Source organism: Coregonus lavaretus (genome assembly GCF_964263955.1).
Source record: "Coregonus lavaretus genome assembly, chromosome: 12".
In the NCBI taxonomy this organism is placed as follows: Eukaryota; Metazoa; Chordata; class Actinopteri; order Salmoniformes; family Salmonidae; genus Coregonus; species Coregonus lavaretus.
The window spans coordinates 41,992,061-42,064,149 of NC_139999.1; the positions used below are offsets into that span (position 1 = coordinate 41,992,061).

At 42.8% G+C, this 72,089-nt stretch overlaps 1 protein-coding gene across 3 annotated transcripts; it reads right to left on the reverse strand.

The window, feature by feature from the left end:
* Nucleotides 1-1,282: 1,282 nt before the first annotated feature.
* Nucleotides 1,283-38,060, reverse strand: LOC311138016 (metabotropic glutamate receptor 2-like; the record flags this gene model as incomplete). 3 transcript variants are annotated; one of them, XM_084172664.1, is made up of 11 exons in its annotated part: nucleotides 1,283-1,341; nucleotides 1,564-1,753; nucleotides 11,969-12,208; nucleotides 12,515-12,946; nucleotides 13,066-13,179; nucleotides 13,444-13,608; nucleotides 13,732-13,850; nucleotides 16,037-16,427; nucleotides 16,620-16,799; nucleotides 17,307-17,576; nucleotides 37,545-38,060. In XM_084172664.1, 11 exons carry the CDS (start codon nucleotides 38,058-38,060, stop codon nucleotides 1,283-1,285), a joined length of 2,676 nt encoding a protein of 891 aa, XP_084028790.1. The 3 variants fall into 3 exon arrangements, with proteins under 3 accessions (XP_084028790.1, XP_084028789.1, XP_084028791.1); XM_084172663.1 differs by having other exon boundaries at nucleotides 1,283-1,366; nucleotides 1,544-1,753; XM_084172665.1 differs by having other exon boundaries at nucleotides 1,283-1,338; nucleotides 1,546-1,753; nucleotides 37,545-37,973.
* Nucleotides 38,061-72,089: the final 34,029 nt, after the last annotated feature.

Consider the following 72,089-nt stretch of genomic DNA (forward strand, 5'->3'; position numbering starts at 1 on the left):
TCAACCGGCAGCCAAGCATTGATCATCATGTCACCAGAATAAGTCCCTCGATATTTATTGGAAAGTAGCATCAAACTCATGACCGTCCACTTTCACCACCCTGTGAAGTTCATAATTTATTTTATCTGTAGCCTAATAAACTGCATGCTTTCCCCAAGTTGTAGTGGGAGGACCACACAACATATCATTCCGTGACTCCAAGTTTACTTCGATATGATGGTTATTATATCAATATTTGCGCATAAAGGAGTTTCCACTACAATTCCTCGCATAATTAATTTTACAGACACAAAAAAGATCCCACCTTGTCTAATGTGTTTTGTTGACATTTGGAAAGTTATCAACAAATTAGCTGTTTCCATCAGGCCTGTCGTGAAATGTTTTATCCTGCATGTACTTTACTCGCATAAAAATGTTGGATGGAAACCTGATAACTTTGTTAATTTATACTTGAATAACTTTTTTAAAAATATATTTATAAAAAGTTTTTAATTATATATATATATATATATATATATATATATATATATATATATATATATATATATATATATATATATATCTGTGTGCATATTGTCCATGAGTTTCTAGTAGATAGACCATATGGTTCAAGAGAAAATAGCCTAATTAATGAAAAAAGCATCTAATCAACAATTGCATTATTTTCATTAACTCTTCGAACTATTGACTTCTTTCACAACTGCCAACAGTTTGAATCCAAAACATTTACAACAAAGACATATTGAAATAGTAAATTAAATGAGTGTGTAAAAAAAATATATAAAGGATATTTCATGCTGAAACCCTCATATTAAACACCAATGGTGTTCACTTAGTTGATGGTTTATATTTAGGATAATGTTTTACAGGCATAATTACAGACACCTGTGATAATCTGAAGTACTCAAAAAGGCCATTAGATGTCACTAGACTTTGAACGTTTTCAGTAATATACCCTCCCTTTGCAACCCTACATACAACAGTGCATTCAACGACAAGTCTATCTTGAAACCAAGTAAAATCAATGTAATGTTATGTTAAATCTATACAAAAATGATTTACACTCGTACATTACGTATGTATAGTCACATAATTTAGCTTTCACAGTCCTCTGTCCGAATAGAGAGAGCCTCTACTTGTCTCTACTGTAAATGGGACTTGAGATATGACATGAGCGTTATGTCATCAGCAGCCTTGTTGGATGAGAGGGAATGATTTCTGATGGCACTGTAGCTTGTGTTGTTTGGAGAGAGGAGGGATCATACAAGCAGCTCAACCTTCTTCACAAAGAGGACGTAGTGGAGTCCACCACCTCACGACCGTTACACACCGTTGTTACTGCTGTTGGCACACAGGCAGAGAGAGGCTCATGCAACAAATAAGAATACAAAATGTAAATGAAATCATAAACATCAGTAGACATATGTATGCTTCAGTTGATAGCTTACTATTCTCGGAACGCAGAACCAAATCTTGTGTGCTCTGGTCAGCAACATTTATGTCATGAGATTTATGTCATGTTCACCAACAATGACTGATTTTTACCAGTGATAGAGACGCTGCCTTTTGAGTAGCTGGGGACGGATGCTGATGCTGTGGTGACCGTGGCCCCGAAGCGGTTGGCAGACACCCTTAATGTGGTCACGTTCTTCTGGGGCTGGAATAGGATGATGTGGACCTTAGGAGCGAAGAGACAGCCAAGCACCACAGAGCCACTCAGACTGACAGAGATACACATGGTGGTGGTCTGAACCTGTATAGGGAGATAGACCGGGAGAGGAGACAGGTTGAATCCTCAGGATTCACTGGATAGACTGATAGGGCTGGGGTCTTTTAGTCTCTTCCTGACAGACATTGGGCTCTATTACAATGCAAGTGGCAAGGGACTTTAGTGGTCTTTTGCTATCTGCCATTTTTGCCAACCAGCTGAGCTGTTGTCAGCATCTCTGGTGGACCAAACTGATGGAAATCTGCACATGCTCTATGTAATGTCTCATTCAACTGTGCCCACTAATGACTGGCACTGCTGGCTGTCCTGGCAGAGCCTGGGCCCAGATTCACAAAACACTTACGCAAAAACTTAAGAAGCTTCTTAAGAAAAGTTCATATGATAGTTCGTAAGTGTAATTCCTCAACAATATCTTAAGATTTAATGATTTTCTTTCGAACTTCTCAAATATCTTCTTAAGATATTTGTTGCTAGGCAACCGTTTTAGTTAGCTTTCTAGTTAGCAATGGCAATCATGTTAGCATATTTCTTACTGAGATTACTGTTCTTGGGTTTAAAAAAATCAATACTGAAACTTTCAGATGAAGTTTGTGAGTGAATTAAACATGTTCAATTGTTTTCATGAGCTTTTTCTATCACTGCCCTGAGTTTAAGACAAGGGTTTAGCTATCTGAATCCAATAACTTTTATTTCTTCTTCACTTTTTGCTTAAGGAGAAACATAAGAAATAGCGCAAGAACATTTACAATAACCTTTTTGAGGAATAGCAACTTTGCTTAACTTTCTTCTTAAGTCTATAGTTAAGGAAAAAATGGCAGTTAAGAAGAAATGTCTTCTTAAAAAAGGTTTTGTGAATCTGGGCCCTGGTCCAGTTTGTCATCATGAGCCAATCGTTAATCTGCTCTGACTCCTGGCCTGTGGTTACTCAGTCTTCCCAACCTATAGGCTGCCTCATACCACTGCTGTTTCCGCAGGCAAAGATCACCAATTCGCACAACAGTATGGTCTGACTCTGAGCATCAAAGCACATCTATGTAATACATTAACAGCATGCACAATTCATAATAGTATGACGGGAGGCTTTCAGCTTTGTTTCTGTTAAATTTGAACTCCATTTCACCCTGATGAAATAACACTATGATAGGGTGAGGGCTTTTGTCCAGGTCACAGTTGAGTGTGAATTTCTAAGAGCTGTCTATGGCCCGTCACTGACCTCAACAAGCATCAGGTTTGATAATATATACAGTGCATTCGGAAAGTATTCACACCCCTTCACTTTTTCCACATTTTGTTACGTTACAGCCTTATTCTAAAATGGATTAAATTGTTTTGTTCCCCCCTCATCAATCTACACACAATACCCCATAATGACAAAGCAAAAACAGAAATATTACATTTATATGAAGTATTCAGACCCTTTACTCAGTACTTTGTTGAAGCACCTTTGGCAGCGATTACAGCCTCTAGTTTTTTCGGGGTATGACGCTACAAGCTTGGCACACCTGTATTTGGGGAGTTTCTCCCATTCTTCTCTGCAGATCCTCTCAAGCTCTGTCAGGTTGGATGGGGAGCGTCGCTGCACAGCTATTTTCAGGTCTCTCCAGAGATGCTCGATCGGGTTCAAGTCCGGGCTCTGGCTGGGCCACTCAAGGACATTCAGAGACTTGTCCCGAAGCCACTCCTGCGTTGTCTTGGGTGTGTGCTTAGGGTTGTTGCCTGGTTGTAAGGTGAACCTTCGCCCCAGTCTGAGGTCCTGAGCGCTCTGGAGCATGTTTTCATCAAGGATCTCTCTGTACTTTGCGCCATTCATGTTTCCCTCGATCCTGACTAGTCTCCCAGTCGCTGAAAAACATCCCCACAGCATGATGCTGCCACCACCATGCTTCACCGTAGGGAGGGTGCCAGGTTTCCTCCAGACGTGACGCTTGGCATTCAGGCCAAATAGTTCAATCTTGGATTCATCAGACCAGAGAATCTTGTTTCTCAAGGTCTGAGAGTCTTTAGGTGCCTTTTGGAAAACTCCAAGTGGGCTGTCATGTGCCTTTTACTGAAGAGTGGCTTCCATCTGGCCACTCTACCATAAAGGCCTGATTGGTGGAGTGATGCAGAGATGGTTGTCCTTCTGGAAGGTTCTCCCATCTCCACAGAGGAACTCTAAAGCTCTGTCAGAGTGACCATCGGGTTCTTGGTCACCTCCCTGACCAAGGCTCTTCTCCACCGATTGCTCAGTTTGGCCGTGCAGCCAGCTCTTAGGAAGAGTCTTGGTGGTTCCAAACTTCTTCCATTTAAGACTGATGGAGGCCACTGTGTGTTCTTGGGGACCTTCAATGCTGCAGAAATTTGTTGGCACCCTTCCCCAGATCTTTGCCTCGACACAATCCTGTCTCTGAGCTCTACGGACAATTCCTTTAACCTCATGGCTTGGTTTTTGCTCTGACGTGCACTGTCAAATCTGGGACCTTATATAGCCAGGTGTGTGCCTTTCCAAATCATGTCCAATCAATTGAATTTACCACAGGTGGACTCCAATCAAGTTGTAGAAACATCTCAAGGATGATCAATGGAAACAGGTTGCACCTGAGCTCTTTTTCAAGTCTAATAGAAAAGGGTTTGGATACTTATGTAAATAAGGTATTTCAGTTTTTATATTTAATACATCTGCAAAAATTCTAAAACCTGTTTTCACTTTGTCATTATGGAGTATTGTGTGTAGATTGATGAGGGAAAATAACAATTTAATCCATTTTAGAAAAAGGCTGTAACGTAACAAAATGTGGAAAAAGTCAAGGGGTCTGAATACTTTCCAAATGTACTGTATATGCATGGATGTAAAGATACAGTAAGCATTTAGCTATCTAGGAGCTATCCAATGCATATTTTAACACAAAATAATTTAACGAACCATGCACTAGACTAGATCAATAGCCTTGAGCTTTAAGAGAGAGAGAGAAAGCGACTTAGAAAGCAGGAGAGAGAGAAAGAGAGAAAACAGTATGTTGCTTCACAGTTGCTGTAAGCACCGGCTGGAATATTGAATGTCCATGTCCATATGAGACCCCAGGTTCATCGCGATTCAATTAACAACACAGCTTGTCTTTCATGTGAGAACATCTCCAATGTTTTATCTAAACCACATTTGAAATGCAGGAAGCTGAGCCCAACTGCTGGCATTATTAATGGCACACAAACAGAGAGCAAAGCGTTCTTTGGCATAGCCAAAACCTTTTCCTAGCTTAATTATCCTGTCTACCACAGCTCCAATATGAACACTCATCATAATACTGTTCATCCAGTCTCTCACTCCTTTCTCGCCCGCGTTCTCGCCCCTTCTCTCAAACTTTTCTCTTCCAACTTAAGTGTTGCTAGTGCTGAAAGTGTTTTTTTCAGAGGTGTTTTTTGCTAGCACATAGAACATCATAGAGACGATGAGGAGATGGCCTGGGGAAACTCATGATTCTGATGCAAGGCCAATATGAGACTCCCCCCTCTCCTCTCTCCTTTCTCCTCCCTCCGTCTGTACACCCAGAGCCCAGTGGCACACCAACACCAACCGGACAGGCATTAGACTAGACTAGATTCAGCCTTGGGTCACAGTTATCATACACTCTGGACTGAACTGTTGTGTCAGTTTTATACATATTGTCTACATAGGCCTTAAACAGGATGGTGAAAGCACTATAAGGGCCTTTAATCTATATTTTCTATACAGATATAATATATACAGTAAGTCATCTATCCTGTTAGGCTATGGTGTGGTGTCATATCGGGCTAGTCATGTGGGTATTGAGAAGGGGCACAGTCTGAGATGCACACTGGTTCTGGGTGTTTATTTGTTTATCAGTTAAGCAGAAGGCTGTCTGTAGATGACTATCACTATCCTAAGATAATCTTAGCATCAGGCCCTCAGGAGCCCAGCTCCCATCTATTCCCTCGTTTGAACTGATCTCAACTGAGAACTGGAAACGATGCTGTGGCAATATTGTGGAGGAAATCTGGGAACAACCCACTGGGCACAGACATCAGTTCAACTACTTTTGATTTACATTTGGTTGAGTTGTCAACTAACTTGAATTCAATGTGAAATCATTTTTTTAAATGGCCATGTCATTGGATTTAGGTTAAAAGCTGGGTGAAAAGAAATTCCATTATGCTGATGACTTTTTTAAAATCCAATCATTTTTCAACGTTGATTCAACGTTGTCATTTTGAATTTTTTGGTTGAAATGACGCGGAAACAACAACGTTTTTGCCCAATGGGAAGAGTCTTCCTATCTAAATGCCCTGGGGGAATCTCCTGCACATTTCACTGTCAACATTAAAAGGGAGAAAAAAACATACTTTGTATTGTATTGGTAATACTGGAGTTTTAGATAAGGAACGTCATTTGGAGAATGGCTATATGTCTTCCCAGTCAGTCGATTTGACTATACTGTACGTGTCTATTAAGACTGATGTTTAATTCCCACATAATCACGGCTGGGTATCTTTGATATCTCCAGTGTTTATGTTCTTGTCTTGGAAGTGTCTCTACGCCACATGAAAATAAATACAGTCCTTTTATGTGACACAGAGGAAGGTGATGATCAAAAGGAATGTATGTATGCCACCTAGATCCATTGGTACATTAAAAGACACATTCAAGGACTTATTGTCAGAATGCGACGGTGAATGCGGTAGGCGAAGTCAAACGCAGGACACAGAGCTTACTGGAAACGTACTTTACTCGGAAGTAACCAGAGTAGAAAACAATCTCCACACTAGGAGGATTCAACAACCCGCACACGAACACTGCCGATGACGATACAATAACACACAACACACAATGAATGACAGAGGGTTAAATAGGGAATACAATACAACATAATGGGGAACAGGTGTACACAATCAGGACAAAACAAGTCAAACACCGAAACATAGATCGGTGGCAGCTAGTACTCCGGGGACGACGAACGCCGAAGCCTGCCCGAGCAAGGAGGAGGAGCAGCCTCGGCTGATTCCGTGACAGTACCCCCCCCTTGACGCGCGGCCCCAGCCGTGCGCCGACCCCGGCCTCGGGGACGGCCAGGAGGACGCGGAGCAGGGCGAGTCGGATGACTCCGGTGGAAGTCCCTCAACATGGAGGGATCTAGAATGTCCCTCCTGGGGACCCAGCACCGTTCCTCCGGACCGTACCCCTCCCACTCCACGAGATACTGCAGGCCCCCCGTCCGACGCCTCGAATCCAAGATGGAACGGACTGAGTACGCCGGAGCCCCCTCGATGTCCAACGGGGGCGGAGGAGCCTCTCGTACCTCACTCTCCTGGAGTGGACCAGCCACCACCGGCCTGAGGAGAGACACATGGAACGAGGGGTTAATGCGGTAATTAATGGGCAGTTGTAACCTATAACATACCTCGTTCAATCTCCTCAGGACTTTAAAGGGCCCCACAAACCGCCGACCCAGCTTCCGGCAGGGCAGGCGAAGGGGCAGGTTTCGGGTCGAGAGCCAGACCCGGTCTCCCGGTGCATACACCGGAGCCTCACTGCGGTGGCGATCGGCGCTCGCCTTTTGCCGCCTGATGGCCCGCTGCAGATGGACATGTGTTCCAAGTTTCTTCCGAGCGCCGAAACTACTCGTCCACCGCAGGGGCTTCGGTCTGGCTCTGATGCCAAGGTGCCAGAACCGGCTGATAACCTAACACACACTGGAAAGGCATAAGGTTAGTGGACGAATGGCGGAGGGAGTTTTGGGCTATCTCTGCCCAGGGAATATATCCCGACCACTCCTCTTGCCGGTCCTGGCAATATGACCTCAGAAACCTACCCACATCCTGGTTAACTCTCTCCACCTGCCCATTACTCTCGGGGTGAAAACCTGAGGTAAGGCTAATCGAGACCCCCAGACGTTCCATAAATGCCCTCCAGACTCTAGAGGTGAACTGGGGACCCCGATCAGACACTATATCCTCAGGCACCCCATAGTGCCGGAAGACGTGTGTAAACAGGGCCTCAGCAGTTTGTAGGGCAGTAGGGAGACCTGGCAGGGGAATGAGACGGCAGGCTTTAGAAAACCGATCCACAACGACCAAGATCGTAGTGTTCCCCTGGGAGGGGGGAAGGTCCGTCACAAAATCCACCGATAGGTGAGACCACGGCCGTTGTGGAACAGGTAGGGGTTGTAACTTCCCCCTGGGCAGGTGTCTAGGTGCCTTACACTGGGTGCACACCGAGCAGGAGGAAACATAAACCCTCACGTCCTTAGCTAAGATTGGCCACCAGTACTTCTCACTAAAGCAGTGCACTGTCCGACCAATACCCGGATGACCAGAGGAGGGTGACGTGTGAGCCCAGTATATCAAACGATCGCGAACCTCGAGCGGCACATACCTCCGACCGTCTGGACACTGTGGAGGAGTAGGATCGGAACGTAACGCCCGCTCGATTTCCGCATCCACCTCCCACACCACCGGTGCCACTAAACAAGACTCTGGGAGTATGGGAGTGGGCTCAATGGACCTCTCCTCTGTGTCATATAGTCGGGACAGGGCGTCTGCCTTAGCGTTCTGGGACCCTGGTCTATAGGTGAGCTTAATTACAAAGCGGGAAAGAAACATTGACCACCTTGCCTGGCGAGGATTCAGCCTCCTCGCTGCCCGGATGTACTCCAGGTTACGATGGTCAGTCAGAATGAGAAAAGGGTGTTTAGCCCCCTCAAGCCAATGTCTCCACACCTTCAGGGCTTGAACCACAGCCAGCAGCTCCCTATCCCCCACGTCATAATTGCGCTCCGCCGGACTGAGCTTCTTAGAATAGAAAGCACAGGGGCGGAGTTTAGGTGGCGTACCCGAGCGCTGGTAGTAATTGGCAAAACCCAAGAAGCGCTGCACCTCCTTTACCGTGGTGGGAGTCTGCCAATTACGCACGGCAGAAACGCGGTCAATCTCCATCTCTACCCCTGACGCGGACAACCGATGTCCCAGGAAGGAGATGGACTCCTGGAAGAACAGACATTTCTCCGCCTTCGCATACAGGTCATGCTCCAACAGTCTACCAAGCACTCGACGCACCAGGGACACATGCTCGGCTCGTGTAGCGGAGTATATTAGAATGTCATCAATATATACCACAACACCCTGTCCATGCAAGTCCCGGAAAATCTCGTCCACAAATGATTGGAAGACTGAAGGAGCATTCATTAACCCGTATGGCATGACGAGGTACTCATAGTGACCCGAGGTGGTACTGAATGCTGTCTTCCACTCATCTCCCTCCCTAATGCGCACCAGGTTGTACGCGCTCCTGAGATCCAATTTTGTGAAGAATCGCGCCCCGTGTAATGACTCTGATACTAGCAATCAGAGGGAGAGGATAGCTGTATTTGATTGTGATCTGATTTAGACCACGGTAATCAATACACGGGCATAAACCCCCATCCTTCTTCTTCACAAAAAAGAAACTTGAGAATGCAGGGGAAGTAGACGGCCGTATGTAACCCTGTCTCATAGATTCGGTGACGTAGGTCTCCATAGCGGCCGTCTCCGTAGGTAGAGTTCAACCTGGAGTAGGAAACCCTGACACCCGGCCGCGGTGCCATCATAAGCCCTCAGGAGCGAGAGCCGAATCCCACTGGACTCCGGAGGAGTGGGTATGGCTGATGGTGGTGGTATCGTAGGAGGAGGTGTGGGCAAACCTCCACTCTCCCATCGCCTCAAGGTGTCCATCACCCCTTGCATGGCGGTGCCCAGGTTCTGGATCATGTCCTCCTGGTGGATTACGCGCTCCTCCAGTGATCCATTTGGTACCGCCGATCCTGCTGACTCCATGAAGGTGTGTTATTCTGTCAGAATGCGACGGTGAATGCGGTAGGCGAAGTCAAACGCAGGACACAGAGCTTACTGGAAACGTACTTTACTCAAAAGTAACCAGAGTAGAAAACAATCTCCACACTAGGAGGATTCAACAACCCGCACACGAACACTGCCGATGACAAATACAATAACAACAACACACAATGAACGACAGTGGGTTAAATAGGGAATACAATACAACATAGATCGGTGGCAGCTAGTACTCCGGGGACGACGAACGCCGAAGCCTGCCCGAGCAGGGAGGAGGAGCAGCCTCGGCTGATTCCGTGACACTTATAGATTTCTTTAATAATGATCTGGGAGAAAATATACCCACATTGTCATTAATATCGTAATGACCCTAGTGTTGATAAGCACAATTACCTTGTTCTACTCCGTCATGTCTTCACAATATATTGGAGTTGGGGTTGGAAAATTCCAGTAACTTTCTCCAAATTCCTAGATTGTCCAGAAGTTCTGTGTAGAATATTCCCAGAATCAGAGGGGAATAAGCAGGAAATCCGGAAACCTCCAACCAGGATTTCTGGAAAATCTGGACATTTTGGGAAAGTTACCAGCATTTTTGTCACGTGAATATCATGTGTGTGTATTTCTATGTGGACATTCTATATTTGTATTTCTATGTTTGGCCGGGTGTGATTCCCAATCAGAGGCAGCTGTCGCTCGTTGTCTCTGATTGGGGATCATACTTAGGCAGCCAGTTTTCCTGCCTGGGTTGTGGGATCTTGTTTGCGTTTCGGTGTGTTGGGCTTATTTGTGTATAGGCTTCCGATGTCACGTTTCGGTGACTTTTGTTGTTTTGTCAGTGTGTATTCAGTTAATAAACATGTTCGCATACCACGCTGCACCTTGGTCTGACCCGTCTCTCAACGTTCGTGACAGAAGATCCCACCAAAGATGGACCAAGCAGCGTGCCCAGGAGCAGACACCCTGGACACATGTGGGGAAGTCATTTTGGACTTGGGAGGAGATATTGGCAGGTAAAGGACCCTGGGCGAAGGAGGAAACCCAGGCAGGAGAGGAACACAGAAGGCGCCGGCCGAGGAGGAAGCCCGAGAGACAGCCCCAGTACATTTTTTTGGGGGGGCTAAAGGGTGGTCGGGGATCAATAGAGAGGAGCCCTGAACACTGCACTCGTGGGGGCTCAAGGAGGAGTCCTCACTGGAGGAGGACTGGGCGCGGAGAGTAAGAGACTGGTACAGTCGGAGTATCTAACGTCAGTTCCCAGTCCCAAACTAGTGGTGCGTGTTCCCAGTCCGGTACGGCCCGTCCCTGCTCCTCGCATTAAACCAGTGGTGCGTGTCGCCAGCCCGGTACGCCCCGTACCTGCTCCCCGCACCAAGCCAGTGGTGCATGTTCCCAGTCCAGTATGGCCCATCCCTGCTCCTCGCACCAAACCAGTGGTGCGTGTCGCCAGCCCGGTACGCCCCGTACCTGCTCCCCGCACCAAGCCAGTGGTGCGTGTTCCCAGTCCAGTACGGCCCGTCCCTGCTCCTCGCACCAGACCTGTGGTGCGTGTCTCCAGTCCGGTCCAGTCCTGCTCCTCGCACCAGACCAGTGGTGCGTGTTCCCAGTCCGGCCCGGCCCGTGCATGCTCCTCGCACCAAGCCAGTGGTGCGTGTTCCCAGTCCGGCACGGCCCGTGCCCGTTCCACCGGTGCCTAGTCCAGCTCCGGTCAGCAGCTCCACTCCGGAGCCAGAGCAGTCCGCTCCACCGGTGCCCAGTCCAGCTCCGGTCAGCAGCTCCACTCCTGAGCCAGAGCAGTCCGCTCCACCAGTGCCTAGTCCAGCTCCGGTCAGCGGCTCCACTCCGGAGCCAGAGCAGTCCGCTCCACCGGTGCCCAGTCCAGCTCCGGTCAGCAGCTCCACTCCTGAGCCAGAGCAGTCCGCTCCACCAGTGCCTAGTCCAGCTCCGGTCAGCGGCTCCACTCCGGAGCCAGATAAGTCCGCTCCACGCACCTTTGGGGGGGGGGGGGGGGGGGGGGGTACTGTCACGCCCTGACCTGGAGAGACTGTTATTTTCGAGGTAGTTTTGTCAGGGTGTGAATATCATGTGTGTGTATTTCTATGTGGACATTCTATATTTGTATTTCTATGTTTGGCCGGGTGTGATTCCCAATCAGAGGCAGCTGTCACTCGTTGTCTCTGATTGGGGATCATACTTAGGCAGCCAGTTTTGCTGCCTGGGTTGTGGGATCTTGTTTGTGTTTCGTGTGTTGGGCTTATTTGTGTATAGCCTTCTGACGTCACGTTTCGTTGACTTTTGTTGTTTTGTCAGTGTGTATTCAGTTAATAAACATGTTCGCATACCACACTGCACCTTGGTCTGACCCGTCTCTCAACGTTCGTGACAATTTTACAACCCTAATTGGAGTATATTTTTCCCACTCACCCTGTAGTCGCTGGCTGTGACGTAGAAGATGGGCTGGAAGGCCAGCCAGATGATACAGGTGGTGTACATGGTGAACCCAATGAACTTGGCCTCGTTGAAGTTCTCAGGACACTTCCTGGTCTTGAAGGCGTAGACTGTGCAGAGGACGATAAGGACGCAGTTGTAGGCAAGAGCGGCCAGCATGCTGGAGTCCTTGCTGTTGCACTTCAGGGTGACTATATCCCTCCTCTCGGGGCTCACCTCATAGAATTAAATAGAACAGAACCGTATTAGCTATAGAGTAGTGTATACAGTATATTAATATAGAATATTATTATATATTTCTATGCTCATGTGACGGGCAATAATGTCACTGTGATTGCTTAACAGTATAGCTTTCTTCCCTGACCCTCACTGGGCTGGAAACAGGGATCATCTGCCTTGCAAACACACATGACCCCACACTTGTCAACGTCTCAGCCAATTACTCTATAGAAAAGCTAATGAGTCGGTAGCTTGAGTGGAAACATTTGAGTGATGTAAGGAATCCAACTCTGTTACACTCACCTCCTTCCTGACGCCAGGCATCTCCACCAGGAGCCAGACCACAGCCACCAGTAGCTGACAGGAGATCAGTCCGCCGCAGATGGCCACCTGGGAGGCTGGGCTGATGAACCGTGGCCTTGTGGCCCCGTCCTTCACCCCGCTGAAGATCCTTGCGATGCGGTTGGTCTTAGTGAGCAGTGCTGAGTAGCACACAGCGAAGGAGGTTCCCAGGCCTAGTCGACGTAGGGTACACACGGCCATCGAGGGCTTGGCGATGTAGATGAAGGTCATGCTGTAGCACATTAGGACCCCGAGTAGGAGGATATAGGAAAGCTCACGGCCGCTGGCTTTGACCACGGGGGTGTCATTGTGCTTGAAGAACAGGCCCACCACGGAGAGGGTACACAACATGCCCAGGCAGGAGATCGTGACGGGCCCAATGGCCCAGGCATCCTAAATCAAAGAAAGGTTTATTTAAAGTGTTATTTCACACGTTAATGTCTCAAAACACAGAAAAATATACAAAACGAGGGGGAAAAGAGGAGAAAAATGAGGGAAAACAGTGACAGTACCTCCCAGCGGATGTACTCCTCTGGGAGGTCGAAGCAGCCTGTCAGGTTGGCCTGGGGCCACTGTCCGAAGCTGCAGTCTGCACAGGTGAACTCATCTAGCAGGTACTGGTAGGGCTGGTAGGGGAAATAGATAGTTAAACATCTACTGAATATCTACAATCTTTCAACTTACTATCCACTTACCCTAGCCCTAATCTTTATCCTACCCCCCCCCCCCCACCCCCAAAAAAAGGTAGTGTATATTCAACCGGCAGAAATGAATGGCGCCGGGCGGAACACACCCTCAAAGTGAGCTGCTGACTATCGAAAGATAAACTATACAATGAAAAAAGAAAGTAATCTCTCACACTCATCTCTCCTTGCTTGTGGATGTATTACCTGGCAGGGGATGCAGATCCAGCAGCACACGTCTCCAGGCTGCATGCTCTTCACCTCGTTCTTCCTGCAAGGGTCACTGCACTGGGAGGTGGGGGGTGCTCCGGCTGGACCCCTCCATGGCACTTGGCTGGTGTTCAGGATCAGACCCTGGGCCCAGTAGCCCACCTGAAGAGGAGAGGAGAGATACTTTATTCTTCTGCCTTTTTCCCAACCCAAACACACACACACACATGTTGAGAGGCACAGGTTCAGCCGCAGTGCAGCACTCCTGGATGGAGAGCTACATACCTTCCTATACACGTATTTATCATCCTGTTTGTGGTAGTGGAAGATGTTGTAGCGGCCCAGACTGTCTCCGTAGGCGTCGAAACGCACCATGTTCTCCGTGTCGGCAGGTCTGAATGGAGCTGAGGGGAAGCAGAAGAGGGGAATATTCAACCACTCTTGTCTTGGAAGACAATGGAAGTAGATTTCAGAAATGCGTCTATATAATTAAAACAAACTAATTTCGGTGTGATGCCTTCTTCAGGGTTTCAGATTAGGGGAAACAGAATGATGACATTTCAGAAGAAAGAGAAACCCTCCCTTTTAGTTAGATATTGACTTTTAATATGAGTCTCTAGTAATTTCTCACAAAAAATCACAAATGAGATGTTATGTCAATGTTTCCTTCATCTTCTCCGTTTGTTTTTTAATTCATTTCTTTAATGCAACTATTCATGAGGCATCTTCTCAAAATAGTGCACACTGCTTGCTTACTCTAAGCATCTTACTCAGTCCCAATTTGTTACTGGTCCCACTGCAAATCAAATCATCACCAAACCCTTTTCAATTCTACAAGGACACAACATAAACTGAGAAACCAATCTCACAGTCAATTCAGATTTGCATTTGTTTCAAATTACCCCAATGTACCAATATTGATTATATATATATTTAAAAAAACGTAATACTCAATTAGCTCAGGGTAATAACAGGATTACTATGTGATTCTGAGCTGCTTCCGGTCTGTTCTTACATTATGTGTTATTACATTGAAAATAAGAATGTAAGAATATATTTAATTGATTATTTCTGATGACATGAATGGTACACTATATATACAAAAGTATGTGGATACCCCTTCAAATTACTGGATTTGGCTATTTCAGCCACACCCGTTGCTGACAGGTGTATAAAATCGAGCACGCAGCCATGCAATCTCCATAGACAAACATTGGCAGTAGAATGGCCTTACTGAAGAGCTTATTAACTTTCAACGTGGCACCGTCATAGGATGGCACCTTTCCAACAAGTCAGTTTGTCAAAAATCTGCTCTGCAAGAGCTGCCCCGTTCAACTGCAAGTGCTGTTATTGTGAAGTGGAAATGTCTAGGAGCAACAACGGCTCAGCCGCAAAGTGGTAGGCCACACAAGCTCACAGAACGGGACCGGTGATTGCAGAAGTGCGTAGTGCGTAAAAATCGTCTGTCCTCGGTTGCAACACTCACTACCGAGTTCCACACTGCCTTTGGAAGCAACGTCAGCACAGGAACTGTTCGTCGGGAGCTTCATGAAATGGGTTTCCATGGCCGAGCAGTCGCACACAAGCCTAAGATCACCATTTACAATGCCAAGCGTTGGCTGGAGTGGTGTAAAGCTCGCCACCATTGGACTCTGGAGCAGTGGAACCTGTTTCTCTGGAGTGATGAATCACGCTTCACCATCTGGCAGTCCGACAGACGAATCTGGGTTTGGCGGATGCCAGGAGAACACTACCTGCCCGAATGCATAGTGCCAACTGTAAGGTTTGGTGGAGGAGTAATAATGGTCTGGGGCTGTTTTTCATGGTTCGGGCTAGGTCCCTTAGTTCCAGTGAAGGGAAATCTTAACGCTACAGCATACTAGACGATATTCTAGACGATTCTGTGCTTCCAACTTTGTGGCAACAGGGAAGGCCGTTTCCTGTTTCAGCATGACAATGCCCCCGTGCACAAAGCAAGGTCCCTACAGAAATGGTTTGTCGAGATTGGTGTGGAAGAACTTGACTGCCCTGCACAGAGCCCTGACCTCAACCCCATCGAACACCTTTGGGATGAATTGGAACGCCGATTGCGAGCCAGGCCTAATCGCCCAACGTCAGTGCCCGACCTCACTAATGATCTTGTGGCTGAATGGAAGCAAGTCCCTGCAGCAATGTTCCAACATCTAGTACAACACCTTCCAGAAGAGTGGAGGCTGTTATAGCAGCAAAGGGGGGACCAACTCCATATTAATGCCCATGATTTTTGAATGAGATGTTTGATGAGCAGGTGTCCACATACTTTTGGTCAAGTAGTGTACATATACAGTTTAATTCTGTAGTATATCTAAACCTGTGTAGTGAATGAAGGGTGCATATAGGCTAACATTGTGATATAGCCAGTAATCAAGTCACCTGACCTTATATGGCTGTTAAGGCCATGCAAATGTAATTACCACAAATGTAATTATATTACCTGCAGAATTGGATGCACTAAATATGGCCGCCGGTACACCCATCATGGAAAATTTACTTGAATGGGGATTGCCCCTTCTGGGAGTTCTATTTCTATTGTTAAGACTGCTTCACTCACCATCGAACTTGGCCTTGAGGATGAAGTCCCTATAGAACCTCTTCCCGGTGCCTGGCTTCATGGCATCACAGATCTTGGTGGCATTGGGTGGGCAAACCGCCTGCCTCATATTATGCAGGGCATGAGCCATGGCATACACTGCGTTCACTACAAACATGATCTTGGACTCCTGCTCAAACTTGCCGTCCCGCAGACTGTTTTCGCTACAACCAGGCTCTGTGAGACTACAGTCGAAGCGGTGCTCCCAGAATTCTCTGAACCAGGGATTCCGTGTGTTAGTGTAGGGGTTCAGCTTGGTGAAGTAGTCGGCAAACTCCCGGATAGGGTAGGAGGCCAGCTCGATGGTGAAGGCCCCCTCGGCTGCCGTCTCACTTCCCCTCACGACACTTTCCTGCAAATCATTCACATTTTCGGAGTAATTGGAATGAAAATACACCATTTATAAAAATCGCAAAACATTACATTTTATCGAAAACATTCTTATACAGGAATTTATTCCTTAATTGTGAAGGAGTCGATTCTGATTCTCACACTGTTAGGGATTCGGGAATCAACTCTTTTTGAATGGAAGCCAAGGTCCTACCTGCGCCCCCCAGCCATCACTGGCCACCCAGATGAAGGTGACATTCATGCGGGCGGCGGCCACCAGCAGCTCCCTGGCATCCTCACTGCGTGTGAACAGAATGACCACCTTGGCATTGGACTTCTGCTGCAGCGAACGGATCACCTGGTCGTAGCTGTACCGGTTCATCGAGCGGCTCACCTGTTAATTATGCACCAGCTTTGAAACATCATGTGCTAGAATAAGACAGTCTATAACATCAAGGCAGCAAAACATACAGCACTATTTTAAATGGAATCAACCGAGGCCAGGATTAAATCTGATCGTGGGTTGTCGTTAAATCAGCTTTTAAAGCCAATTTCCGATTGAGCCGACATCTGCAGCGTCTACTGTGAATGCGATCTCTGCTAACGCGGTAAAATTGCCTTTAGAAACCCCATTGTCGACAACCCATGATCAAATGTAATTTAACACCATGCAATAGTATTGTAGCGAAATTGGTGGGTAGCCCCAATTGGGATTCTAACCCGGGTCCAGCGACTCTTAAGCCAACACCTTAACCATCACGCCAAGATTTCTGAACCCCTTGACAAGGTCCGTAGGTGTTGGGTTAATGTCACCACAGTATGAAACCTTTGTAATGATTAATTATTTTCACTGTGAAAGTGGCAACAACAACAAACAAACAAACAACAACAACTGGCTGACCTTGGCCGAGGTGGCGATGCAGATCTGGCGGGCGCGGGCCTCCTGCTGGAAGGCATCGATGCCCGTCTCGCCGTAATCGCCCTCGGACGCCACGGTGGACACATAGGTCCAGTTGAAGTAACGCAGGATCTCGGCGATGGCCTTGGCCTGGTAGAAGTCTGGCGGCACGGTGCGGGCGAAGTAGTCATAGCGAGACTTGTCACTGAGCTTGGCGCTGGTGGAGGCGTAGCTGATCTGGGGGATCTGGAAGAGGCGCAGGAGGTTGGCCACCTGGTGTGGGAAGAAGGGAGGGAGAGAGGGAGAGTGATAAACCATGCCAGCTAGTCCCAGACATTTAACATAATGCAATCTAATCTAAAATTTGAATCTAATAATAATTGAATAATCTCGCCATTCCCACCACTGGAAGAGGCTGAGGGGGGAGTTTGGCCACCTATACAGAGAGAGAGAGGGAGGGACGGAGAAACTATATCAGCTAGTTCCAGACATCTACCACCTACACTTATTGTTCAAAAAGGCCTAAGAGAGCTTTATCCTCATCTGAAATTCAAATGGCCTATAATCACCATATTTATCATGTAAATTACTCTCACAGTGACAATGGCTGTGGCCTCTGTATGGTTGAAGGTGACAATACACAGTTCCCGCCTTGGGTTAGGTGATCTCAACCGACACATACAGTGGGGAAAAAAAGTATTTAGTCAGCCACCAATTGTGCATGTTCTCCCACTTAAAAAGATGAGAGAGGCCTGTAATTTTCATCATAGGTAAACGTCAACTATGACAGACAAATTGAGAATTTTTTTTCTCCAGAAAATCACATTGTAGGATTTTTCATGAATTTATTTGCAAATTATGGTGGAAAATAAGTATTTGGTCACCTACAAACAAGCAAGATTTCTGGCTCTCACAGACCTGTAACTTCTTCTTTAAGAGGCTCCTCTGTCCTCCACTCGTTACCTGTATTAATGGCACCTGTTTGAACTTGTTATGAGTATAAAAGACACCTGTCCACAACCTCAAACAGTCACACTCCAAACTCCACTATGGCCAAGACCAAAGAGCTGTCAAAGGACACCAGAAACAAAATTGTAGACCTGCACCAGGCTGGGAAGACTGAATCTGCAATAGGTAAGCAGCTTGGTTTGAAGAAATCAACTGTGGGAGCAATTATTAGGAAATGGAAGACCACTGATAATCTCCCTCGATCTGGGGCTCCACGCAAGATCTCACCCCGTGGGGTCAAAATGATCACAAGAACGGTGAGCAAAAATCCCAGAACCACACGGGGGGACCTGGTGAATGACCTGCAGAGAGCTGGGACCAAAGTAACAAAGCCTACCATCAGTAACACACTACGCCGCCAGGGCCTCAAATCCTGCAGTGCCAGACGTGTCCCCCTGCTTAAGCCAGTACATGTCCAGGCCCGTCTGAAGTTTGCTAGAGTGCATTTGGATGATCCAGAAGAGGATTGGGAGAATGTCATATGGTCAGATGAAACCAAAATATAACTTTTTGGTAAAAACTCAACTCGTCATGTTTGGAGGACAAAGAATGCTGAGTTGCATCCAAAGAACACCATACCTACTGTGAAGCATGGGGGTGGAAACATCATGCTTTGGGGCTGTTTTTCTGCAAAGGGACCAGGACGACTGATCCGTGTAAAGGAAAGAATGAATGGGGCCATGTATCGTGAGATTTTGAGTTAAAACCTCCTTCCATCAGCAAAGGGCATTGAAGATGAAACGTGGCTGGATCTTTCAGCATGACAATGATCCCAAACACACCGCCCGGGCAACGAAGGAGTGGCTTTGTAAGAAGCATTTCAAGGTCCTGGAGTGGCCTAGCCAGTCTCCAGATCTCAACCCCATAGAAAATCTTTGGAGGGAGTTGAAAGTCTGTGTTGCCCAGCGACAGCCCCAAAACATCACTGCTCTAGAGGAGATCTGCATGGAGGAATGGGCCAAAATACCAGCAACAGTGTGTGAAAACCTTGTGAAGACTTACAGAAAATGTTTGACCTGTGTCATTGCCAACAAAGGGTGTATAACAAAGTATTGAGAAACTTTTGTTATTGACCAAATACTTATTTTCCACCATAATTTGCAAATAAATTCATTAAAAATCCTACAATGTGATTTTCTGGATATTTTTTTCTCATTTTGTCTGTCATAGTTGACGTGTACCTATGATGAAAATTACAGGCCTCTCTCATCTTTTTAAGTGGGAGAACTTGCACAATTGGTGGCTGACTAAAAACCTTTTTCCCCCACTGTATATATATGTACAAATCGCTCCGCCTTTTCCTGGTTGCAAAAATTCTAATAGTTTGCCTAATTTTCAGTTCATGTGACAAAGTCATTGTGTAGAGAATCATTGTACCATCTAAATTGCTGTGAAATATATTTTCCATAACCAAAAATATTGTATTTTCAGCTTTTTAAAGCTGGTGTACAAAACCTAAACTAAAAGACACAAAAACAAAACTTAAGAATGGGAAGCATAGAAATAACACACATAGAACAGTTCTTCCTCTTCTTAGACTTGCTTTCAATGTGAATGACAGATCTATAACTCACATTTCTATGTGATCGGGTTGCCCAAAAAGTTACATATTGTAGCTTTTAAAGAAACTAACAAAACCACTGCAGCACAACATGCTCTCTGTTTTCAGAGCTAATTTATCAGGGAGTGAAATCAGCTCCGCAGCCCCAGTCCAAAGGTGTCTATGGTTGCGTCCAAATGGCACCCTATTCCCTATATAGTGGCTCTGGTCAAAAGTAGTGCACTATATAGGGAAAAGGGTGCCATTTGGGAAGCATACAGTATATATATCGAATATATCTTCTGCTGTCCAAAAATGGTCTATCTCTTTATCTCTGCAGCCCCAGTCCAAAAATGCCTATTTCTACTGTGTCTGTATTCCTCAGAGGAGCTTATTTAAAACAGCTTCTGCTGTCTATCAGGTGTCTACCTGAGGGTTTGACTGACATTGGTGAGATGAGGAGGCCTCCAGCCAATGCCCCTTTCACATGTCACACAATCTGACACTATCTCCAACCCTGTCTACCATGTCAGCTATCCACATTACCTGGAGCAAGAGCCATAGTGGATAACAACCATATCTGTTTAATTATATGATAACAACAACAAAACCATAATTGAGATAAGAACATTAGACACTTGTTTTGCCATTTACAGCTTAAAGCTGTCTAGTCCAGGGCCAGATACACTCAAGCCCCCAGACAGACAGACTGAGGTGTGTGTGTGTGTGTGTGTGTGTGTGTTGGAATCTACAGTCAATATTCTGACACCATAAGCTCATTACGCCCCAAATAACTTGAACAAGATCTATTGATCTACAATGTGGGCGCTAGTGAAAGTGGATGCTGCTGAGAGCTATGTGTGATGCACCACTCTGAAAGCAGATCATGTTGAATGAGCATTAGAAATTGTAATTATTGTCACAAGAAGCATGTGTTTGTTTAGTGGTCAGTGTATGTCTATGTTGCCCTTTTTTTTATTGAGTGACACATTGTCCGCAAGAGAATGGTAACAAAAATCATCTTGCTTTCAGCATGTTGTTCTCCATCTCTCCATCTCTCCCTTCCCGCCACAGGGTTTCTGAGTGCGTGCCCATGTGTGTTCTAACATTACTGGAACTTCCACTGTGTGTGTGCGTGCGTGCATGCAAGCGTGTATGTGCGTGCCCATGTGTGTTCTAACACTACTGTAACTAACTACCACTGTCCCCCAGGCACCTCGGAATACCTAGAGGCTTCCACAGCCCTACCATTCCCTTGGAGCTCATTTAACAATTCCTCTTCACACTAATCCACATTTAGATTCCCATTCGTTCACCAGCCTTCATTCGCTTCCCAGTTTCCAGCTCATGGGAATTTAAATAGCCAGAAATTAATCTTTAAAAAGGGAAATTAATCCAGTATTTGATACTTCATGCACATCATTACACACACAATGTATTTGTATGTGTTGTGAGATGCCCTAAGCCGTGTTGCAGCTGTATGTTCTTCAGAGCACATATGTGTCTTTTTGGGTTCTCTAACTCTACACAACACTGACACTCATTACTTTTTTCAGAGCACATACAGTGGGGAGAACAAGTATTTGATACACTGCCGATTTTGCAGGTTTTCCTACTTACAAAGTATGTAGAGGTCTGTCATTTTTATCATAGGTACACTTCAACTGTGCGAGACGGAATCTAAAACGAAAATCCAGAAAATCACATTGTATGATTTTTAAGTAATTAATTTGCATTTTATTGCATGACATAAGTATTTGATCACCTACCAACCAGTAAGAATTCCGGCTCTCACAGACCTGTTAGTTTTTCTTTAAGAAGCCCTCCTGTTCTCCACTCATTACCTGTATTAACTGCACCTGTTTGAACTCGTTACCTGTATAAAAGACACCTGTCCACACACTCAATCAAACAGACTCCAACCTCTCTACAATGGCCAAGACCAGAGAGCTGTGTAAGGACACCAGGGATAAAATTGTAGACCTGCACAAGGCTGGGATGGGCTACAGGACAATAGGCAAGCAGCTTGGTGAGAAGGCAACAACTGTTGGCGCAATTATTAGAAAATGGAAGAAGTTCAAGATGACGGTCAATCACCCTCGGTCTGGGGCTCCATGCAAGATCTCACCTCGTGGGGCATCAATGATCATGAGGAAGGTGAGGGATCAGCCCAGAACTACACGGCAGGACCTGGTCAATAACCTGAAGAGAGCTGGGACCACAGTCTCAAAGAAAACCATTAGTAACACACTACGCCGTCATGGATTAAAATCCTGCAGCGCACGCAAGGTCCCCCTGCTCAAGCCAGCGCATGTCCAGGCCCGTCTGAAGTTTGCCAATGACCATCTGGATGATCCAGAGGAGGAATGGGAGAAGGTCATGTGGTCTGATGAGACAAAAATATAGCTTTTTGGTCTAAACTCCACTCGCCGTGTTTGGAGGAAGAAGAAGGATGAGTACAACCCCAAGAACACCATCCCAACCGTGAAGCATGGAGGTGGAAACATCATTCTTTGGGGATGCTTTTCTGCAAAGGGGACAGGATGACTGCACCGTATTGAGGGGAGGGTGGATGGGGCCATGTATCGCGAGATCTTGGCCAACAACCTCCTTCCCTCAGTAAGAGCATCGTGGCTGGGTCTTTCAGCATGACAATGACCCGAAACACACAGCCAGGGCAACTAAGGAGTGGCTCCGTAAGAAGCATCTCAACGTGCTGGAGTGGCCTAGCCAGTCTCCAGACCAATAGAAAATCTTAGGAGGGAGCTGAAAGTCCGTATTGCCTAGCGACAGCCCCGAAACCTGAATGATCTGGAGAAGGTCTGTATGGAGGAGTGGGCCAAAATCCCTGCTGCAGTGTGTGCAAACCTGGTCAAGGCCTACAGGAAACGTATGATCTCTGTAATTGCAAACAAAGGTTTCTGTACCAAATATTAAGTTCTGCTTTTCTGATGTATCAAATACTTATGTCATGCCATAAAATGGAAATTAATTACTTAAAAATCATACAATGTGATTTTCTGGATTTTTGTTTTAGATTCCGTCTCTCACAGTTGAAGTGTACCTATGATAAAAATGACAGACCTCTACATGCTTTGTAAGTAGGAAAACCTGCAAAATCGGCAGTGTATCAAATACTTGTTCTCCCCACTGTATGTGGCCCCATTTGTGGTTTACAGTGGGGGAAAAAGTAGTTAGACAGCCACCAATTGTGCAAGTTCTCCCACTTAAAAAGATGAGAGAGGCCTGTAATCATATGTACACGTCAACTATGACAGATAAAATGAGAAAAAAAATCCAGAAAATCACATTGTAGGATTTTTTATGAATTTATTTGCAAATTATGGTGGAAAATAAGTATTTGGTCAATAACAAAAGTTTCTCAATACTTTGTTATATACCCTTTGTTGGCAATGACACAGGTCAAACGTTTTCTGTAAGTCTTCACAAGGTTTTCACACACTGTTGCTGGTATTTTGGCCCATTCCTCCATGCAGATCTCCTCTAGAGCAGTGATGTTTTGGGGCTGTCGCTGGGCAACACGGACTTTCAACTCCCTCCAAAGATTTTCTATGGGGTTGAGATCTGGAGACTGGCTAGGCCACTCCAGGACCTTGAAATGCTTCTTACGAAGCAACTCCTTCGTTGCCCGGGCGGTGTGTTTGGGATCATTGTCATGCTGAAAGACCCAGCCACGTTTCATCTTCAATGCCCTTGCTGATGGAAGGAGGTTTTCACTCAAAATCTCACGATACATGGCCCCATTCATTCTTTCCTTTACACGGATCAGTCGTCCTGGTCCCTTTGCAGAAAAACAGCCCCAAAGCATGATGTTTCCACCCTCATGCTTCACAGTAGGTATGGTGTTCTTTGGATGCAACTCAGCATTCTTTGTCCTCCAAACACGAAGAGTTGAGTTTTTACCAAAAAGTTATATTTTGGTTTCATCTGACCATATGACATTCTCCCAATCCTCTTCTGGATCATCTAAATGCACTCTAGCAAACTTCAGACGGGCCTGGACATGTACTGGCTTAAGCAGGGGGACACGTCTGGCACTGCAGCATTTGAGTCCCTGGCAGCGTAGTGTGTTACTGATGGTAGGCTTTGTTACTTTGGTCCCAGCTCTCTGCAGGTCATTCACTAGGTCCCCCCGTGTGGTTCTGGGATTTTTGCTCACCGTTCTTGTGATCATTTTGACCCCACGGGGTGAGATCTTGCGTGGAGCCCCAGATCGAGGGAGATTATCAGTGGTCTTCCATTTCCTAATAATTGCTCCCACAGTTGATTTCTTCAAACCAATCTGCTATTGCAGATTCAGTCTTCCCAGCCTGGTGCAGGTCTACAATTTTGTTTCTGGTGTCCTTTGACAGCTCTTTGGTCTTGGCCATAGTGGAGTTTGGAGTGTGACTGTTTGAGGTTGTGGACAGGTGTCTTTTATACTGATAACAAGTTCAAACAGGTGCCATTAATACAGGTAACGAGTGGAGGACAGAGGAGCCTCTTAAAGAAGAAGTTACAGGTCTGTGAGAGCCAGAAATCTTGCTTGTTTGTAGGTGACCAAATACTTATTTTCCACCATAATTTGCAAATAAATTCATAAAAAATCCTACAATGTGATTTTCTGGAGAAAAAAAATCCCAATTTGTCTGTCATAGTTGACGTGTACCTATGATGAATATTACAGGCCTCTCTCATCTTTTTAAGTGGGAGAACTTGCACAATTGGTGGCTGACTAAATACTTTTTTTCCCCACTGTATAAGGCAATTTTGGCTGACAATCTGGTTGCCTCTGCCAGAAGGCTGGGACTTGGCCGTAGGTGGACATTCCAACAAGACAATGACCCAAAACATACCTCAAGATCCACACAGAAATGGTTCTGTGACAACAAAATCAATGTTCTGCCATGGCCATCTCAGTCGCCGGACCTCAATCCAATCGAAAATCTGTGGGCTGAGTTGAAGAGGGCAGTTGATAAGCACAAACCCAAGAATGTGAAGGATCTTGAAAGGATCTGCGTAGAGGAATGGTCCAAAATCCCTCCAAATGTGTTCCTTAACCTTGTCAAACATTACAGGAAAAGACTCCATGCTGTTATCCTGTAGTGGTTGCACTAAGTACTACATGAGGAGTGCCAATAATTATGAAACCTTGATTTTGGTGAAATTTATTTTGTATTAAATAACTGTATGATTTTGGTTGGTTCCATTGAAACATTAATAAAGTACAGTATTTCTCACACGTTGGTATTTTGAGTTTATCTCTATAATTATATATTGTTTATATTTTTTAAAGTATTGTTTGTGCATTGCCAGTCAGGGGTGCCAGTAATTGTAGAGCCCACTGTAGGACAGACACTTTTTGTATATATTTTTTTAATACTTCAAGGGGTTTTAATTTTTTAAATAAAATAGCAAAATGATCCTTGATATGGCCTTCTTAAAACAATTCCAAATAGCTTAGTAGAACCCACAGACACACACACACACTCCGTCCATCCAGCCTTCTACCATTGGACCATACAAGCATGTGCATTACCATATCAAATGCAGAGCGTCATTATAAGTGATTGTAATTCTATGTGCACTGTCAGTCAATGTCAGATATGACAATCATTTGAATGACAAGGAGACTACGTGAACCTTGTAGATTGTTACTCTCTCTATAGCAATCTCTATGGCCAATATGGGCTGTGTATCCATTGTCCAAGGCCATGGTGCTCAGCTTTGCCTGGTTCATCATGTTCAAAACCACCATATTATACACAATACACACTAGTGGAGTGAAGAACTCCAGTCAGTCAGTTGTATTGACTGAGAGAGGCTGCATAATGTCTGTCTGTCTATTGATGAAGCCGCATTGATCTGTGTGTCAATTAAGAGTAAACCTGTGCAGAAGGAACAGGTGGAGTGCTCAACACTGAAATAACAACACCTCACAACCTCAGTATTAGATCAAAACTGGGGTAAATATTGAGCTGAGCAGAATAAACCCAGGTTGTTTTTATATTTTGATTTTAGAGCTAAGAAGAGCACTGAGACTGAGATTCTCCTCCGGGTGTTGATGTGTCATTCCCGTTCCTTTCATAATCAGACGATCATTGAGATTGTATTTCAATAATCTCACACACATCTGATAATTGGGAATACGTTTGACTTGGATACAGAATGCAGGAGGTTGGTTGATTAGTGCTTAACATGTGAATGAAGGGAACTCAATTACAGTGCCTTGCAAAAGTAGTCATTCCCCTTGGCGTTTTTCCTATTTTGTTGCATTACAACCTGTAATTTAAATGGATTTTTATTTGGATTTCTTGTTTAAAAAAATTGGTGGTGCGTGCATATGTATTCACCGCCTTTGCTATGAAGCCCCTAAATAAGATCTGGTGCAACCAATTACCTTCAGAAGTCACATACAGTGGGGAAAAAATTATTTAGTCAGCCACCAATTGTGCAAGTTCTCCCACTTAAAAAGATCAGAGAGGCCTGTAATTTTCATCATAGGTACACGTCAACTATGACAGACAAATTGAGAAAAAAAAATCCAGAAAATCCCATTGTAGGATTTTTTATGAATTTATTTGCAAATTATGGTGGAAAATAAGTATTTGGTCACCTACAAACAAGCAAGATTTCTGGCTCTCACAGACCTGTAACTTCTCCTTTAAGAGGCTCCTCTGTCCTCCACTCGTTACCTGTATTAATGACACCTGTTTGAACTTGTTATCAGTATAAAAGACACCTGTCCACAACCTCAAACAGTCACACTCCAAACTCCACTATGGCCAAGACCAAAGAGCTGTCAAAGGACACCAGAAACAAAATTGTAGACCTGCACCAGGCTGGGAAGACTGAATCTGTAATAGGTAAGCAGCTTGGTTTGAAGAAATCAACTGTGGGAGCAATTATTAGGAAATGGAAGACATACAAGACCACTGATAATCTCCCTCGATCTGGGGCTCCACGCAAGATCTCACCCCGTGGGGTCAAAATGATCACAAGAACGGTGAGCAAAAATCCCAGAACCACACGGGGGGACCTAGTGAATGACCTGCAGAGAGCTGGGACCAAAGTAACAAAGCCCACCATCAGTAACACACTACGCCGCCAGGGACTCAAATGCTGCAGTGCCAGACGTGTCCCCCTGCTTAAGCCAGTACATGTCCAGGCCCGTCTGAAGTTTGCTAGAGTGCATTTGGATGATCCAGAAGAGGATTGGTAGAATGTCATATGGTCAGATGAAACCAAAATATAACTTTTTGGTAAAAACTCAACTCGTCGTGTTTGGAGGACAAAGAATGCTGAGTTGCATCCAAAGAACACCATACCTACTGTGAAGCATGGGGGTGGAAACATCATGCTTTGGGGCTGTTTTTCTGCAAAGGGACCAGGACGACTGATCCGTGTAAAGGAAAGAATGAATGGGGCCATGTTTCGTGAGATTTTGAGGGAAAACCTCCTTCCATCAGCAAGGGCATTGAAGATGAAACGTGGCTGGATCTTTCAGCATGACAATGATCCCAAACACACCGCCCGGGCAACGAAGGAGTGGCTTCGTAAGAAGCATTTCAAGGTCCTGGAGTGGCCTAGCCAGTCTCCAGATCTCAACCCCATAGAACATCTTTGGAGGGAGTTGAAAGTCTGTGTTGCCCAGCGACAGCCCCAAAACATCACTGCTCTAGAGGAGATATGCATGGAGGAATGGGCCAAAATACCAGCAACAGTGTGTGAAAACCTTGTGAAGACTTACAGAAAACGTTTGACCTGTGTCATTGCCAACAAAGGGTATATAACAAAGTATTGAGAAACTTTTGTTATTGAGCAAATACTTATTTTCCACCATAATTTGCAAATAAATTCATAAAAAATCCTACAATGTGATTTTCTGGAGAAAAAAATGCCAATTTTGTCTGTCATAGTTGACGTGTACCTATGATGAAAATTACAGGCCTCTCTCATCTTTTTAAGTGGGAGAACTTGCACAATTGGTGGCTGACTAAATACTTTTCCCCCCACTAAAATTAGTTAAATAAAGTCCACCTGTGTGCAATCTAAATGTCACATGATCTGTCACATGATCTCAGTATATATATACACCTGTTCTGAAAGCCTGCAACACCACTAAGCAAGGGGCACCACCAAGCAAGCGGAACCATGAAGACCAAGGAGCTCTCCAAACAGGTCAGGGACAAAGTTGTGGAGAAGTACAGATCAGGGTTGGGTTATAAAAAAATATCAGAAACTTGGAACATCCCATGGAGCACCATTAAATCCATTATTAAAAAATTGAAAGAATATGGCACCACAACAAACCTGCAAAGAGAGGGCCGCCCACCAAAACTCACAGACCAGGCAAGGAGGGCATTAATCAGAGAGGCAACAAAGTGACCAACAATAACCCTATAGGACCACTTTAAGCCGTACACTCCACAGAGCTGAGCTTTACAGAAGAGGGGCCTGAAAAAAGCCATTGCTTAAAGGAAAAAATAAGCAAACACGTTTGGTATTCGCCAAAAGGCATGTGGGAGACTCCCCAAACATATGGAAGAAGGCACTCTGGTCAGATGAGACTAAAATTGAGCTTTTTGGCCATCAAGGAAAACGCTATGTCTGGTGCAAACCCAACACCTCTCATCACCCCGAGAACACCATCCCCACAGTGAAGCATGGTGGTGGCAGCATCATGCTGTGGGGATGTTTTTCATCGGCAGTGACTGGGAAACTGGTCGGAATTGAAGGAATGATGGATGGCGCTAAATACAGGAAAATTCTTGAGGGAAACCTATTTCAGTCTTCCAGAGATTTGAGACTGGGAAGGAGGTTCACCTTCCAGCAGGACAATGACCCTAAGCATACTGCTAAAGCAACAATCGAGTGGTTTAAGGGGAAACATTTAAATATCTAGGAATGGCCTAGTCAAAGCACAGACCTCAATCCAATTGAGAATCTGTGGTGTGACTTAAAGATTACTGTACACCAGCGGAACCCATCCAACTTGAAGGAGCTGGAGCAGTTTTGCCTTGAAGAATGGGCAAAAATCCCAGTGGCTAGATGTGCCAAGCTTATAGAGACATACAGTGGGGAGAACAAGTATTTGATACACTGCCGATTATGCAGGTTTTCCTACTTACAAAGCATGTAGAGGTCTGTAATTTTTATCATAGGTACACTTCAACTGTGAGAGACGGAATCTAAAACAAAAATCCAGAAAATCACATTGAATGATTTTTGAATAATTAATTTGCATTTTATTGCATGACATAAGTATTTGATCACCTACCAACCAGTAAGAATTCCGGCTCTCACAGACCTGTTAGTTTTTCTTTAAGAAGCCCTCCTGTTCTCCACTCATTACCTGTATTAACTGCACCTGTTTGAACTCTTTACACATAAAGATGTAGACACAATTCAGAAAACAACAATACCCTATTGTCAACCCACAATTCATGACAATCACTGGATTAGGTTGTACACCAAAATATTTTGAATCATGCATTCCTGCTTGGACATGTTAGATGAAACAACTTATTTATTTAATAGCCCACCATCTCAGTAGTGTATTACATAGTCTAAAGCACTGTGAATGACTTTGTAAGGTAATTCCAAAAAGTATCTATTGTGTGGCGCCGCAGAAAAAAATTGGCACATCCAAATCATGGGCAGGTGCCACCAACTGAAAAAGTTAGTGGCACCAGTGCCACCAGGGGAAAATGTTAGTCTGGAGCATTGTCAAGGGGTGTGATTTCTATCTGCTGCAGAGTAATGTGTTCTTCAGCCAATCTGGTTGTTGGAAAGAGATTCATGCGATAGTATGTTATGCCTAAAAATATGATGGTCGGACAAGGCTATGTATGTTTGTGCACATGGAAGTCAGTGATTTATGTTTACTATAGATTAATGAGGCAATAAAAATGTGATGTGACTCAAATGTGACTAAACTAAAAGGGCATTTAGCTGATTAAAATGACCCACTTTTTTCGTCATTTTGACAGTTACTAGATTAAATCATTATTCAAATGACAACAATGTGACTAGACTACACTAAATCTAAAAAGAGTTCCAAAATTAACACACACACACACACACACACACACACACACACACACACACACACACACACACACACACACACACACACACACACACACACACACACACACACACACACACACACACACACACACACACACACACACACACACACACCACAAACACACACCACACACACACAACACACACACACACACACACACACACAGAGATACAGCCTGTGAGATGTTATGGGATCGGCTGACAGTGCTCTTTACCAGGAAGTCACCCACAGCCAAATCAACCACATGTTAATGACCTCTATTAAAACAACAAAAAACACCTTGATAAACACACCTACTCACACAAACACACACACCCACGCAAGCAAACACACAAACATCCCGCCTGCACACGCACACACAAACACATTGTTCTGCATCATTTGTTTGGAGAGCCTGTGTAATGCTGTTTTCTCCCCAGTCTCTCGCATTGCATTTGTAAAAATGTCTGAAATGATTCCAGGTATTTTTCATTTCATCATAGTTGATACCAGAGGATATAAGCCTGTCACGCCTATATACAATTGAAGTTGGAAGTTTACATACACCTTTTACATACATTTAAACTCAGTTTTTCACAATTCCTGACATTTAATGCTAGTAAAAATCCCCTGTCTTAGGTCAGTTAGGATCACCACTTTATTTTAAGAATGTGAAATGTCAGAATAATTACATTTACATTTTAGTCATTTAGCAGACGCTCTTATCCAGAGCGACTTACATTTAGTGAGTGCATACATTTTTATTTTCATACTGGCCCCCCGTGGGAAACGAACCCACAACCCATAATAGTAGAGATAACTATTTATTTCAGTTTTTATTTCTTTCATCACATTCCCAGTGGGTCAGAAGTTTAGCATTGCCTTTAAATTGTTTAACTTGGGTCAAACATTTTGGGTAGCCTTCCACAAGCTTCCCACAATAAGTTGGGTGAATTTTGGCCCATTCCTCCTGACAGAGCTCGTGTAACTGAGTCAGGTTTGTAGGCCTCCATGCTCGCACACGCTTTTTCAGTTCTGCCCACAAATTTTCTATAGGATTGAGGTCAGGGCTTTGTGATGGCCACTCCAATACCTTGACTCTGTTGTCCTTAAGCCATTTTGCCACAACTTTGGAAGTATGCTTGGGGTCATTGTCCATTTGGAAGAACCATTTGAAACCAAACTTTAACTTCTTGACTGATGTCTTGAGATGTTGCTTCAATATATCCACATAATTTTCCTTCCTCATGATGCCATCTATTTTGTGAAGTGCACCAGGCCCTCCTGCATCAAAGCACCCCCACAGCATGATGCTACCACCCCCGTGCTTCACGGTTGGGATAGTTTTCTTCGGCTTGCAAGCATCCCCTTTTTCCTCCAAACATAACAAAGGTAATTATGGCCAAACAGTTTCATCAGACCAAAGGACATTTCTCCAAAAAGTACGATCTTTGTCCCCATGTGCAGTTGCAAACCGTAGTCTGGCTTTTTTATGGCGGTTTTGGAGCAGTGGCATCTTCCTTGCTGAGCGGCCTTTCAGGTTATGTCGATATAGGACTCGTTTTACTGTGGATATAGATAATTGTGTACCTGTTTCCTCCAGCATCTTCACAAGGTCCTTTGCTGTTGTTCTGGGATTGATTTGCACTTTTCGCACCAAAGTCCGTTCATCTGTAGGAGACAGAACGCGTCTCCTTCCTGAGCGGTATGACGGCTGCGTGGTCCCATGGTGTTTATACTTGCGTACTATTGTTTGTACAGATGAACGTGGTACCTTCAGGCATTTGGAGATTGCTCCCAAGGATGAACCAGACTTATTTTTCTGAGGTGTTGGCTGATTTCTTTTGATTTCCCCATGATGTCAAGCAAAGAGGCACTGAGTTTGAAGGTAGGCCTTGAAATACATCCACAGGTACACCTCCAATTGTCTCAAATGATGTCAATTAGCCTATCAGAAGCTTCTAAAGCCATGACATCATTTTCTGGAATTTTCCAAGCTGTTTAAAGGCACAGTCAACTTAGTGTATGTAAACATCTGACCCACTGGAAATGTGATACACTGAATTATAAGTGAAATAATCTGTCTGTAAACAATTGTTGGAAAAATTACTTGTGTCATGCACAAAGTAGACAAAGTAGACTTGCCAAAAATATATTTTGTTAAAAATAAATTTGTGGAGTGGTTGAAAAACGAGTTTTAATGACTCCAACCTAAGTGTATGTAAACTTCCGACTTCAACTGTATACATGCATATACATACATTAAAAATGCAGTGTGGAAACCCAGAGGTTCTGAACAAAAATATGAACATTATTTAATGTCACCTTGTGAGAGAGAAGGAAAGAAATGAAAACAACAGTTCTCTGGGAAATGGGAGGAACAAAAGAGTTTGTGTTTGTGTGTGTGTGTGTACATGCGTGCGCGTGTGTGTTTGTGTGAGCGCACGTGGATATAGATTGTCTGGCATTATTAACGCCTGTCTCTGTGTGATACGCGTGGGCTTCATGAATCGGACTCTTTTCAACCTCCACTGTTTCCCCTCACTTCTAAATGGCATTCTGACGCACTAATTAGTATGCCTCACAGTAGTTTGCAAATGTACCGTTTTAAAATAACAGGTTCAGGTAGGAGAAGGTGGGAGGAGAGGAGGAGGGAGGGAGGGAAGAAGGGAGAGAGGGAGATAGCTATGATACCGCACATAATAAACAAGACCCTTTTGAAGTTCACACCAAAGGAGAAGTCTTTTTTTACCCTGTATTGCAATCTCTTTGTGAAGCTCAGCTCAGTTCGAAATACAAACACACACGGTGAGAGATTCATCCACCTTCCTAGCCACTCTGACACATAATCAACACTTATACACTACTATAGCACACTCTAACCCTAGGGCTCGATTCAATCGGTATAGAGCTGAAGATCAGCACTGTAGCGCGATTGAAATTGAAAGGTAATTTCCAATTTAGCTGACACATGCACCGTTTACCGTGAAAGCAGTCTCTGCAAACGCGGGAACATTGCCTTTAAATGTCAATCAGGCTACAACACGGAACTTCAGCGCTACGGATTGAATCGAGCCCCCACACTCCTACATCTACCTTATCATTATTATTATCCACCCTGAAATAACAACACCCCAAATCACAGTGGACCTCCTTCCTCAAACAACTCATATTGCCTCAAGTTATGAGAGTTCTAAAAGTGTATCCTGTCTAATGGCTGTACATACTGCAGTTTGTTTTCTTTTCCTGTCATTAACAGCCACCATCTGTAACTGGGCTTAATGAAGGAGACAAGGATTGTCATCGTTTGAGTTATGGCATACGTACTGTACTGAACCACTGTCAGGATGGGAAAACACTGCTTATAGGATTGGAGATGACACAGTGTTTAAAACAAAAGCATGACATTCAAGGAAAAAAGAGACAGAGTTAAGATTTAAACTTTGATTTTAGTAATGTGATTGGGTGTTCCGAGTCTCTTTTTATAATTTGCTGAATTTATGGATTGATATCTAACACCTGCTCTAAGACATTGAATGTTCATATGCAATATTTTCCTATATTGATCTACAGGACACCATGCAGATATGGGGCTGGTATATCTGAGGTTTATTTAAGGTGACAAATAGAGAGACTTTCTAGAATATTCACATGGAGTGAGGTGTTGGTTTGTGAGGAGTTCACACAAAGCCTTCTGTCTGAATACAAATCATGACCACAGAATGCTCGGACTGGTAAACAAACAGACCAACTTAGTAGACATGTCTGTCAGGTAGAAAGAGTAAGAGTGTGCTGAACATGTAGAAATACAACTCTGACCACAACAAGCACCACACAGATTCCATTTCTAGTGGTGGGTATACAGTAGCAGCATAACTAATATAAAGAGCATCATTTTTGATACACTATAAAATGTATAGGTTATATCATTATCATTTGCACCCATGCATAAATAAATTCCACACAGATCCAATTTCTACTTGTGGTGGTTAGTCATTAACAGCACAATTCATAAAGCCTAAAGAGCATAATTTCCAGTATGCAATAAAACTTGTCAGCTACCTATCATTTGGCACCTGAACTAAGTGTCATTTAGTCATCAGTGATGCTTCGCCCCCAGCCTCATCCCAGATGGCGATGAAGCGATTTCACATCAATGAGAGAAAAAACAGCTAATCTAAACGGGGAGGATGCTGTGCCATGTGCTCTCTGTCTGCGTTTCCTGTTATAGTCTATGGATGCATCCCAAATGGCATCCTGCGGAGGCTGTGAATGATTGGTTCTGACGCCCATGGGTATATGCACCACCAGATGGCCAGCACATCACACAACCCCCTCACAGGCAGCCCTTGGCCCCAGCGACTGGCATCCAGGCTGGGGCAGTGTCTCGGCGTCTTCCCCCCACCCCAAGTTAGGTGGACAGGTCCGTGCCAAGATTCTCTGTTTCTCTGTGGCCCTATTGCACCCCACAGATGGGAAAAGCAAAGCAGCTCCTCTGAAGGATGCAGACAGCATCACATCATTGAATAGATTTCTATATGAGTGTTATATTGTATCTCTAAGGGCAGAGCTCTCCAGTGACGTCATTCCACTGGCCCTGGTGGTGCCCTTCCTCTAATACAGTAAATTCAGCCTTTTGAGTCTGAAGCACAGTGGGACAGAGTATGTCAGCATAAACACTCACACACATACACACAACTCTGCCTCTGAGACACAGTGGGACTGAGTGCGTAAGCAGCCGCCCTCCTTCTGACAAACTCCATCACAGGCTCCTCAGTCCTCACAAAGGAGTGAGAATGAAGGGGACCTGGAACTATAGGTCACTGCCAACAGAACCTTGAACCCCTATGGCATTATGACCGTACTGTAAGCATGTATTCTAAATGGAACCAACAGGACCCTGAACAGCTTCTACCCCCAAGCCATAAGATTGCTAAATAGTTAGTTAAATAGTTAACCAAATAGCTACCCGCACTATCGGCATTGATCCTTTTTGCGCTAACTTTTTTGACTCATCACATATGCTTCTGCTACTTTATTAATTGTATTATCCTGTTGACTAGTCACTCTATTCCTACTTATATATGTATCTACCTCAATTATTCGTATCCCTGCACTTTTTCTCGGTACTGGTACCCCCTGTATATAGCCAAGTTATCTTTACTCATTGTGCATTTATTATTACTTTTACATGTTATTACTTTTCTATTATTTCTCTATTTTCTTTCTCTGCATTGTTGGGAAAGGCCTGTAAGTAAGCATTTTACTGTTAGTCTACACCTGTTGTTTTACGAAGCATGTGACAAATCAAATGTGATTAGAAATGTTATTCGATTGAATGCTAATCCATATGGAAGCACTCAAAAGCTCTGTTTTCTTCCAAACCTTTGTGTGCGACAGTCCAGTAAAGTGTCCCTCTCTGGCTCCTTTTCCCACTCACGGTGAAGTATCCAGTCCCGTTCAGCTCTCCTGTCACTGACTGTCACTGACCACAAAGGGGCCACAGATGGCAACACAGATCCATAAAGCTCTACTCTTTTAGTAGGGAGTCCTTGTGTTCGCTGCGGTCTCAACTGACTCAACTGAAGTGTATAATGCAATCCCTGCCGTGTTGTCTGGTGTTTCTCTACCACACAGAGAGCTACAGGTGTACTATTTTGATTTGATCACTCTTGTTGTCACAGCTAATTTTCCTGCGCAGGAGGAAATCCAAATTGCAGGTTTAAAAAGGCTTCTAAAGTTTGTAATTTCCACTTTTAAAATGTCATCCTTGATTTATCTTAACAAAAAATGTATCAACCACTACAAAAATGTACATGAATTATAATCCACATAAAAATGTCCTGTTGCTGCAAAATTATTTTTGTGCTGTGAGAAACTGGTCAAATTAAGATATAATATCTGTATAGACCGGCCCCAGAAATTTATTTTATGCAGGCACTGAACACAAGCATTAATTAGACGGCTTCAATATAGAATGGAGAATCAAAAAAACGAATGCAGAGTTGCTGGAAACATGCTTACTGAATGATCCAAAGGAACAGTCATTTTACTCTGTTTGTATTCCTTATGGAGGGATGACATTATAAATGATCCTTTTCCGGATTCTTTAAGAAGGGAACATAACTATCTCTGTCAGATCACACCTCTATAGACCATATAGTTGAATTGTCCTAGTTACAATCTCATTGATCAACTATTGATTGACTCAATATTCTCAGTCTTTGTCAGGCATAAACTGTACAATACAATGTAACTTCATGACTTAATGAGCAGAAGCTTAATCACTAAGCATCCACAAGCTACTGCTCTGCCTCATCACATCTGACAGAGAGAGCCATCTATCAAGTTATTTGTTATAACATCCAGTTGCTATAAGATGTGTGTTCTGTTCATTCATCATTTTGATTGCTTCAACTTGCTTGCTAGGAAGCATGGCATAAGTGAATACTGCACTTGATGAATCATTCCAGAAGTGACGTGTCGATGTCTGTGTCCCCTATGGGCCCTGGTTAAAGGTAGTGCACTACATTGGGAAAAGGGTACCATTTGAGATGCAAACTATATTTCACCAAGGATTGGCACTTAACAAAGGCATCGTAAAGTCACAGATCATATTCTGATCTTATTCACATCCTTACATGTCTTGACTGGCATGGTGCTAATCGATTCTGAAGCAGACATACTGGAACACTCCATGATGACATGTTCTGTCTGTGGGATCACTTCATCATCAGCAATACGCACACACACACAAATACACAAATACACACACACACAATCACACATGCACACATGCACACTGTACACACACACTTCTCTATCAGGAAGTTATTGCGCTGACAAAGTCACTGAGGTCTCTGTGAACAAACGATGTGGAGGAGCAGAGCTTTAAACAGCTACTGCGGGCAGCTACTACAAGCCTCCCAGGTGGATAATTATTCCAGCCCGACCAGAGACAAACGAAACACACAGAGCTGGAGCTAGAGGCAAGTTCCTGTGGCTCAGCGGAGGTAGGTGGGGATGGGATGCAATCCGTTTCCGGTAACTGTTTTCTTCTCTTTTTTTAAAGTGTTTTTCCCCCTGTATATTACACTTCCTATCCAACAAGACACCATCTCAAAGACATAGTGTTGACACTTATAGACACAGAAACCCACTCATAAACATAAACACACACACACAAGCACAGACACACACGCAAGCACACACGCACCCACGTACACACACGTACACACACGCACACACACGCACACACACAGTATTTGGAGTACTAACTGAGGAAACAGCAATACGACATCATCTCAGCTGGGACCAATTAGTTACAGAGAGCTTTGAATCGTCAGCGAGAGCTGAGAACTGTATTTCATCTCACTCTATCTCAGCTCTATCTCTTTCTGCCGCTCGTGAAACCTGAATACTGATATTACGTTAACAGCACGCCTCTACCAGCACATCTCACATCTATCTACCAGCAGGTATATGCAGGCATAGGCACAGATGCTATGGGTGGGGTGTGAGATGACGAGGTGTAAAGGTACCTGTATGGACCATAGACTGTATAGAAATAACTGGACACAGTCATAACCAGTTAATGAATGGATTCCTATGAGAAACGTACCTGGATGGACACGTCACTGTAGGAGCCCCCGATGACTCCAGAAATGGCCAGTGGGACATCATCCTGGATGGGGTTGGATCCGTCTGGACAGATGAACCCCGGCTCGTGCACCTTGGTGAGGGAGGCTCGTACAAACTCCAGGCTCTGCTCCAGAGCGTAGGTGTCCTTAGAGCAGGTGTCCAGAATGTGGGCTCCCAGCCTGAGTCCCGGCAGCAGCCTCTCGTCCGCGTTGATCTCGTCCAGCGCTAACAGCATCGCCTCCAGTCTCTGGATCCCTCGCTGCTCGTTGATCTTCCCACAGTCCTCCACCCCCTCACCCTTCTCGTGCACCGGGAACAGTCCACCGATCACCAGGTCCCCGTCGATGGTGATCTCCCTCTTGGTGGAAGGCGGGAATCTGTTGTTAGGGCTGGCCAGGGCCTCAGAGATGAGCAGGTCAAAGAGGAGCAGGTGGAGGGACCACAATGTGGCAACCTTGGCCCAGAGCCCGGGGCACAGGAGGCCGGAGGTGGGCATGGTCAGGTCGGGTAGCTGGGGTCAGTGTGGTGGGTGGTGGGTGTAGGAGTGGGACACAGAAGGGTCTTACAGGGGCTGAGGCTGGGCGAGGTGGATCACTCTAGAGCCCACTCTCGACACTCGTGACATCTTGGTTATTTGCTGCAAGTGGAGGAGAGGAGAAGGAAAAATATATAATTGTTCATGTTATAGTGCATTTATGTTGTGGTACTTCAGTCATAGAAGTGACTGATACAAATTTGTAATTCAAAGAGCATTTTTGCCCCCTCCAAAATAAAGCACGGAATTAATTCCAAACAATCCAAATTGAGGTTTACAGATGCTATTTGCTCCTACTTCTCATGGCAAGAAGGTGTGAAAATCCAGACTTTCCTCTCTACCTCCAGTCTAGTTTAAAGGGATACTTCAGGATTTTGACAACGAGGCTCTTTATCTATGGGTGTCTGCTAGCTAGCAGATACCCATAGACTTCCAGACATTGCGCTAACTCTAGTTAGCATTTGCTTGCGAAACTACCTCTAACTTCCTTCATACTGGACACAGAGACAAACAAATGGTATACACAAGTTAATCTGACTCTGGGGAAGTAGATAAATGGCCTCGTTGCCAAAACCCGAAGTATCCCTTTAAGGTGTAAAGGGAATAGATGGCTTCATTTTTCCCATCAATCTTTTAACAACCTCTAAAGTTTAATTTACAGCCCTTCTATAAGAGCTCTCTATCTTAAAGACTGGCTGCAGGTGGTTGTGGCTCTCGGCACATTCCTCAAGAAGCACTTCATCCCAGCAACTTGTCTTGTGCCACATAACCTGACTGTAAACCATCTCAACAGATGAGTGAGTATGTCGCCCGTCCTCAGCAAGACACTGTGTGTGTGTGTGTGTGTGTGTATTTGTGACCCGTTTCAGGAAGCTAGGTGTACGTCACTACTTCCCAGAAGAGGTAGATAATTCTTGCTACCACTGCTTTTGTGAAAGATATAACGTTAGCCATGGAGAATTGCAAAAGTGTTGCTACTGCCCTCAACAACATTGCTGTCCTGAGTTTAGCAGGCACTATCGACAAAGATTAGTGGGAAAAAGTTGTGATGGACTACTTTCTGCACACAGTCAGTGTGAACTGGAGTGCCTTGACACAACGCCGGCCAAACAAGCTGTACAAACAAAACGGAGTTAAAGGGGTTCCAGTATGCCGTAAAGAATTCATCTATGTATACGGGTAAAAGTCTAGCTACATTTTCAAATATTATACGTTTCTAATTTTGTCAGAAAGTAGTTTTCATTGCAAGTTAAAGAGGTCTGCTAAATGACTAAAATGTAAATGTACTGTTCGCTAGCTAGCGAACGTTAGCTTGCTGGCTCGCTAGCTAACGTTACATGTATGATCTGTGTAGTAATATTATTTGTTTCTCAGAAATCCATTTGCATTGCTAGTTATAGCATAATGTTAGCTAGCGAGCTAACATTGAACCTAGCTGGTTAGCTGTAGCTACCTGCAGATTCATATTACAGCATTTCATGCATGGTGGATAGCTATGACAATCAGTTTGTATTGCTAGTAGTATGGGTTGGGATTATGGTTCATTGTTTAGCTAGCTAGCTAGCTACATGTCTAAACAAAAGACTCCACTTCACCAGATGAATACATGACCCATCAAGTTAGCCAGGTGTGTCTGGGGGTGATTACAGCCATCTGTTGTATTTCATGAACATGTGTACGTGTCTAGACAATAGTGACCCATCCACTTAGCTAGATGTGGCTGGGGGGTGGTTCTAGCATTTATTTTGCATGTCCCATCAATTTAGACAAGTGTGTTTGGTAGGGGTGTGCCGACATGGCCATACTCATATTCGTAATCGTATCTGTAAATTGACAGTTGATAGTCGGATCGGATGATACACGTGATTGGAAAGTGTTTTAATATGCCTAAATAGATGTTGGTAATTTACCTCCCTGCAAGTTCTCACTGCAAAAAAGCTGCAGATTAGGAGCAGCGCGGAGGTGTAATGCAACTTCACTCTATCCAATCTGAGCAGCAATATCAATGTACAGCCAACCCTTCTCTTTACAGACAGGCAAACTAGCCAGTTGAGTTATTTAGACCACATACATTACTGACTCAAAGACAGTACAATATGGTTCAGAAACTCTGTGACTAACACATGAGAAACATGCTTGCTGGCACCCAAAAAAATCATAATCAAATCCAGAAAATTGCCCATATCCGTTATGATACTTGTTTTGTCCGACTACTCGGCACACCTCTAGTATCTGGGTAAGCATCACCTAATAATTATAAAATATTTATAAAATATCTTTATCTGGACACTTTCGGTTTTTTATATTGTTACTGTGCAAATATGCAATTAACCATTTCACTGTAACCGTTTACACCATCTGTATCCTGTGCATGTGACAAATACATGTTGATTGTATTTGATATAGTGTGTGTTTACCAGAGATGTTAATGTGAAGAACAACATGACCTGCACCAAAGTCAGATTAGGATATAGGCCAAGCACTAGATAAAGTGTATTTTTACCTGGAGTTTTTCCTTATTGTAGGCTACCACTTTTAGTCTTGAAATCTTTGGTTGTTTACTACACTACCTTACTCACTCTGTTTAGCACATGGCCTCACATGTGAATCCTTAAAGAGATGGGTGGGGCTAAGGCTTAAGAGGGTGTAAAAAAATGCTGAATAGGTGTAGACTAAGAATTTTGCTACATAAGACCGAATTAAGGTGGTCGGTCACGTTTCACTCCTCTGCCTGGATTTCCCAGCACCCCAATCTACTGCCCTCTAGACATTTAAATACTTATATTCTCCCTTTTTTTTCTAATTCCTAATCTCTTTTTCTCTCTCTTTCTCTCTCTCACACAGTCTGTCTGTATGTCTGTCTGTCTGTCTCACCCACAGCCACACAAACTCTACTTCTGAGGTTCTCTCCCACCCTTCCTCTTTCTACCATTTTGCTCATAACAATGCTTCAGTTAAAGGACCACTGTTTCATGTGGTCCTTGTTAGCCTGATAGCCTTGTCTGCATCCTAAACGGCACCATATTCCCTATAGTGCACTACTTTAGAAGTGCACTATGTTGGGAATATGGTGCCATTTGGGATGCACAATTTGTAATCTGCCAATTATAATGCTCACTCATAGAAAGTCAAATTCTGGGCAGTCCAATCTATCATCTGTGTGCATGTCACGTGTGTCATTTCTTGATAGATATCACATTCCTAAAGTTTGCATTTTCCACCATGGCAAGTTTATTGACTGTATTTGCAGCAATAGCAGTGGGAAAGGCTTCCACATAAAACAGGAAAAAAAGGGCAGCACGTTTCATACTAGTGTAGAAAGTGATATACTGTTAATGTCTCCTTGCGATGAGAGGGCGTAATCACTCTATGGAATACTTGACCTGGGAAAAGGTTATTGGGGTTCATGCATGTTCCCGGGTGGTCTTTTGAACTAGACTTTGATGTATGACTTGTTCTATGTAAAGCTAGCAGTTGGATATTAAATATTTATAATCTAAGAGAGAAGCTGTTAGGCTCATCTTCATATCCACACCTTAAATAATTGGTGACAGCGGCTGTGGAACAGAACTTTTCAGTTTATGTTAGGAATTACAGACTTTATATGCTGTTTTGCATGATGGCGCTACAGACCACAGCATTTAACTAGCTAGCTAGCGTACAAACTGTGAATGAATGAGCCTCTGCTGTGAAGCTTGCTATTCAAGACCAAGAACTATACAACAAAACAGACTTAGGAAAGGACTATACAATTACAAGTGAGTGGAATAACAAACAAACTAAACAGCTAAAACATGAGTGGAATTAAATTGGATATCTGATTCAAGATATATCAATCATTCAAGAATGTCAGACTCGGATGAGGATAGGAGAGGCGAGAGGAAAGGCGAGAGCCTGCTGCTGCCGCTGGAGCCTCTGTGAGTACTGAGTGCCCTGCACATCCTACTGTTAACAAAGTGGTATATTAAAAAGTGGATCTGCTCCAAACATTTCATGGTGATGGAAAGGACAGGAAAGTTTTACTCTGAAGATTTTTGGGGGGGAATTAGCTGTCAAAGCTTGTGCCGACACAACAGACAATGATTTAGACACAATCCTTCCAACCAAACTGAGTGGGGATGCACTGTCTTTTTATTTATTTTATTTTTATTATAATATTTTTTTAGGGGGTAGATCAGCTTTAATACTGCAGATAGATTGTAACTTCCATCAATGTAACTGTCTGCATCACTTCCAATCCCCCATATGATGTACTGTTTTACTGGATTTCTCTGCCGCAAGCAATTCCATTTTCTATGGGAAAACTATTGAAAAGTTGAGTGATGTTTGTGGTGGAAAGCAATACTTAGCTCTTTTTCAGAGTTCTGTTAATGCTAGGCCTAGACTCCCAAGAGAAGCATTAGAGGTGTATGCAGCTGAAATCACACGTCTAACTCAGGAAGCTTTTCCATGCTACAATGATGCTGCCATCCAAATGGAACATTTTAGACATTTTGTAGCTGGACTGGACCCGGTGCTTCAGACTAAGTGCCATGAACATGGGGCTGCTACTCTGGAACAGACATTTGTACTTGCTAGCCAATGGGAGAGAGCACAGGATTAAATAAAATGTAGCTCCCCAAGTGTAATGGTTAACATGCCTCCCAATGCACGGCTTCATGTGCTGCAACCACACCCACCGCTTCATGTGATGAACGGCTCATCAAAATAATAGAGGACCTTACAAACGACATGAAAGCACTGCAAAGTGATTTCTCCGGACTACGTGAAGAACAACAAGTGATGAAACTGTTTTTTTCAATACAACAACAGGGGTAGGATGACCCACAACAGGATTCAAGAGGTCGTCCCAGTCGACGGGTTTCTCAGATTCAGTCGCTCACCTAGTCCAGACTACATCTCGTCTCATCAGAGGAAACTCTCACCTAGCCGCCCTACGTACACAGAACAACAATACTCACACCAACCAACTAAGCAACGTGATAACTATGGTGGACAGCATGATGGCTATGGTAAACCATAGCCATCATGCTATGGTTTACTACAGACATAACAATGTTGGATGCCATGAACGGGCCTACAGCAGCTCTGGCTACAACAGACCTCCAAACCCTGGACACACCCATCATTATGTATCTACAGACAGGGATAGGGACATACACAGTCACTACGACCACAAGAACAACAACAGGAGATGGCCCAAATAGGAGGGCATCCGCTTTGATGACTCACACACTCAAGGCCAGGGAATAAAATAAAATAAAATAACATTTTATATGCCACACGCGCCGAATACAACAGGTGTAGACATTACAGTGAAATGCTTACTTACAGGAGGGGACTGAGCACGCACCCCTGAGGGGCCCCCGTGTTGAGGATCAGCGTGGCAGATGTGTTGTTACCTACCCTTACCACCTGGGGACGGCCCGTCAGGAAGTCCAGGATCCAGTTGCAGAGGGAGGTGTTTAGTCCCAGGATCCTTAGCTTAGTGATGAGCTTTGAGGGCACTATGGTGTTGAACGCTGAGCTGTAGTCAATGAATAGCATTCTCACGTAGGTGTTCCTCTTGTCCAGGTGGGAAAGGGCAGTGTGGAGTGCAATAGAGATTGCATCATCTGTGGATCTGTTGGGGCGGTATGCAAATTGGAGTGGGTCTAGGGTTTCAGGGATAATGGTGTTTATGTGAGCCATGACCAGCCTTTCAAAGCACTTCATGAAAGCACTTCATGGCAATAGAAGTGAGTGCTACGGGTCGGTAGTCATTTAGGCAGGTTATCTTAGTGTTCTTGGGCACAGGGACTATGGTGGTCTGCTTGAAACATGTTCGTATTACAGACTCAGTCAGGGAAATGTTGAAAATGTCATTGAAGACACTTGCCAGTTGGTCAGCGCATGCTCGGAGAACACATCCTGGTAATCCGTCTGGCCCTGCGGCCTTGTGAATGTTGACCTGCTTAAAAGCCTTACTTACGTCGGCTACGGAGAGCGTGATCACATAGTCATCCGGAACAGCTGATGCTCTCATGAATGCTTCAGTGTTGCTTGCATCGAAGCAAGCATAGAAGTGATTTAGCTCGTCTGGTAGGCTGGTGTCACTGGGCAGCTCGCGGCTGTGCTTCCCTTTGTAGTCTACAATAGTTTTTAAGCCCTGCCACATCCGACGAGCGTCAGAGCCGGTGTAGTACGATTCAATCTTAGTCCTGTATTGACTCTTTGCCTGTTTGATGGTTCGTCGGAGGGCATAGCGGGATTTCTTATAAGCGTCCGGGTTAGAGTCCCGCTCCTTGAAAGCGGCAGCTCTACCCTTTAGCTCAGTGCGGATGTTGCCAGTAATCCATGGCTTCTGGTTGGGGTATGTACGTACGGTCATTGTGGGGACGACGTCATCGATGCACTTATTGATGAAGCCAGTGACTGATGTGGTGTACTCCTCAATGCTATCGGAAGAATCCCGGAACATATTCCAGTCTGTGCTAGCAAAACAGTCCTGTGGCTTAGCATCTGCGTCATCTGACCAATTCCTTATTGACCGAGTCAGTGGTGCTTCCTGCTTTAGTTTTTGCTTATAAGCAGGAATCAGGAGGATAAAGATATAGTCAGATTTGCCAAATGGAGGGCGAGGGAGAGCATTGTATGTGTCTCTATGTGTGGAGTAAAGATGGTCAAGAGTTTTTTTTCCCTCTGGTTGCACATTTAACATGCTGGTAGAATTTAGGTATAACGGATTTAAGTTTCCCTGCATTAAAGTCCCCAGCCACTAGGAGCGCTGCCTCTGGATGAGCATTTTCCTGTTTACTTATGGCCTTATACAGCTCATTGAGTGCAATCTTAGTGCCAGCATCGGTTTGTGGTGTTAAATAGACAGCTACGAAAAATATAGATGAAAACTCTCTTGGTAAATAGTGTGGTCTACAGCTTATCATGAGATACTATACCTCAGGCGAGCATAACCTTGAGACCTCCTTAGTTTTAGATATTATACACCAGCTATTGTTTACAAATATACACAGTCCACCACCCCTTGTCTTACCGGAGTCAGCCGTTCTATCCTGCCGATGTAGCGTATATCCCACCAGCTGTATAGTATCCATGTCGTCGTTCAGCCACGACTCGGTGAAACATAAGATATTACAGTTTTTAATGTCCCGTTGGTAGGATAACCTTAATCTTAGGTCGTCCAATTTATTTTCAAATGATTGAACATTGGCTAATAGGATTGATGGAAGAGGCAGTTTACTCGCTCGCTGTCGGATCCTTACAAGGCACCCCGACCTACGTCCACGATATATCCATCTTTTTCTCATGCGAATGACAGGGATTTGGCCTTGTCGGGTGTCTGTAGGATATCCTTTGCGTCTGTCTCATTGAAGAAAAAATCTTTGTCCAATACGAGGTGAGTAATCACTGTCCTGATATCTAGAAGCTCTTTTTGGTCAGAAGCATTATGTACAGAATAAATTACAAATAACGCGAAAAAACACACATAATAGTACAATTGTTTAGAGGTCTGTAAAACGGCAGCCATCTTCTCCGGCGCCATTCCTTGCAAATGAGAACTAGTTGGTGCCGTGGGTCAAGTGCCAGCTCAGCCCTCAAACAAGGCTCAAATTCAGCCTTCAGCTTTCAGTGAGGCTAAATCTAACACAGACAATGCTCAAAGCCCATGAGAAACATGCATTTTTAGACGCCGGGTCAGCCATCTCTCTCATCAGTGAGGACCTGCATATGTCTATCCCCACACTGAGAGTTAAACCATTAACTAAAAATGTTGTCACTGTTAAGTCTGTGACAGGGGACTATTTAGACACCTTAGGCACCCTTAGCATTTCCTTGACTATCAGCAAAGAGACAGTTCAGCATGAGGTCCATGTTGTATGCAATTCCCACCAACACCTACTGTTAGGATGGGACATCCTGACGGCAAAACAAGCTGTCATTGACGCAAACCATGGAGAAGGACGGATCTTCAACAATGTTGTACCCCTACTGCAGGAACATGAGCGTGCCCCCAACTAATGTGCAACTCTGTGCCTATCTGACATTACTGTTGACGCTATGAAAGAGAGAGAAATTACTGTTGCCCTCCAATGTGTTCATCCCGGTGACACTATCCCTGACAGCTTTGTGTGACTTCTGGAGCCATGTGTTGAGTTAGCCTCAGGTCTAATTTTGGCTAGGATCCTAAGCAACATTGAGTCAGGCCACATCATTACCAGAGTACTCAACCCCACATCCACAGACCTAGTGTTAGAAGGGGGAACTAAAGTGGGCGATGTCTGTCCTGTATTTCTTCCAGAGAGTCGCTACAATGTGATGGAGATATCCATCGACTCAACAACCGGAGAACCAACCACACACCTGGACATCAACCTCAGTGACTCAAACCTGTCCCCTGAACAGCAACAGCCGCTGCACAACCTGATTCAAGGTTACCGTGATATTTTCAGCAAACACAACAGGGATTACGGTCGCACTGAGCAAATTGAACATTATATTCGGACAGGAGACGCAGCACTGATTCGACAGCCTTCACTACTGTATGTGCAATGATTGATAAGAATTGTTTGAATATAATCTGATTAAACCAAGTCACAGCCCCTCGTCTTCTCCAGTGGTTATGGTCAGAAAGAAAGATGGAAGCTACAGATTCTGTCGAATACAGAAAAATGAATGCTCTAACAATACGTGACTCCCATCCCCTGCCTCAAGTGGACGACACTCTTGAGCCGCTCGGAAACACATCTGTTCAGTACGGTTGATCTATCAAGTGGTTACTGGCAGGCTCCCATGGCTTCTACAGACAGGGAAAAGACAGCCTTTAACACAGGAAGTGGGCTCTACCAGTTTAAAATCATGCCGATGGGCTTGTCCAACTCACCGCCAATGTTACAGCGCCTAATGGAACTTGTCTTCTGTGGTTGTCACTGGAACCACTGCCCCGTTTACCTGGATGACATCATCGTGTTCAGCAGGAACTGTAAAGAACACCTTCAGCATCTGAACAAAGTTTTCCAGAGATTCAGGTCCGCAGGTTTGAAGCTGAAGCCGTCAAAACACACCTTTGCTCAGAGCCAAGTGACATTTCTAGGTCATGTTGTGTCTGCCCAGGGCTTGAGACCAGATCCCAGAAATGTGGAGCGTGTCAAAAATGTACCTGTCCCATCATCTCCAACGGAAGTCAGGGCATCCAAGATGGCAGTTGGTGCTGTTCTCAGTCAAGTGTAGAATGGCAGAGAAACAGTGATCGCCTATGCTACTCACATGTTTAACCCATCTGAAAGAAACTGGTCCACATATGACAAGGAACTCTACGCTATAGTGTGGTCCATCCGATATTTCAGACACTATCTGGGAGGCAATCCGTTCAAGGTCGTAACTGATCACATACCACTCGTGTGGATATGTGGCGTAGAGCACAATGGGCACTGGAACTCGATGTTTACAACTACGTGGTTGAACACAGAGAAGGAAGAAAACATGCCAAGCCGGCACGTTGACACGCCGCCCAGCTCAAGCAACAGAAGTTGAACCCTCTCTACGCGGCCAACATTCTGTCTCTGCACAAGGGCATCAACCATATCAGACACAGGAAAAGCCCAATCAGGTCCCGAAGCTGTGCAATGTTCTCCTGTCATGCTTGACCGAATGTCACCACACTTACCTGATTCAGTTACTGGAGAGAAACCATCCCCACCTGAGGATAGCCTCCAAACTGCCCAACGCGCAGACCCATTACTTCAGGAAGTGTTCCACTGGCTCGAAGTGGATCAGATGAGACCAATGCGGAGGTTACCTCAAAACTCCCCTGCAGCACTTTGGAAATTGTAGTTTGAATACCCCACTCCTCATCCACAACAGTCTCTTATGTAGAGTGGTCCTCCTTCCTCCAGGTGGTATACTGGCATACCAGATAATCATTCCAGATGCACTTTTCCTTCTTGTCCACAGACGAGCGCCAAGACTGCCTGTAAATGTACTGTTCGGATGTGAGGGGAGCCCGCCTGACATCTCCTAAAATTCCCGATCACTGTACGCCTCCTCTGTACAATTCAGACTACTGCTTGCCTTTGCTGATACCAACTTTTTATTATTATTATATTTATTATATTTATTATATTTATATTTATTTATATTTTATATTTAACTCCCAGTTACAGCTGGTTTGGAAAAAACTGAAGGAGCAATATGACAAGGGAACTGTTTTCAAACCATTTGAAGTTGGTGATCTGGTTTTCATGACCGATCCTGCCAAGCTGCACTGCAAACTATCCCCACGTTGGAAGGGCCCATCCAAAACCCTACATCTGTTTGACACAGAAGGACAGCCTGGTGTCACATACAGGTTACTGGACTTGAAGTCACCTCAAACTACCCCAAAAGTTATCCATCACAATAGACTGAAACCACTCTATGGTGACGTTGCAGAGAATGTTCCACCCCTTAGGCTGCCACAAGTGTCAGCAAGGTTTTGTACTCCAGCCCCATACCCCCCACTCACCGCCCTCTTAGCGGCATTACCTTTCTGTCACCCACTATCTCATGGACATGGTTTGAGACGGCAGCCCCACTGTCAGCTACTCCTGTGAGAGTCCAAGCACTCCACCAGGGTCCCCCCAGGGCACCAGACTTTTCCCCTTTGTCCCCTGATACTCCTGCCCATTCCCCTTTGAATCAGGCTGCAACGCCTGTGGACATTGCTCAGGATAGTCCCTCGCCAGGAGTGGGCATAATCACTCAATAGAATACTTGACCTGGTAAAAGGTTATTGGTGTTTATGCATGTTCCCAGGTGGTCTTTTGAACTAGCCTTTGTATGACTTGTTCTTTGTGAAGCTAGCAGTTGGATATTGAATATTAATCATCTAAGAGAGGTTATTTGGCTCATCTTAATATCGACGCCTTACACTACAATCTAACATGTAAACTCCATGAGATCTTACAGTAAACTATGTGAGACATAAGATGGGAGACTGGACACTCGCAAGGCGTAGGAGATTGGAGAGGCAGTCTGGCCACCCTTCATCTATCCGAGAAGATCCGATCCAGCTATCAAACAGCTTTGCCCAACTTGCGACGGACCTACCAGCCCCAGAAGTCAGCACGGATCCTGGGTGTATACCAAAAGGCCGCCCAGTGGCACCCTCTCCAATGGCCACCACAGTTCAGCAGGTTGCTTCCCCATTTGATTCCATCATGACCACTATCATTGCGGGCAGCTCGTTGGTGAGATATTTTGTCCTGCCTTCGATCTGTGGACCGACCAAGGTCCACTGTCACCCAGGTGCCTGTGTCCATGACATCAACTCCCTCCTGACCATGGTTCTGGCCAACTACTCCAATATTGACACCATCATCACTCACGTAGGTTTTAACTACTTTTATTTTAGGCGATCTGAGGAACTGAGGGAGAACTATCATTTTTTTAAACACCCTCGCTAGCACTGGGAAGATAATAATTATCTCTGGCCCCCTCCCGTGCTACCAAAGGTGTTCGGAACATTTCAGGCGACTCTTTGCCCTGAACGAGTACCTGAAGAAACTTTGCAACCCCAGGAATCTCTTTCTGTAACGACTTTGATTTGCTGTGGGAGCAACCAGCACTTTTTAAAAGAGACAGGATTCATCCTAACCGCAGGTGTTCCAGGACTATTTCCAGCAACATCACAAACTGTTTTAGAGACCTGACGGACAGGGTCTGGTAGTACTCCATTTCACCCTTTCATAATAAGCAACAGAGGACTTCAACTCCTGTGGAAATGGCACTATGGTTATTGTGAATAACCTAATTTATGTTCCTTTAACTCCACCTTCTAGTGAGTTTATACAAACTGTCATCTCCTACCATTATGTTAGATTGGAGACTTTCAGAAAACATGGTTGTAATGTTAATAATTTGGTTATTCCATTGGTTACCTCAAGGCAGATGCCCAAGGGGCAGAGTGGTCCACAGTCATTGAATATGGGGCTTTTAAATGTTAGAGCAATCACTAGTAAAACCTTTCTCGTGAATGACCTCATTACTGAGTGCAAAGTTGATTGCATGGAAACATGGCTGTCATCAGACTGTAGTGTCGCTCTTATTGAAGCCTCCCCCTGAACTACAGCTTTTCATACTCTATCAGAAAATTGAAAAAAGGTGGGGGGACAGCCTCTATTTTTACTAATGCTCTCAGCTGTAAAGATATTTCATTTGGTGACTTTGGGTCTTTTGAACATCTTGTTATACTGTCTAAATATCAGCCACCAGTGCTGGCCATAACCCTGTATAGGCCACCAAAGCCCTGCCCCACTTTATTTACTGATTTATCTGAACTATTGACTATTGTCCTTGAGAACTATGATAAAATCATTGTGTTGGGCGATTTTAATATTCATGTTGAGAAAGAGACTGACTCCAAGGCCATTGAATGTATTAATCTTTTGAGCTCTATGGACTTTATCCAACATGTTACTGGGCCCACCCATAACCGCGGCCGTACTCTGGACCTGTTTATTACCAAGGGGCTTTCTATTGACATATCCTCTATTATTGATGTTGCTTTATCTGATCACCACTGTGTATTTTTTACTACCTTGTTGCCCATAGCACAGGGTAATACTGAACGCATTATTAAGAAACGCTATCCTACATCTGAAGGTTACTACAGATTTTATTGAGTGTATGAACAACACTCCATCACCTATTCTGCCTTCCTCTTGTGATGATTTAGTTGATAACTTTAATAGCAATTTAAGGGCAACCATTGATGCCATAGCTCCAGTAAAGTTGAAAAAGGCCACATCCAAACAGAGAGACCCTTGGATGAGTGAGGAAACTAATCAATTAAAGAGAAATTGCAGAAAGGCAGAGCAGAAGTTGAGAAAGTCAAAGTTGCAGGTCCATTATGATATTCTGAGAGAGCAACTTGGCATATATAACAAGGCAATTAGAAATGCCAGACGGGCTAATTTTTCTAACTAGATCACTATTAATCAGAATAATTTGAGAGTGCTCTTCTCGACCATTGATTGCCTGATAAATCCTACAAACCTATTTGAACTTTCCTCCACATCTAAATGTGATGGGTTTGCGACATATTTCAGAGATAATATAACCAACATTAGGCTGGGTATCAGTCAAGCAAAACCTGATGAGAAGTTTGATGATTTGTTCCCTAGCCTACCACGCAAAGGCAAAATTGATTTATTTTCCCTGGTTGACACATGCTCAGGAAAGTGATATCACAACTTAAGCCTTCTACCTGCCTTCTTGATCCTTTCCCCACCACCTTCTTCAAAACAGTTTTTAATTGTATATCTGAAGAAGTGCAAGCTATTGTTAATCACTCCCTGTTCACAGGCACTTTCCCCACTGCACTAAAAACTGCTATGGTGAAATCCCTTCTGAAGAAAAGTAATCTAGACTCTTCAGCTCTTAACAATTTTCGGCCAAACTCCAACCTTCCATTCTTAAGAAAATTCGGGAGAAATTGGTTTTCAAACAGCTAAATGATTTTTTATTTCCAATCTGCTTTTCGTGCCCACCACAGCACAGAGGCAGCCTTAGTTAAAGTGGTAAATGATCTAAGAGACAACCGAGATGCCAAACAGCTCTCTGTCATTGTACTCTTGGATTTAAGTACAGCATTCAACACTGTCGACCATGATGTCCTTCTGGATAGACTGGAGAGGTGGATTAATTTGGGTCCGGCACTATGTAGTTTAAATATGTTACAAGGGGTAACATATAGAAACGGAACAGTACCGGACCCAAAATTGAACCTTGTGGAACGCCAGATGTGATATGTATTTTCTCTGAGTTAAGTTCACCGTAGGGTGACAAAGAACTCCCGACTGGTTAAATAGGTCCTAAACCAATTTAGAACTAGACAGCGTTATCAGAAAGCACAGCATTGATTTTCACTGCTACACAGACGATACACAGATTTTAGCTTCAAGGATTAATTTTTAGACTGTATTGGTGATTTAAATACTTGGATGGTTTACAACTTCATCCAGCTATATCAACACAAGACCGAGGTACTTATTTTTGGAGCCAAAGCACAGTGAGCAAATCTGGCCGCACATTTTAATTCATCGGCAATAAAGACAAAACACCAGGTAAAAAACCTAGGTGTTATTTTAGACACAGAACAAAATTTTGAATCACACATTAGGAATGTGACCAACGTAGTTTTTTATCACCTGAGGAACAGTGCCAAGGTGTGGCAGTTTCTCTCTCAGGCTAATACAGAGAGACTCATCCATGCTTATATTACAAGCATGCTTGACTACTGTAATGCTTTCCTGTCTGGTCTACCCAAGAAAGCCATTGGTCAACTGCAAAACATACAGAATGCTGCAGCACGGGTACTGACAAAGACCAGACAGACAGCACACATTACACCTGTTTTAAGATCTCTGCACTTACTGCCTGTGAGTTTTAGAATTAATTTTAAGATGGTTCTATTGGTTTTTAAATCAATCCACGATTGTGCACCCCAATACATGTCAGACATGCTTTTAAGTTATGTACCCAGTAGATCCCTCAGGTCATCTGGCACTGGCCTTTTAACTATCCCAAAGCCTATGACCAAGAGGCAATGAGAGGCAGTCTTTAGTTATTATGCCCCCAGCCTCTGGAATAGCCTGCCAGAGAACCTGAGGGGGGCCGAAACTGTGGACGTATTTAAAAGAGATCTTAAAACGCATATTTTTAGCTTTGCTTAGGGTGCTTTTAAGTCGTTCAGTTTTTGTCATTCTTTTGTTTTTTATCTTATGTTTGTTGTGTAGTAATATTTCTGCTTTTATTTTAAAAATTTTGTATTTGTTTTTTCCTGTGAAGAACATTGCGTTGCATTCCATGTCTGAAATGTGCTGTATAAATAAAGCTTGATTTAATCTTATGACACATTTGACTTCTCTGAAACATGAAACACTCACCCACTTCCACCGAATCACATACATCTACAGTATATACTATACATACTTCCTCTGTTTTCACTTGACTGACTTCACAGCACATGCACAGCATATGCACATGGGTACATAATACATCTATTGAGTAAATATATGATGTGTTGCCCTCTGCTTCTGTCGAGTGCATCCAGCACTTGACATGAGTTGTTCTAACTAAATGCATTACTGGGGGATTAAGAATATAAATAGTGAACACTGACTTGAGGAGAAAGAAAGTTATAACAGAGAGTGAAAGAGAGAGAAATAGAGAAAGAGAGAGAGAGAGAGAGAGAGAGAGAGAGAGAGAGAGAGAGAGAGAGAGAGAGAGAGAGAGAGAGAGAGAGAGAGAGAGAGAGCACTTTCCTCAGCAAACAATGTTGTATAAAGATGTATGAAGGTTCTGTAAACCATAAAAAATGGTTCTATATAGCTCCAAAAAGGGTTGTAACCATAGCGGAACATTTTTTGTGTGCTATATAAAACCTTTTTTAATGCTTCTTTATAGAACCTTAGGAAAATGTTATTTATAGCACCATACAGGTTCCATTTAGGTACTTATGAGTATGGTTCTTTATTGAACCTTGAAGAAAGGGTTCTATATAGCACCAAAAAAGAGTTCCGATATGGTTACAAGCCAAATAACCCCTATCTGGTACTATTTAGAAAGATTTTTGTGTGTGTACTGGGAGCTAGTTCAGTGAAGAACCATCTCCAAGGACCACAGTAGAGAAACAGTAGAAGAAAACCTTAGTGGGATCACTTTTTGAATGAAAGTTAGAAGTGAATGAATACTGTATAAAAGTGCTATGTCCTTGGACAGTGGTTATAGCCTACTTCAAGTTATTTTAATCCATACTGAAAAACCTAATCAAATATTTACAGTATATCATCATGGAGTGTGAACCATACCAACCAAGAAGTATCATCAGAGATATTCTCACACTTGGAAGGGCTCTCTTCTTCGCTAACCGGGGTTGCCATGGAAACATGGTGGGCAAAAAAGAGGATGGTTGTGGGTGGGCAGGGAGGGGTAGTGGGCAGTATGACAAGAGTTTTGCTGATATAAATTCGTATCATGTTGAGGTCAAATATCTGGTATATTAGGGGTTGAAAATATCTGTTTGACTGGAGAGACAGAGAAAGAGAGAGAGAGAGTGAGAGAGAGAGAGAGAGTGAGAGAGAGAGAGAGAGAGAGTGTGTGAGAGAGAGAGAGAGAGAGAGAGAGAGAGAGAGAGCTGCATGGGTTTGTCAAACAAAGCAATGGTGCCTTTGTAATGAATGGGAAAATACAGTGCATTTGGAAAATATTCAGACCCATTCCCTTTTTCCACATTTTGTTATGTTTTTTATGTTGCAAAAACAGGTTTTTACAAATACCTTATTTACATAAGTATTCAGACCCTTTGCTATGAAACTCGAAATTGAGCTCATGTGCATCCTGTTTCAATTGACCATCCTTGAGATGTTTCTACAACTTGATTGGTATTTTCAATTGATTGGACATGATTTGTAAAGTCACATACATGTTTATGTAAGGTCCCACAGTTGACAGTGCATGTCAGAGCAAAAACCAAGCCATGCGGTCGAAAGGAATTGTCCGTAAAGCTCAGAGACAGGATTGCGTTGAGGCACAGACCTTGGGAAGGGTACCAAAACATTTCTGCAGCATTGAAGGTTCCGAAGAACACTGTGGCCTCCATTATTCTTAAATAGAAGACGTTTGGAACCACCAAGACTCTTCCTAGAGCTGGCAGCCCGGCCAAACTGAGCAATCGGTGGAAAAGGGCCTTGGTCAGGGAGGTGACCAAGAACCTGATGGTCACTCTGACAGAGCTCCAGAGTTCCTCTTTGGAGATGGGAGAACCTTCCAGAGGGACAACCATCTCTGCAGCAATCCACCAATCAGGCCTTAACGTAGAGTGGCCAGATGGAAGGCACTCCTCAGTAAAAGGCACATGACAGCCCGCTTGGAGTATGGCAAAAGGCACCTGAAGGACTCTCAGACCATGAGAAACAAGATTTTCTGGTCTGATGAAACCAAGATTGAACTCTTTAGCCTGAATGCCAAGCATCACATATGGAGGATACCTGGCACCATCCCTACGATGAAGCATGTTACCAGGATAACAACCTCTCCCTCAATGTGACCAAGACAAAGGAGATGATTGTGGACTACAGGTACAAAAAGAGGACTGAGCACGCCCCCATTCTCATTGACGGGGCTGTAGTGGAACAGGTTGAGAGCCTCAAGTTCCTTGGTGTCCACATCACCAACAAACTATCATGGTACTAACACACCAAGACAGTCGTGAAGAGGGCACGACAAAGCCTATTCCCCCTCAGGAGACTGAAAAGATTTGGCATGGGTCCTCAGATCCTCAAAAAGTTATACAGCTGCACCATCGAGAGCATCCTGACTGGTTGCATCACCACCTGGTATGGCAACTGCTTGGCCTCCGACCGCAAGGCACTACAGAGGGTAGTGCGTACGGCCCAGTACATCACTGGTGCCAAGCTTCCTGCCATCCAGGACCTCTATACCAGGCGGTCAGAGGAAGACCCTCAAAATTGTCAAAGACTCCAGCCACCCTAGTCATAGACTGTTGTCTCTGCTCCCGCACGGCAAGTGGTACCGGAGCGCCAAGTCTAGGTCCAAAAGGCTTCTCAACAGCTTCTACCCCCAAGCCATAAGACTGCTGAACAGCTAATCAGACTATTTGCACTGACCCCCCACCTCCACCCCATCTTTTTACGCTGCTGCTACTCTGTTAATTATTTATGCATAGTCACTTTAACTCTACCCACATGTACATATTACCTCAACTACCTCAACTACCTCAACTAGCCGGTGCCCCCGCACATTGACTCTGCACCGGTACCCCCCTGTATATAGCCTCCCTACAGTTATTTTATTTTACATCTGCTCTTTTTTTCTCAACACTTTTTTGTTGTTGTTGTTTTATTTTACTTTTTTATAAAAAAATAAATGCATTGTTGGTTAAGGGCTGTAAGTAAGCATTTCACGGTAATGTCTACACCTGTTGTATTCGGCGCATGTGGCAAATACTATTTGATTTGATTTGATTTGATTTGGTGGTGGCAGCATCATGCTGTGGGTTTTTCAGTGGCAGGGACTGGGAGACTAGTCAGGATCGAGGGAAAGATGAACGGAGCAAAGTACAGAGAGATCCTTGATGAAAACCTGCTCCAGAGGACCTCAGACTGGGGCAAAGGTTCACCTTCCAATAGGATAACAACCCTAAGCACACAACCAAGACAACGCATGATTGGCTTCTGGACAAGTCTCTGAATGTCCTTGAGTGGCCTGGACTTCAACCCGATCGAACATCTCTGGAGAGACCAGAAAATAGCTGTGCAGCGACGCTCCCCATCCAACCTGACAGAGCTTGAGAGGATTGTAGCGTCATACCCAAGAAGACTCAAGGCTGTAATTGCTGCCAAAGGTGCTTCAACAAAGTACAGAGTAAAGGGTCTGAATACTTACGTAAATGTGATATTTGTTTTTGTAATACATTTGCAAAAATGTCTGAAAACCAGTTTTTGCTTTGTCATTATGGGGTATTCTGTTTAGATTAATGAGGGAAAAAACTATTGAATCACATTTTTTTTAAAAATTATTATTATTATTATTATTATTATTATTATTATTTTTTTTGGGGGGGGGGGAATGGATCAGCTTAATATTGCAGATAGATTGTATCTTCTATCAATGTAATTGTCTGCATCACTTCCAATCCCCCATGTTTTTTTTGTTTTTTTTTATATATATATATATATATATCTTTCCCTACTTGGAGTAAATTAGTGAACAACAATGCCCAGGCCTCTACTTCCGGTCTATACTTACTATCTACACCTTATGGACAGAGTTAATTTTACAATAATTATATATATATATATATATATATATATATATATTTTTGCTCCTGAACTTCTTCTACTCTCAACCTCTCCGATCATTTTCATGATGTCCATCCGGTTTGCTTCTATATGCCATATCTTTCTAACTGTGCTCTTTCCCAAAAGCTCCCAACATACAACATATATACTTATTATGGACACAGTATGCTTACATTATTAGCTATCTTTGTTATTATTTGTTGTTATTTGTTATTAGTCCCATCCTTCAACTCTATTCAATACCTCCCATCTATCTCTTAACACCATCCATATAGGATTTCTATTTGCCATATATATTTCAACCGTACTGTGATGTTTTACAAAAGTTCTGAACCTTTCTATTCTCATTGCTTCTACAGATTGTGAATTAAATTTTTTTTTTTTTTGCTAAAAGTATTATTATATTATTGATTGATTGACTATGACTTTTCAGATCACCCAGTAATGCCATCTGCAAGGTTAGTTCCAGGTAAATATTGCAAACCTTTAGCCATTCCTGGACCTGTGTCCAAAAACAAGCTACAAATGGACAGAACCAAAACAAATGATCTAATGATTCTGTCTCTTCACAGCAAAATCTGCAAAGCTGGGAAGATTGTATCCCCCATATAAATAACATTCTGTTGGTAGCAAGAATTTTATATAATAATTTAAATTGAAAGATTCTAATTTTTGAATCCGGTGTCGTTTTGCGTGTCAGTTCATAAACACTATGCCATGGGATCGGTACGTCAAAGATCTCTTCCCAACTACTTTGCAATCTATATGGGACAGCTGTCAATCCTTTGGTCCTTAAGTGAAACTGATATACTTTTTTATTTATCACAGTTTTCCTTAACCAATTATGTTCTTTAATGTAAGGCCGACAGACAAGTTCCTTACTTTCTCCCCCTTCCACTTTCCTCTTCCACTTTTGCGGTAAGGCTGCAATTATTTGGTTGTAATTTTGGGTAGATCAGACATTTCCATATGTTTTTGTTAGCTGCATGTGCGACATAACTCCACCAGTCCTACCGATGATATCATTTACGAAGATTATACCTTTTTTAAACATTCTGTCAAAAAATAAAGGTTTTTTGGCAATTAGTATATTTGAATTTAACCACAATATTTGTTGCATTATTTGTTCTTTCGTTTCTGGAGGATTAAATTGAAATTGCAACCAACTTTCTATGGCTTGTTTTAGAAATAGTGACATTTGGGAGATTATTTCCTTTTCAAATAACTGAAAGTGAGAGGTTGTAATCTGAATAAAGGGAAAAAGGCCTTTCTTGAACATTGGGTGAGACAATTTTACTAATTTGCTTGAGAACCAGTTCGGATTTAAGTATAACTTTTTTGTATGACTGAAGCTTTTAGTGATAGGTCTAATGCTTTAATATTTAATAATTTCTGTCCTCCGAATTCATATTCATTATATAAATATGCTCTTTTAATTTTGTCTGGCTTGCCGTTCCAAATAAAATTGAATATTTTTTTCTCATATAATTTAAAAAACTGTTCGCTAGGCGTAGGCAAGACCATAAGCAAATAGGTACACTGGGATAATACTAAAGAGTTAATCAGGGTGATTTTTCCACAAATTGACAGGTATTTTCCTTTCCATGGTAGTAAGATCTTATCTCTTTTTGCTAACTTTCTATTAACATTTATTGAAGTGAGATCATTTATTTCCTTTGGGATATGTATTCCGAGTATATCCACATCACCATCAGACTATTGTATTGGTAAACTACATGGTAATGTAAAATTTTGATTTTTTAGTGATCCAATACGTAATATAGTACATTTGTCATAATTTGGTTGTAATCCAGAGAGGTTAGAAAATGTATCTAGATCCTCTATGAGGCTGTGGAGGGATTCTAGTTGTGGATTTAAAACAAAACATGAATCATCAGCGTACAATGACACCTTTGTTTTTAAGCCCTGTATTTCTAATCCTCTGATATTATTGTTGGATCTGATTTTAATAGCTAACATCTCGATGGCCACAATAAATAGATATGTCGATAGTGGACAACCTTGTTTCACTCCTCTTGACAGTTTAAAACTTTCTGAGAAATAGCCATTATTTACTATTTTACACCTAGGGTTACTATACATGATTTGACCCATTTTATAAGAGATTCTCCAAAATTGAAATGCTCCAGGCATTTATATATAAACCCCAGTCGAACTTTATCAAATGCCTTTTCGAAGTCTGCTATCAATAGCAGGTCTGGTTTCCCATATTTTCCATAGTGTTCTATTGTTTCCAATACTTGCCTTATATTATCTCCAATGTATCTTCCATGTAAAAAACCTGTCTGATTAGAATGAATAATATCCGACAATACCTTTTTAATTCTATGCGCTATACATTTTGCTAGGATTTTTGCATCACAACACTGAAGTGTAAGGGGCCTCCTTTTGTAAATGGACTGGATCTTTATATTTTCCACTTGTATCCTGTTTCAGTAATAATGAGATCTTCTTCTTGAGTGTCAGATAATCTACCATTTACATAGGAGTGGTTAAAACATGCTAATAACGGTCCTCTTAGTATATCAAAAAAGGTTTGGTATACCTCGACTGGTATGCCATCCAACCCTGGAGTTTTCCCGGACTTAAAGTCTTTAATTGCATCCAGAAGTTCCTCCTCTGTAATTTCACCTTCACATGAGTCTTTCTGTGTGGCTGTTAATTTGACATTATCAATAGAAAAAAATCTCTACAATTAGCTTCAGTTAGAGGAGATGGAGGCGACTGAAAATAAAACATATGCTTAAAGTACTTTGTTTCTTCCTTCAAAATATCATTTGGTGAATTATGGGTGACTCCGTCAATTGTAACCAGTTTCATTAAGTTCTTTTTGGTAGCATTCCTATGTTGAAGATTAAAAAAGAATTTTGTGCATTTTTCCCCATATTCCATCCAGTTTGCTTTATTTTTATAATATATAACACTTGATCTTTCTTGAATAAGTTTCTCCATTTATTTTAGTTTTTCCTCTAATTTATTCTGAGCCTCTATGTTACAGTTTTTATTGCCATCTATCTGTTCTGTTAGACTTTCTATTTCCTTTCTTAGTATAAACTATTTTGACCTAAATTGCTTTTGTTTTCGAGATGAGTACTGAATTGCATGGCCTCTAAAGGCACATTTAAAGGTGTCCCATACAATAAGGGGATTCGCTGTACCTATGTTATGTTGGAAAAAGTCAGTTATAAATTCCTTTGTTCTAATTATAAATAAATTATCATCCAATAGGCTTTGATTAAATTTCCAATATCCTCTCCCACGTGGAAATTCAGTAAGAGTAATGTATATGCCTATTATATGATGGTCCGACCGCATTCTGTCCCCTATCAACACTTTTTTTTACTTTTGGTGCCAACGAGAATGAGATAAGAAAGAAGTCAAGACGACTAGCTTGATTCAGTCTCCGCCATGTATATCCCACTAGATCAGTATATTTAAGCCTCCATATATCTACTAGTTCTAATGTATCCATGACATTCACAATTTCCTTAAGAGCATGTGGGTGATTGTTTGTGGTGTGATTTCCTTTACGGTCCATTGAGCTATTTAAAACAGTATTATAATCCCCCACCATAATAATATTGTCTTGAGTTGCTTGCAGGCTTGATAATTTATTATATATATTGTCAAAGAATTGTGGATCATCATTATTTGGTCCGTAAAGGTTAATGAGCCATATCTGTTTATGGTCCAATAACATATTTAAAATAATCCATCTACCTTGCGTATCTATTTGGACAATTTGCACATTCGGATCGAAATTACTATTAATTAATATCATCACCCCTTTTGAATTTCTTTGCCCATGGGAGAAGTATATTTCCCCCCCCCCATTCTTTTTTCCACGCTACTTCATCTCGAATTGTTGAATGAGTTTCCTGTATACAATAGATATTATATTCCTTCTCTTTGAGCCATGTAAATATTGTTCTTCTTTTGTTATTATCAGCTAAGCCATTACAATTATAACTGGCTATACTTATTTCACCATACACCATAATGAGATACAAGTTTCAAGTCTATTTATCATTATATATGTTTGTAAATTTACCAATAAAAAATAGCGTAATGATTGAGTGTCCATATAGCTGTACCGTGATATTTGCATTGCTACGGAGTAACCCTTCAATTGTTCTCCACTAATTCCCCCGCTAAAGCCCCTCCCCATCCCAAGTTGAGCCGTCATCCCAGTGATCAGCATCCCACCCACGTCCCTCTGTATCCCTAAGGCCCCGAGAGGCCAGGACCCATCCATCGAAAACAGCACACAGTGCCACCCACAAAACAGAAGCAGATTAACCGCCAAAAGCATTTCCAATGCTTTCACCTCTATATATATATATATAACATTTTTTTTTAAAATTATGCATATCCTATTTTCCATCATTATCAATTAATATGCGTAATAATGTCGGCAGTTCACGCGTAGGATTCTAACATATAACATATAACCCTATTGAATCAATTTTAGAATAAGGCTGTAATGTAACAGAATGTGCAAAAAGTCAATGGGTCTGAATACTTTCCGAATGCACTGTATATTAAGGAGAGATGTTCACAAACAGAATACACTCAACTGTGATGTAATGTAAGCAGTAAACAAAATAGATAATAGCAGGCTCCCTGTATAGGATATACAGGTGTGCGTCCTAAATGGCACCCTATTCCCTATATAGTGCACTACTTTTGACCAGGGCCCATTGGGAATAGGGTGTCATTTGGGATGAAGGCACAGTAGTGAGCAAAACACTAAAAACAAGAAACAACATATCTAGAACATGAACATGAAAAACGGTTTGGTACCAGACTTCTTGTTACTTTCAGTACTTCTGTCAAATCAAGCCTGTCATCAGCACAGCAGACCCATTATTATTGCGTGCACCATGCCCGCTTCACTTACTCATTGCTAGACTGCACTGGGCGTCTGGTCTACATCATCCTACTCAGCACAAACTGGTTAAATCAATGTTGTTTCAATTTAATTTGTCAACATATTTAGATGTGGAATCTACATGGAAAGTACATTGGATAAAAAAAAAAGTAATCAACTGTTGTTTTATTCTTTATAAAATTTCAACCACAGAATTTATGTAATCATGGTAACCAATTTTCAACATAGATAAACCTTGTATAAAATATGTGAATTTTGTACTTTTGAAACAATGTCAGATCTTCAACGTAATATCCACTATAAGAAAACATAAATAATAATAAGCAGGGCAGCACATGGAGAGTTGATCTATCTATAGCTATCCATTCGGTCTCCCATCCAGGGTTTTAAACAAGCCCAGCTTATCTTTGATATTTGTAACTGACTATTACCAATGTGCTATCTTGAGAATGATTGTTGAGAAACCTCTACTTAAATAGATGTATCGTTGCTATCGAAGTCATTCCAAAGGGTAGGTTCAACAGAGCAAATTAAATGTAACCATAATTTAGCAATCATTTATAATCAATGATGGTATTTAGGCTTATATGGCATTTGGGAAGTCATCAACAGCTATTGTTTAAATTCAGCCCAGGATTAATCTAAAAATAGACAAAACATATACACTACCACTCAAAAGTTTGGACACCTACTCATTCAAGGGTTTTTCTTTATTTTTTACTATTTTTTACATTTTAAATAATAGTGAAAACATAAAAACTATGAAATAACACATATGGAATCATGTAGTAACCAAAAAAGTGTGAAACAAATCAAAATATATTTTATATTTCAGATTCTTCAAATAGCCACCCTTTGCCTCGATGACAGCTTTGCACACTCTTGGCATTCTCTCAACCAGCTTCATGAAGTAGTCACCTGGAATTCATTTCAATTAACAGGTGTGCCTTCTTAAAACTTAATTTGTGGAATTTATTTCCTTCTTAATGTGTTTGAGTCAATCAGTTGTGTTGTGACAAGGTAGGGGGGTATACATAAGATATCCTTATTTGGTAAAAGACCAAGTCCTTATTATGGCAAGAACAGCTCAAATAAGCAAAGAGAAACAACAGTCCATCATTACTTTAAGACATGGAGGTCAGCCAATACGAAAAATTTCAAGAACTTTGAACGTTTCTTAAATTGCAGTTGCAAACACCATCAAGCGCTATGATGAAACTGGCTCTCATGAGGACCGCCACAGGAATGGAAGAGGATAAGTTCATTAGAGTTACCAGCCTCAGAAATTGCAGCCCAAATAAATGCTTCACAGAGTTCAAGTCACAGACACATCTCAACATCAACTGTTCAGAGGGTACTGAGTGAATCAGGCCTTCATAGTCGAATTGCTGCAAATAAACCACTAATAAAGGACATCAATAAGAAGAAGAGACCTGCTTCGGCCAAGAAACACTGAGCAATGAACATTAGACCGGTAGAAATTTGTGCTTTGGTCTGGAGTCCAAATTTGTCACCACAAACTTCACTATTATTCTACAATGTAGAAAATAGTAAAAAGATAGAAAAACCCTTGAATGAGTAGGTGTGTCCAAACTTTTGACTTGTACTGTAGGTCTAGGGTTTCAAGCTTTGGTTGATTTCAAATGCAATCTACAAGTTAATAACAAATATGTTGGATTCACGTCTTCTCCTCAACCACATATAAAATATTAACGAATAGGATTAAATCAATCAAACTGTATTTAAAGTCCATTAAAAGTTTGATTTTATTTTATTTAGTCGTATTCTTTAACATCGTTTTTGGGTTGAAATGGAGACATGAATCCAACATATCAATTATTAATTTGTAGACAATCTGGAATTAAAGCCAGACTCAGTGGTGCAGATGGAGCTATCTAAGCAGATGTTTGGTTGCGTTGACAATCAAACACAATTCAATATCACTTTTGCAATATGGTAAATAGCCCATTAACTTGTCGACAAGTTAAGAAATTATATGCTGGATTCACCTCTCCATCTTAACCAAAAAGAAAAGTTAAAGAATAGGATTAAGCTAGTGGCTTAGATGGAACTATCCAAGCGTTAGATACATCTATTTTAAATGTTGATATTTGGTTGCAAACACAATTCAATATAACTTTTGTAAGATTTTTACTTTTTGTAGCCTAATGTTAATAATAATAATATGGCATTTAGCAGACGCTTTTATCCAAAGCGACTTAAAGTCATGTGCGCATACATTTCTACGTATGGGTGATCCCGGGGATCGAACCCACTACCCTGGCGTTACAAGCGCCATGCTCTACCAATTGAGCTACAGAGGACCAGATAGTTAAGGCTATCTTACAAACTAATGTAACAGCATTTATTAAACCTTAAAATGAGTAACACATCAATGGCCACATTTTGAGGTTACTGTAACAATAAATGTATTCTAATGTAATCATACAAAGTGTGCATGTTCAGGTTCGCAGGTCTGTGGAAATCGTCACAATTGCTATAATAATCTGCAGAGAATCTCAAACGGCATTGATCACGTGTACCATGTACTTGAATGTAATCTTAACTAACTGCAATCCAGGTAATTTGGTTGTGCTATTACATTAAGCACAGTGAAAACACATTAAGTTGTTGTATAAATAAATAAAATATCTGACATTTTATTCCCATTTGAACTTTTAAATGGTTGAGAGCGCAGCGATAACAACTTTAGGTTACAACTAAACCAGAAATCTGACATTGATTTTCCATTGGAATTTGGTTGTGCTTTTAGATGGGTGAAAGCATAGTGATAACACATTGGGAATTCAATAAACTTTTGGCTGTGTTTTTGAGTGACTAAAATAGGTTGGGATCTCATTGATCAACGTACAGTGCAGTCGGAAAGTATTCAGACCCCTTGACTTTTTCCACATTTTGTTACATTACAGCCTTTATCTATCTACACACAATACCCCATAATGAAAAAGCAAAAATAGTTTTTTGCAAATGTATTAAAAATAGAAAACTGAAATATGACATTTAAATAAGTATTCAGACCCTTTACTCAGTGCTTTGTTTAAACACTTTTGGCTGGGATTACAGCCTCAAGTCTTCTTGTGTATGACGCTACAAGCTTGGCACACTTGTATTTGAGGAGTTTCTCCTATTCTTCTCTGCAGATCCTCTCAAGATCTGTCAAGTTGGATGGGGAGCATCGCTGCACAGCTACAGTGGCTTGCGAAAGTATTCACCCCCTTGGCATTTTTCCTATTTTGTTGCCTTACATCCTGGAGTTAAAATAGATTTTTGGGGGGTTTGTATCATTTGATTTTCACAACATGCCTACAACTTTGAAGATGCAATATCTTTTTTGTGTGTGAAACAAACAAGAAATGAGACAAAAAAACAGAAAACTTGAGCGTGCATAACTATTCACCCCCCGAAAGTCAATACTTTGTAGAGCCACCTTTTGCAGCAATTACAGATGCAAGTCTCTTGGGGTATGTCTCTATAAGCTTGGCACATCTAGCCACTGGGATGTTTGGCAAAACTGCTCCAGCTCCTTCAAGTTGGATGGGTTCCGCTGGTGTACAGCAATCTTTAAGTCATACCACAGATTCTCAATTGGATTGAGGTCTGGGCTTTGACTAGGCCATTCAAAGACATTGAGTGTTGCTTTAGCAGTATGCTTAGGGTCATTGTCCTGCTGGAAGGTGAACCTCCGTCCCAGTCTCAAATCTCTGGAAGACTGAAACAGGTTTCCCTCAAGAATTTCCCTGTATTTAGCGCCATCCATCATTCCTTCAATTCTGACCAGTTTCCCAGTCCCTGCCGATGAAAAACATCCCCACAGAATGATGCTGCCACCACCATGCTTTACTGTGGGGATGGTGTTCTCGGGGTGATGAGAGGTGTTGGGTTTATGCCAGACATAGCGTTTTCCTTGATGGCCAAAAAGCTCAATTTTAGTCTCATCTGACCAGAGTACATTCTTCCATATTTTTGGGGAGTCTCCCACATGCCTTTTGGCGAACACCAAAAGTTTTTGATTATTTCTTTCTTTAAGCAATGGCTTTTTTCTGGCCACTCTTCCGTAAAGCCCAGCTCTGTGGAGTGTACGGCTTAAAGTGGTCCTATGGACAGATACTCCAATCTCCGCTGTAGAGCTTTTCAGCTCCTTCAGGGTTATCTTTGGTCTCTTTGTTGCCTCTCTGAATAATGCCCTGGTTGCCTGGTCCGTGAGTTTGGTGGGCGGCCCTCTCTTGGCAAATTTGTTGTGATGCCATATTCTTTCAATTTTTTTTATAATGGATTCAATGGTGCTCCGTGGGATGTTCAAAGTTTCTGATATTTTTTTATAACCCAACTCTGATATGTTCTTCTCCACAACTTTGTCCCTGACCTGTTTGGAGAGCTCCTTGGTCTTCATGTGCAGCTTGCTTAGTGGTGCCCCTTGCTTAGTGGTGTTGCAGACTCTGGGGCCTTTCAGAACAGGTGTATATATACTGAGATCATGTGACAGATCATGTGACACTTAGATTGCACACAGGTGGACTTTATTTAACTACTTATGTGACTTCTGAAGGTAATTGGTTGCACCAGATCTTATTTAGGGGTTTCATAGCAAAGGGGGTGAATACATATGCACGCACCATTTTTCCGTAATTTTTGTTTTGAATTTCTTTAATTTCACTTCACCAATTTGGACTATTTTGTGTATGTCCATTACATGACATCCAAATAAAAATCCATTTAAATTACAGGTTGTAATGCAACAAAATAGGAAAAACGCCAATAGCATTTCCTGTCACGCTTCCTGTGGGTGGGCAGGAACAAGTGCAATGATTGCTGCTGAATCTGCCATCTCTACAGAAACTCAAACCCTATATTACTGTAGGCTGTGGGAGACAGTGACCATATGGTGCATTCATGAAACCTCTTCTCTCCCTCCAAGAGAAAAATAACTGAAACTGCCTGTGCACCATTTGCAAGACAGTAATCCACGCTCAACAAAAATAGTGTGAGGAGAACACTTATAATGGCCAAAACTTCATAAATAACCAAATTTACTGTCCAAATCTACTGTCCATATTATTGTACAAGACAAAGTAGACTGTGTTGACTCTTTTACAATGCTACATTTTCTCCTACCTTCTTTTCTATTTGATAGCTGTTTAGACCTGTCAACGCAAAACCGAGACCTTTTGTTTAGTGTAGTTTAGTGGAGCAGGTGTTTGGCATGGCTATGATTGGTATGGTGAGATCATGAAGCATACAAATATTCCAGCCAGATCCTTCTTCCTGTCTCATAGCGTGTCCCAATAGTATCTCCTTTCTCTCGAACTGTGTACTTGTTCACTTCCCTTTATGTATTTGAAAGGATATGACTGGTATATGGAAACCTCCCCTAGCCCATGCCTACACCAATCCATGCTTTACAATTTGTGGGGAGTAGTGAACGAGTTCACACTTCAACAAGAAGGAGAAATTGTTGGGACTGAGCCACAGTCTGTTGTTGTAAAGCCTTCCAGCAGGAGCTACGGGGTACAGGTGACCCAAAACGGTTTAATTGACGTTAGCAATCAAATCCTCGCTCTCGACTGTCCCTTGTACCAGATGGGCTTGGTGGGGGCTCTCCATTTGCCGAGCCCGAGTTTAATGGACGAATCAGGGCCAAACAAGAAGACAAAGAAGGGGGCCAACAGGAACTAGGCCAAGGTAAGTTCTAAGGACTGACTGTCATAGTCGCTAAATAAATCCTAAAGATATAGGACACGGACACATGATTGCATCACCACATACCTTTAATTAGGCGTAGTTATACAACGTTTTGATCCAAGAGTGGATCTTAGTCTGGTGATAGCTAACAAAGTCCTACTACAAGTTCCCCACGTGTGTGTTGAAGAGATACAGGGATACACAAGCTTGAAGTTTGGGAGGTAAGTAGATATCAACTTATATCTGTGGCAATATTAGGAAAACATTTCCCACTTAGTAGAGCTCCTAATACTTTTCCCTAAAACAGGAGATAGTAAATAACCAAGGGGACTACTACTACAACTGTCAACTCTCGCTCAGCCTCCTCTTAGTTCTGACGTATCTTCTATCAGGCCTTGGTCTCATCATTCAATCTGTCTCGCGGCGGAATCGACCGTCACGATAGCACTCGGCAACCAAGAGAGCTGCTCCCTCCCTACCCAGCTGTCTCTGCACAATTATACCCAGTGAAACAGGAGTTCAAAAAGAGAAGACAGTGTGCATAATTGCTCCACTTTGAACCCTCAGCTAGCTAGCTAAAACAAACATACAGTACCCACTCCACACCAGCCTCCCATCACGTGCATGGAAAAGCTGTAGGTCTCTCCAACGCAGATCACTCTAGCAATATACAGTACAGTAGTCAACCGGCTCTAATACAATGTGCCTCTCTCTCTCGGATCCAAATAATGGACATTTCCCAAATGATTGTGTGACTAAGTACAAATGTTGCTTTGATCACGTGTTTCAACCAAGCACAGGTCCTTCAGATTAGTTAGTACAGTATAGTTCACCGGCTTTTACTGTACAAAGACTCCCAATTAAGCTTCTGTTTGCATCAACTGTGGGAAGCAGACGCTTGTGAATATATTGATGTAGAAGAGTCTTGAATAGGTTCTACTGAGCTGGATTTTCAGATCAAATAGTTTGCAGTTTGTCTTGGTAAATGGTGCATGATGGCACCTTCATATGGACGGTAATGTTATCAGTTGGTAGATGTCCCCATGCTGTGTTAAGTGGCACCCTGATCAGGTGGTGAGATGTCAGACAGCACAGCCAGTGACCCTCCCTAACAGACCTGAACACCATCACACAACACATGGTGGAGCCAGAGGGAGCCTATGCCCTGTTTGCCCTCAGACAGAGAGCCCAGCTGCTCAAGGCACTGCTCAAATACAGCCTTCATATATTTAACATGTCTGATTTTATCTATCATAACATTGGTATTATAATGGATATCACCATTGGTACAAGTATGAATGGCTGGTGTGATTATAATAAGTATTATATAATGTCACTGGTATAAGTATGATTGATGCTCAGTCTGTAATGTTTAAAATAATGGCTTTGGTTCTTAACTTGTTTTAACATTTCAATAAATAAACAATTAAACAATGCATGCTAAGATGGATATAAATATTTAAGACATAACACATAAGTAACAAGGATTTACCTCCTAAGGCAACACTAACAGTAGACACCTTGTGTTGATGAATGGGAATAACACCTGTAATCATAAGGGAATAACATGTCTTATTCTAGACAGATATACCTAAAGGTGGTATCTATTTGTGACTGTAAAATAATCATGATTTAGATTAACCCATGTGTTACAGTACCTTTCCCGCTTTCTTATCACTCCAAGTCACTATTGTGTTTCAGTGATCCATTTCATCTCTCAATCCAAACACACGGACACACATACACATACCACAACATGCTGGTCAATTCCCCTTTCTCCTCACTTGAACCAAAATGTTAACTTCAAGACCTTCCCCCGGCACTCATCTCTGCATTGCTATGGTATTTTCATCAGTACAGTGTGAGAATGCCCAAGACTCAATGGGCTTCAAAATGAACTCAAAAAGTTCAATAGCTGAATCCAACTCTGATAGGTACTTCAGATTTCAAGTAGTTCTTGCAGGGGGGCATTCAGAAGGCCAACTGGTGTTCTTTTGTGATGTATCCAAAAAGTGCACTCAGTAAACGGAAGCCTATTCAAACCAGAAAGTGTGATTGAATAGCCATTGTATGCTACAATTTAGAGCATTAGTGACCGAGTGTCAAATTCTCACAGGAGGGTTTTGGGCTCAATCCCACAAAAAGTCATCCAATTACGATCCACTTTTTGTGGGGTGATAAGAGGCTTTTGACTCCTTTCTACATGAGATGAATGGGGCTATTGGTCCTGTAAAGTGAACAGAGATACAACACACAATGGGTGTCACTTCAAAACAGGAAGGAAGGTGGTTTTGATGGTGTTTCATGAAGACGGATAAAGCTCAATGAGATGAATCTCTGTTCCCATTTAAATATATTAGCCTACAGAGGAACTGCGTCTGTTTCTGGTGCTGTATGGCTCAGTTAGTAGAGCATGGCACCTGCAATTCCAGGATTGTGGGTTTGAATCCTTACGCCACCTATATGCAGTGGCGTAAAGTCCTTAAGTAAAAATACTTTAAAGTACTACTTAAGTCGTTTTTGGGGGTATCTGTACTTTACTTTACTATTTATATTTTTGACAACTTTTACTTCACAACACATAATTAACAGCGAGGACAGACAGGTAGTAGCCTAGCCTATAGGTAGGAGAGAGGACAGACAAAATCCAAGCTGCCTCAGTACCTGTTCACCACATACTGTGATCTAACAATACATTCATATAGCTCCTGGTAGGCCTACTGTAGCCTACCCTATATGCTGCTATCGTCAGCTTTAAAACTTAGGACAGATCTCTGATGTCTCATGGAGCATGGTCATGATGTGCCAGTAATCGAAAGGTCGCTGGTTCTAATCCCTGAGCCGACTAGGTGAGAAATCTGTCGATGTGCCCTTGAGCAAGGCACTTAACCCTAATTGCTCCTGTAAGTCGCTCTGGATAAGAGCGTCTGCTAAATGACTATATATATATGATTGATTTCATTTTTCGTAGGCTAGCACCTGCATCTCCAGCTCTGCACTCTCAATAAAATATATCCTTTGACCGCTCTTATCATTGTGACTTTTAAATAGGCTATTGCTCCTGTAAATCGCTCTGGATAAGAGCATCTGCTAAATGACTAAAATGTCTAATATAATGCAAATGCACCTGAGCAAATTTCTATATAGCCTACCAGTGAGCAATACATAGCCCCTATGATATCATTTAGTAACAAACAATGTATAATCTAGGAATAGTACATTTTAAAACATAGTCAATACTGTGTCACATTCTTCTGACCTGTCAGACTTTGCTTTAGAATGATAATGTGCAGAAGAATAGAGCATGGACTCCAGATGAAGTGGGAGTGGTGACAACTTGTGCCTGTGTTCATAAACATTGATTCAAGATTATATTTATTTGTAATAATAATAAGCTTACTCTTCCAGCATGTAATATAGCCTACTATTGTATGCAATCGATCTTGTAAATTCAACGTCTTTCTTCAAATGGAAATTATCTATTTGTAAGCTATTTCCATAAACGGCATAATTTAGCCATATAGCATAGTAGGTTACAATGTGTAAACCTACATCGATATGGAGGTAAAATAGCAAACAGCTATTTGTGCTAAGACTTATGACGATACAACAGGTAGCTATCCTGTTCATTTTTTACTCTATTCTTTGCAATCCATGTTATAATAACTCTGTTATCATTGGGGTATAATGTATTGTACAGTTACTATCGACCTGTAGAAAGAGCACCATTAAACCGTGTGAACAACGCATCAGCTCATGATATATGGATACAAAAGTATTCCTGATAAAACTGGCGCGCTGTAACAGTGAGTTAATTTCTTACCTGGTTGCATTGTTAAAATCTTGCCATAGCCTTATCAAGACTTCGATGTTCACTCGTTCGATCCCACTAAAATGATGAAAAGTCCCTTTTACCCAAAGCTGTGTGGAGCTGTGACTTTTGAAGTAGTATAAGAACTTTGAATACAAATTGAGTCAGGAAGTGAGGAAACGTCGCGCGTCGGTCTCCCAGGTGGAGCAGGTGGGAACTGTCCTTGGTTCTGAAATCGAGTTCAGATTGGCAGGAGTGGCAAATTCCTCGACATTCTTGACCACATAGTTGTGCTCGAAATTCCAAGGCGCCGAGTATAGGATATAGTAGGCTACTATGACTTTAAACGGAAACACTGACCAGAGTAGATAGTCAAGTATAAAGTTACATAATTCAAAATGTTCCTAAATGTCTCGATCCGCAAGCGCTCTTCAAAACCAGATTGAATGAGGCTGTGTAAAATATTCTGAATGTTAGAGTTAATTCTCATTAGCCAATTTAAACATCACGTGCCATTTAGTAATGCGGTTAGAACATTCTAGCCTCATGTATTTCCAATGAAATGTCTTCAATGGCAGAGAGAGAGAGAGACATCCTTCTCTGTATGCGAGTTCATCAGGTCAACATCGAAACAGACGCACCCCCTAACTATTGAGGCGGGCAGCTTGCGAGCTGTTGTCAGTCCTCAACTCAGACCAACCTCTCTGACA